This window comes from Camelus ferus, chromosome 3, assembly GCF_009834535.1.
Source record: "Camelus ferus isolate YT-003-E chromosome 3, BCGSAC_Cfer_1.0, whole genome shotgun sequence".
NCBI lineage: Eukaryota > Metazoa > Chordata > Mammalia > Artiodactyla > Camelidae > Camelus > Camelus ferus.
In genome coordinates this window covers 116,401,979-116,474,067 of record NC_045698.1, presented here as the reverse complement: position 1 = coordinate 116,474,067, position 72,089 = coordinate 116,401,979, and positions in this window count along the sequence as shown.

The window sequence follows — 72,089 nt, the reverse complement described above, 5'->3', positions numbered from 1 at the left end:
TTATTTTTATTGCTGAATAATATTTCATGGTATAGATCTACCACAGTTTATGCACTCATCTATTGAAAGACATATGGTCAGCATCCAGTCTGGGCATTTAGGAATAAAGTTGCTATAAATATTAATGTATAGCTTTGGTGTGGCAACAGGTTTTCAGTTCAACTAGGTAAATACCTAATAGTATAATTGGTAGATTTTATGCTAAGACTATATTTAGTTTTAAAAGAAATTGCCAGACAATCTTCCAAAGTGACTGTACCATTTTTCATTCCCACAAACAATGAATGAGGGTTCGTGTTGCGTCACATACTTACTATCATTTGGCATTGTCATATTTTAGTCATTCTAATAGGTATACAGTGGTATTTCATTGTTATAATTTATAATTTCTTATTGATATCTAGTTTAGTATCTTTCATATGCTTATTTTCTATCATATATCTTCTTTGGAGAGAACATATTTAGATATTTTGCCCATTTTTTAAATTGTATGGCTTCTTTTCTTATGGCTGAATTTTAAGAGTCTTTGTACATTTTGAATACAAGTCCTTTATCAGATATGTGATTTACAAATGTTTTCTCCCAATCTATGTTTTTAAAAAAAATTCTCTTAATATTGATGCTTGCTTAGTAGAAGCTTTTACTACTAATGAAGTCTAACTTATTTTTTTCTTTCATGGCTCATGCTTTTGGTGCTGTATTTAAAAACTCCTTGTCAAACCCATTGTCACCTAGACTTTCTTTTATTATCTTCTAAAAATTTTATAGGTTTGTGTTTGACATGTATGTCTGTAATCACTTTGAGTTAATTATTGTGGAAGTTGCAAGACCTATGTCTAGAGTCATTATTTTTGTTGCTTTTTCATTTTGATATCCAGTTAGTTGTTACCAGTCACATTGTTTCAAAATCTATACTGTCTCCATCAGGTTGCTTTTGCCTCTTGGTCAAATACTTATGTGACTCTATTTTGTGTATATATTTCTGCTTTCTTTGTTCTGTTTCATTGTTCTGTTTGTCTCTTCTTTTATTAGTATCATGCTGACTTGATTACTGTGACCTTTATAGTAAGTCTTGGAATTTTGTAGTGTTAGTCCTCCAAATTCGTTCTTCTGTTTCAGTGATATGTTGGCTATAATGAGTCTTTTGCTTTTGCATATAGTCATTAGAATCAATTTATTGATATAGCCAAAATGAGTTGATGGAATTTTATTGGAACAATATTGAATCTGTAGATCATGAGGGAAAGAATTGACATCTTACCAATATTATCTCCTTAATATTGGACATGGAACATCTGTCTATTTATGTCTTCTTTGATTTATTTCTTCATAGTTGTATAGTTTTCTTCGTATAGACCATGTACATATATTATTAAATTTATTCTTTATTTTTTTCATTTTATGGATGCTTACCAAGTCAGTCTCATAATTTGACCTTATGCAATATATAACTGACTATTTCAAATGACATCAAAAATAGGATACAGAACATTGAAAAACACAGATGAAAGTTGGAGAAGTAATATCAACAGGTAATCTCCACAGGTGTTTTCTTTCTTCATATAAGCAGTGATCTGATCCAGATTTTATGTATGAGTTTCTAGGTGGTTCATACAGGTCATCACTTAGCCATGGAAGCTATTTAGATCATAAAGATCAATTTTATACTCCAATGACTATATAGTTTTGAACATTTTCCAGAGTTCCAATCCCCATATATCCATAAATTATAAGTTTGTTTACTATAAACAACCTAGATATCAGGTAAATTATGCTAAAAGTATTCCATAGGTAAGGACTTCATTTTATCTTCTGTTAGTAATTATTATCAAGAGGACATTTGACCTTATTTTCTTTACTGGGGAGGGGGTTTGGATTTCAAACCAACTACTTCCGTTCACTGGGCCTTGTGTGGAGGTACTTTGGAGACTGGAGCAATGGAAAAAAGGAAGGTAGCAAAGCTTCTGAGAAATTTTACAGGTTTCAGTAAGTAAGAGAATTACCTGGTGTTAGAAATTTACATTGACTACCCATATTTTCTTTGTATATTCTTCTCCTAGAAGAGATATTTTTCTACATTATACAAGTTGATCCTACTGACCACTTTTTAATAACACAGAAGTCCCCTTTTATTTTTCCAGGAATAGTGCTTGATCATGATATATTGAATGAATTACAGGTTTTGAATTAATAGAAGTCTGTCCCTACTGCTTTCTCAAAGCAATATGAAGCTGGTACTTTCTGACTCTGTGAACCTAACCCTAGACAGCTTTTTCTTATTTCACCGACAAAGTGGACATTATAATACCTTCCTTGCAGGATTGTTTCAGGGATTAAAGATGATGTGAAAAACAGAACAAGGCTGACACATGTCAGGCATGACTATTATTATAATTATCCATATCACATTCTCTATTATCTGAATGGAATTTGCTAAATTTGAGTTTCTCTCGTTTAAAACTGTGTAATGGTACAGTGAGGTTAACTTTAAGAAGTAATTCCCTAAAAGTTATCCTCTCAAAAGTTATTCTGTTTTTAAAAAAGTCAATACAGAAAGCTAGATCAGCATAATATTAGAACTGGCGGATCAGAGGAGAAAAATATTAAATGTAGGGACCCCATTCAATATGCTTTAATTGTAGGGGTTTTACTAGTATTTTCACGTTTCAATGACAGTGGCCTACTAGCTGCATAATAGAAGTTAAGAATTATTTTTACCAAGTAGAAAATAAAACTGGAGGAAAATTTGTGCCTCTTGAGGATTGGACTGAGTGAACTCTGAGAAATAAAAAAGAGTCAATAGAAGATTTTGCCATGCATTGTATAAATAGCCACTAATTAGAGTTCAGCATTAAGTTCTATCAATACAGAAGTTAAAGGTTAGGATACCTGAGGCTCAATTTTCTTTCTGTCGGTTGCATCTTTCATCAGTCATCATTAAGGTTTTATGGTGATGGGTCTCAGCCCTGGATATACATTAGAATCACTTGGGGGAGCTTTTAAAAGCATGATTTCCAGGTCTCCAATAAAACCAATTAAATCAAAACCTCTGAGAGTGAAGCCAAGCTTGGGAATTTTTAAATGCAACCTATGTGATTCTAATGAGTCAAGTTTAGAGAACCAAGGATCTAGTGGCAAGTTAACTGACAAATAACCTAGTAGTTCTGAAAATAACTAGACAATACTGAGAGTTTCATTTCATTACAATCTGTGGGAGAAATGGATTTTCACACAACTCCAATATTTGATTGAAAAACATCAATTTAAGATACGTTGAAAACATAAGTTGGACTGGAGATCTACAATTTATAAACCTTACATTCTATTATATTCCTACTTCAAAGAGAATCTTACTTTATGAGTTGTATTGGAAGCTATGTGATTATTGTCTGGTAGAAGTTTGAGCAAAAGTGTCATTTTCTAAACCTTTCAGTCCAAATTCTTCAAACTTTTTAAGTTGTTAGGCTTTGCTAGCAAAAATACAGGGATGCTTTCCAGTGAAAATACCCTTAAATTTTAGGTCCATGGTGCTTGGAGCTCTGACTTTGTATACAATAATAACAAACATCACATTAACCAAGGGAAGTAATTTTGGGAAGGACAATCACAATTTTTGTTTTACTGGGTGAAAACAACAGGCCCCAATGTGGGTTGAAATCCTGATTGCAGTACTCTAAACAACAGAAATAGTGAGCCAAAGCTAAAGAAGGAAACGAAGAAATCATTAACAAGCTTTAAAATTATAAGGAAGAAAAAAATCTGAGAGATGACTGTGAAAATAGAGAATTTTCTTCAAAAGGTTGAGTGGCCTTGAAATGTACTTTTTTTGAAGGCAAATTATTTTTATCATTTGAATTACAAATGAAGTTTGACAAAATTGGACCAATGGAGGCAATTATTACTATAGTCTCAGGTTGAGAAAATTGCTTAATTTTATACTAAAGAAGGAAAGTACCAGCTGGTCAATGCAACACAAGTCAGAATCTTGCACCTACACCTGAATATACTTAGGTTAAGAAAAGCCCTGTGCTGGGCTCTCCTGAGTCCTATTATTTTTGTATTAGTAAAAGTTGTCTTCAAGGAATTTAAAATATTTGGAAAACATTTAGAAACAAGTTGATAGAAATCCAATACGTCTTACCATATATAATACACACAGTATTATATTAATATTCACAAGCCAATATCGATGCAACTACTGATGAAGAATTTGATAAAATTGATATTTAGTATGTTGCTAATCTGTGTCCTTTACAATGATTTGCTTTTGAAAAATGATGTTTTAATTACACTCTCCAAAGATTTATTTTTACTTTTAGCTTTTTACAGGTTGATGCCGAAATATGACTACTGTTTTACTTAAATGTTAAAAATTTGCATTAAGAAAGTATAAGAATTTGACAATATGCTAACAAAATTACTTTAAAAATTACCATAGAAGGAGCATAATTTTATAAGTCTTATAAGCAGGTCATAATATTACACAAGTTTGGAAGGTGAAAGCAGTAAAAATTAACCTTTATTCCCTTACTGAAAAGGAAATTTTTCAAAGGAAAGATACTGAAAATTTATAGAACAGAAAGTAGGCTGGAAATCCAGGCTAAAATCTGATAGGCAGCACATGAGAAAGGAAGTGGGCCATCATTAAGTTCTTAAACAAGAACAGCTGGAAATAATGTTATTTATCATTAAGTGTCTGCAACCTTTTTAAAGCCCAAGATTTGAATTCTAGGGGAGGCTTTGCCTCAGTCACATTATGTACCATCTCATTTCTTGCTCAATGAGGAACAGGTAGTTTTTTTAAATGGGGTGTTGTTGTAATGCTGTAAATTGTTACCACTCATCCAGAAACAAGCCTATCTTCACTATTGGAAAAAATGATTAGTGTATCAAAATTGCAAATATGAACGTTTTCCTTAATACCCAGCTTACCCAAAGAGGTACAGCATCAGGCTTCTTTTATGTGTGTATGCACTTATTTTAAAATTTTCTTAAAAAAAAAAAAAGAAAAGCAATTTTCCTGAAGTTTTAAGTTAGGCCAAGATGTGAAAGAGTGATCTTTATTACTATAGGTCTCACACGTCATAACAGTTGTGTACTAAGAACATCCACACTGTCATCATAGGTGAGCACTATTAGAATTTAAACCTGGATGAAATGAGGGCTGTGGTTTCACAGAGCTCCAGAGCAGGTAGGATTAGAAGTATCTACTGAGCTAAGAATCCAATTATCCTAGTTTCTAAACCCATGCTCTTTTTTCAGTTGAAATATCGAGAGTACATTTGATTTCCAATTTCCATTATAATGTGTCAGATAGAACACTTGTATTTTTTTTTTTTTTTTGCAAGTCATAAATGCTGTATACAGGCCATGTGAGAATAATATAAAATGGAAACTTGGATCATTTTAATCTTGGAATATTTTATTTGGTTCCATATTTGCAGAGTTATCCTCATCCTCCTTGTTTTGGGAAGCCCTTTCAAAAAAGCTATTATCTCAATTCCATTGGTAATTTTAAAAAGCCTTTTCTTTAATTGCATAGTATATGATAAAATGCATGTTTTATGTTAGAAAAAATATCAGTTATGATTTGATATGACTGAGCATTATATTATACATCTCCTTTTAATACAATATTTAATTTTTGTATGTATATTAGAAACATTTAGTTGCTTTCCCAAAAGCCATTTTCCCCTTCTTTTCTAACAGGTCTCCAATAGGATTTATAGTAAAGAACCTAGCCTTATTAGATCAGTTCAGAAATAAATTAGAGACCAAAAAAATAGAAAGAATCAATTAAACTAAGAGCTATTTGTTCAAAAAAAATGAGCAAAATTGACAAACCTTCAGCTAGACTAAGGAAAAAAGACAGAAGATTAAATAAATAAAATTAGAAATGAAAGAGGAGACGTTACAACTGATACTACAGAAATTAACTGAGCCATAAGAGACTACTATCAATGGTTATATGCCAACGAATTACATAACTTAGAAGAAATGGATGCATTTATAGGAACACACAACCTATTAAAACTTAATCAGGAAGAAATTGAAAATCTGAACAGACCAATAGCAAGTAAAGAGATCAAATGGGTAATCAAAAAACTCCCAACACGGAAATATCCAGGACCAGATGGCTTCACTGGAAAAGTTCAGCAAACATTTAAAGAATTAACACCAATTCTTCTCAAACTCTTCCAAAATATGGAGGAGGAGGAGGAGGAAACACTTCCAAACTCATTTTACATACATCAGTAATATAAAGGATAAAAATTACATGATCACCACAGTAGACAGAGAAAAGGCCTTTGACATAATATGACAACCTTTTATGATAAAACCCCTTAACATATTGGGTAAAGAAGGACCATACTTCATCATCAAAAAGGGGCCATATACAACAAACACACAGCTAAAAATTCTCAATGGAGAAAAATTGAAATCATTTCCTTTACAATCAGGAACAAGATAAGGTTGTCCACTCTAACCACTCCTATTCAATATAGTGATGGAAGTCATAATGAGGGCAATTAGGCAAGAGAAATAAACAAAAATCCATCCATATTGGAAAGGTAAAATTAAAACTGTCACTATTTGCTGATTATATCACCTTATATATCGAAAATCCCAAAAAGTAAAGAAAACAAAAAACTGTTGGAATTAATCAGCAAATTCAGTAGAGTAACAAGATACAAAATAAACAAACAGAAATCAATTGCATTTCTTTACACTAATGATGAAGCATCTACAAAGGAAGGAAAGAAAACTATCCCATTCACAATAGTATTAAAAACAATGAAATGTTTAGGAATCAATTTAACAAAAGTACTGAGAGATCTATACAATAAAAACTTCAAAACTTTGCTGAAAGAAATTGAAGAAGACACAAACCAATGGAACAGCATTCCATGTTCGTGGATCAGAAGAATGAAAAATGTTAAAATGGCTATACTACCTAAAGTTATCTATAGATTGAATGCAGTCCCCATCAAAATACCAAAGGCATTCTTCACAGAAATAGAAAAAATAATCCTAAAGTTTGTGTAGAATCACAAAATACCACAAATCACCAAAGCAATCCTGAGAAAGAAGAACAAGGCTAAAGGTATCACACTATACTACAAAACCATAGTAACCAAAACAATGTGGTACTGGCCTCAAAACAGATACATTGACAAGTGGAACAGATAAAGAGCCTAGAATTAAATCCTGGTATACACAGTCAACTAGCATTCAACAAGTGAGCCAAAAATACCCAACGAGGAAAGGATAGGTTCTTCAACAAACGATTATGGAAAAAAACTGGAGAAACACATAGAGAACAGTGAGATGAAACCCTATCTCACACCACTTACAAAAATTAACTTGAAATGAATCAAAGACTTAAACACAAAACCTGATACCATCAAACCCCTAGGAGAACACCTGGGGAAGAAGCTCATTAATATTGGTCTTAGTGATGATTTTTTTAAATATGATGTGAGAAGTACAAACAGCAAAATCAACAAATGAGACTACACCAAAGTAAAAGCTTCTGCAGAGCAAGAGAAATGATTAACAACAACAACAACAACAACAAAAAAACCCTACAGAATGGGAGAAATTTTGCAAACCATGTATCAGATAATGGGTTAATATCCAAAATATTCAAAGAACTCAGTCAACTTAATAACACAAAAGCAATCTGATTTTAAAATGGGCAGAACTAGATATTTTTCCAAAGAGAGAATCAAAATGGCCAACAAACACATGAAAAATTGCTCAATATCACTAATCATCAGGGAAATGCAAACTGAAATCACGAGAATCCCCTCACATCTGTTAGAATGTCTATCTTCAAGAAGACAAGAAACAACTGGTGCTAATGAGGATGTGGTGAAAAGAGAAATCTTACACAATATTGGTGTAAATGTAATTTGGTCTAATAACTATGGAAAACAATATGGAGTTTCCTCAAAACATTAAAAATATATCAACTATATGATCCAGCAATTCCACTTCCGAGTATATACCCCAAAAAATGAAAACAGGATTTCTACATGTTTATTGCAGCATTACTCACAGTAGCGAAGATATGGAAACAACCTAGATAAATGGTGAAAAATATGTGATATGGATACATGGAGGATTATTATTCAGCCATGAGAAAGGAGGATATCTTTCCATTTGTGAGAACATGGTTGGACCTTGAGCACATTATGTTAAGCAAGAGAAATCAGACTGAGAAAAACAAGTACTACTTGATATCATTTATACATGAAACCAAAAAAAAAAAAAATCTGAAAAATCAGAGAGTAAAATGGTTGTTACCAGTTGTTGGAGGGGTGGGATAAGAGTAATGTTTAACGGTACAAACTTACAATAAGTAGTAAATAGCCACTGAGATCTAAAGCACAGTGTAATGAAAATAGACAATAATATTATATAATATTTATGTAATGTGATAAATATTGCTACATTGGCAATCATATTACAGTATATAAATGTATCAAAGTAACAGGCTATTCACCTTAAACTCCCACAATATTACACATCAAATGTATTTAATAAAAATATGATGAAATAAATTTTTTTGGCAAGAGATACATTACGGTCAAGGCAGTACAGCCTCTGCATAATCCTATAACTAGGAGCTAGGCTACCTGAATTTGAATCCCAGCTTTACCACTTTCTAGACTTTGACTCTGGACAGTTTTTTTAATCTTAATGTACATCTGTTTCTTCATTCATAAGATGGGGAAAATAGGAGTGCTGCAAAGAGTCTTTGCAAACATTAAATAAGTTATTTCACTTAAAGCTCTTAGAAGAGTGCCTGATACAAAGTAAATGCTGTACTCATGTAGCTCTTATGATTTGATTTCTGTATTTTTTCTACCTCCGTTTGTGAGTTCTCTGAATTATACTGTTATATTTTGAGGCAACTAACAGCAGTGTTCTGAATATGATACACAGCTTGTGAATAATTTAGATTTCTTGTTAGTAAGTGATTCGAGCTGCTATCAATACTTCCTGAAATTCATAGTTGATTTTCTCATCTCTTCCACTTAAAAAAATCAACAATATTGTAATATTTTTCTTAGGTATAACTCTCTTGCAGAGCATTGACATAATCTCCCCAAGGTGAGGTTGTTGTGCAGATTCTGTAGACTATAGATGCTCTGTAATTTATTTATTTTATTAACCTTGTTAATAAGAGCTCCATACTTGCTTGTTATTGAAGACATTTCTATTGACAGTGTCTTTTCTAATTTTGATGAAACACAGTGATCCTGTCTTACTGTCAAAATATTTCTTTATTTTCAAGGGATGCTACTGGAGATTTTTATGGTGAATTTCACATTTGAGATGGTACTAAAATTTATTACCTAAGAAATTATTAAAAGGTCAGCATTGCAACAATTGATGCAGCTATTCTAGAGAGACCACAATATCGTTATGTCTTCTAAATCCATATACATAATTTAAATCTCTGAGCAACAAACAGTAACTCCTAGAAGGAAGTATCCATGCAATCATATCATAGTTCATCATATGAAACCCTGGGTTCAACCAATTTCAGTGATTTCAACAGTATTCGCCAAATAAATAGGAAATATCTACCTGCTTAAAATATTAAGTTTCATAAATAGAACACCACTTTTTCATATACAGTATGCTAGATAATATGAAAAACAGAATTGTGAAACAAAAAATTTCTTTCAAAGTATCCTTATTTCCTTAATACCCTTGTATTTTTAATCTAGTTTCCCTGAAACTGTGTTTAGGAAAATTTCCCCATGGTTTGTTAATAGTTATTTTGAGTGTGAGGAGGGTGTTTTATGATGACGGAACACATTTTATAAATTGCCTATTGACGTCTTTTCAGAATGAGTGCTCTACTGAATACAGTTTGTGAAATTCTCTTATAATTCTTATTCCCTAAAAGATACTACTAAGGAGTGAAGTCAGTGTAACGCAGTCTTAATATTAATCTCAGTGTTGTTTTGCCTAAAAATCATTATGCTTTATGTACTTATACTCTGTAGGATATGTAAATACTATCAATTTTGTACACATAAAATAGTCACAAATGACCACTGTCTATACCAAAGCAAAGACATATAAAATTGAGTTATTATCAGAAAAAAAAAACACTTTTAGTTCACTGAGTTAGTTTGAAATTTTCCTCATTATTTATTAACATCAGTATCATTATGGCTAAAAAATCCTCAAAGCTAATAGTAGGTTTGGGGCATTAGAATGGTTTGTTATCTGAAGAATTTTATCTAAAGAAATAGTAGTTGATTAATAAGTAATGCTGTTTTCAACCATAAATCATGTACAAAGATACTCTTGATTAAAACAGCAATGTATGAAGCTATCATCAAGTGAAATTAAAAACATTTTCCATTTTAATTCTTATCCATATTTTCCAGCTCCTAAATGTGGTTTGCACATGTAAAGATATTTCAGTTATATTACTACTCAGGTAGTAAAATTAGCTTGATTTTTCTGAATTTTAAAAGTTCTAGCCAGATTTCTGATATAACCCATAGCATACAGAATTAACCTTCAGAATCTGCGAAGAAGCATATGTTTTATTTTTTTTTTTAAGCTGGAAGCATAAAATATTTTGAGATTTTGCTAAATGACCCCTAAAAGAATTTTGTCTTTTATTTTAGAAGTCTGTGTCTTCACCATGTCTTAAAAGTATATATAAATACAAAATATGATAAACTTTTTTTAAAGAGAACATCTTTAAACTCATGTTACCAAGAAACCATGATGCCTATGTCATATTTATAAAAAATTGATTACAATGTTATATCTGTCTATTTATCTACTGTATCTATGGTGTATCTATCTATGCAAAATATATCTGAGTTGTGCCAGAAACTGTTCTGATGATAAAATACTGAATAACACAAGCCCCTACTCTCATAAAGCATTCATTCTAGTGTGGAAGACAGATAAGAAATGAATGATATTGGGCAGTGATAAATATTATAATGCTGCACTATCCAATATGGGAGACATACAAATTCATAAAAGCTAATTAAAATAAAAAATTCAGTCCCTACATCACACTGGTCACATTTAAAATGCTCAGTCCTCATATGTGACAATTGACTATTCTGTTGGATAAAATGAGTATAAAATATTTCATTATAAAAATTCAACTGGTGAGTTCTACAATTATTAAAAAAAATTAAGGCATTAAGTCAGGATAGAGAGTTAAAGAACGAATGAGATTACATTTTGTTAGATGGTGGTCGTAGTGAGGCAATTCAGGGATATCCTCTTTCAGTAGGTAACACTTGAGAAATTAATTCAGTTGAGACAGTGAGCCATGTGAGTATTTGGAAAAAGGGCTATCCAGTCAAAAAGTTCCCTCTACACATTTATTAGTAATTATAAAGATTCATATTTTGATTTTTTTCAAAAACAATTATAATAGTTATCATCAACCATCTCAACCAATTCTTAATTCCTTGGAGACATTATAATAATATTTTAAACTTCAAAAATGATTGAATTATAATGTGAATATTTAATTTTTAAAGTTAATTTCAGCCTTGTTATTATGCCAGTTTAGAGATTTTAATACTCATAAAAGATGTGTCAGACCAAATCAAATCTATAAATCCAAAGGATGTTGTGAAACTAATCAGAATTACAAGTGGTTACAAATTTCTCATGTTTTTCTTCGTGTGGCTTTGTATTTATAGTGATGCATTTCTTTACCTTTACTCATTTTAAGAGATTGTAAATATGTTGGTTAATTTATGGCAAGAAATTCAGGTATTTTGGGGACCATAACACCTAACTTCATAAATTATTCTACATGAATTTTAACAGAAGCAGAGGAAAGCAGGTTAACTGCTACCAAGGCATGTATCAGAAGATGAGTCAGGGATAATCACAAATTAAAAGAAATCAACATAGGCCCTTAATTTAAAAAATGGTAGAAAAATATTCTATTAACTACAATATTGTGGAACTTGGGAAAAAAATGAGTGTGCAAAAGAGTATGATGAACTGACAGTTTCCCCCCATTGGTTTTAGACAGTAGATTATATCTAAATAGATTTATGTTTTAAAACATATATTTTTTGTCAAATCACCCAAAATAATGTGCCCATGAGGCTACATCTATTAAACCAAAATGTTTGATATGACTTTCTGAAGTAACTAGTCATTATTTACATACTGTCTAGCTACTTAAAATTTGTCAGCTGAATTACTAACCATAAGTTTTAATTCAGTAAGAATAATCAATTTTCCAGTGTATTCATCTTGACAATTTAAATACTAATAATGTTTGAAGTTTATTAAACTTAAATTTCACTTATATCATTTCTTCATAGAGTTTTCTCACTGGCATGAGAAATAAAAATAAACTTTGGCAGAATCTTAAGTTCATTAGTATAAGTCAGTGTTATTTAGAGACATTGATTATGACTTTGCAGTCATGTGCTCTCTTCCTTTGCATAGAATGCTACCTCCTTCCTCTTATATACAGATTTTATAAATTTATTTATACTTCTGTTATAGTCTAATCAAATCACATAAAATAGCTTCTACTTCCATTATATTTGAAATGGCATCCAACAGTTTCAGTTATTTAAAAAGTTAAGCAAATTTATTTCTTTCATATTTTAAAGTCCACCTAAATATTTTATACCCATTGGGCTAGTTCATGAGAATGTTAAATAAGCATAGTGCCTTTTACATAACTTAGGAAATATATCTATTGCCTTTTTATGAGTTGCTTACTTTAATAGATATTTTAATTCGGCATGTATAGCTGAGCATTTACTCAACTCAAAAAAATGGTATATTACAGAAATATAAGATATATTTTTTTTTCTATTTTCATATCCCTAGAACTTAATAGGGAATTATAATTTTGCTGGAGAGGACAGAGGAGATGACAGATGGCTGGGGATATGTCATGGGCGAGATGGGAATTGATTTATGTCTTAAAGATGAGTAATACTATAGATAAAGTTTAAATAAGGAGTGGCTCTTACACAAATTGATGACTTTTTAAGTGAATTTCAAGATTCTGTGAGGAACTTTACTGATTACACATAACTCCCCCCCCCCTTTTTTTACTGTATAATTGGGAACTCTCAAAGGGAGAAATATGGCTGCCCCTCAGCATCTAACAGGATACTTAACATTGGATTCTGAATAAATTTTGATTGAATAATAAGTTAATAAATATGTGATATAATGAATAGGTATAAAATATCACTATCCAAGAGTTATATAGGTCAAGTTCATATAGCTATAGTATATTAATGTACATTCATACTTTTAGTACTGCACCACAAAGTCTTCCACTGTGGATGTTGGGTAAAGAAAAATGACATTTTGTTTTGTTTTGTTTGTTTTATTGAAGTATAACTGATTTATAATATTATATTAACTTTAGGTGTATAACATAATGATTCAATATTTTCAGAGATCATATTCCATTTAACATTATTACAGAATAATGCTATATTTCCTTGTACTATATAATATATGCTCATTGCTTATTTATTTTATACATAGAAGTTTGTGTTTCTTAATCCCATATCACTATGTCACCCCTCCCCCTGCCCTCTCTCCACTAGTAACCACTAGTTTGTACTCTATATCTGTTAGTCTGTTTCTGTTTTGTTATACATATTACTTTGTTTTATTTTTAAGATACCACATATAAATAATAACATAGAATATTTGTCTTTCTCTGTCTGATTATTTCACTAAGCATAATACTCTAGATCTAGCTACATTTTTGCAAACAGCAGAATTTCATTTCTTTTTTATGGTTGAGTAATAGTAATATACCATTATGTGTATGTATGTATGTGTGTGTGTAAGTATATACACTGTATCTTCTTTATTCATTCATGTGTTGTTGGGCACTTATGTTGCTTCCATATCTTGGCTGTTATAAATAATGCTGCTATAAACATTGGGGTGCATGTATCTTTTCAAACTAGTGTTTTGTTTTCTTTGGCTGTATACTCAGCCAAACAGTAGAGTTACTGGATCATATGGTAATTCTATTTTTAGTTTTTCCAGGAACCTTCATAATGTTTCCATAGTGGCTGTACCTGTTTACAAACTTACCAACAGTGTACTAAGGTTCCTTTTTCTCCACATCCTGGCCAGCATTTGTTTTTTGTAGACATTTTGATGATAGCCATTCTCACAGATATGAGGTGGTATCTCATTGTAGTTTTGATTTGCTTTTCTCTGATGATTAGTAATGTTGATCATCTTTCCATATGCCTATCAACCATTTGTATATCTTATTTAGAAAGCAAACAAACCCAATTAAATCAAGAAAAGCAGAGAACTCAATTTAAAAAATGAGTAGAAGACCAGTTTTTCTTGATATTGAATTGCATAAGCTATTTATAAATTTTGGATTTTAACCATTTTGTGTTTTTGATGTCCTATTGTACATCTTCATGGTTATCTCTTAACTGTTTATCATAGTTGATTTTAGGGTTTTTTTTTTGTCTTTTAATCTTTGTACTAGCTTATTTAAGCAGTTGAGCCTAAACTTTACTATATATTTGTCTTTACTGTTGGGATTTTTCCTTTCCTACAGATATTTCCTATTACAGTCTTTTCCACTTATAGAAGACCCTTTAACTTTTCTTTTAGTGTCAACTTAGTATTGATAAACTCTTAGTTTTTGCTTGTCTGGGAAGTTCTTTATTTCTCCTTCAATTCTAAATGATAATCTTGATGTGCAGAGTATCCTAGGTTGCAGGTTTTCCCTTTCAGCACTTTAAATATATCATGCCATACCCTTCTGGCCTGCAAAGTTTCTGCAGAAAAATCAGCTTCTTGTATTGCTCCTTTGATAATTATATAGTGTCCTTCTTTATCTTTCTTTACGGCCTTTGTTTTAAAGTCTGTTTTGTCTGAAATCGGTATTGCTACTTCAGCTTTCTTGTCCTTTCCACTTGCATGAAATATCTTTTTCCATCCTCTCACTTTGAATCTGCATGTGTCCTTCACCCTAAAGTGGGTCTCTTGTAGGCAGCATATTGTAGGTTCTTGTTTTATTATCCAGTCTGCCACTCTATGCCTTTTGATTGGAGCATTTAGTCCACTGACATTTACAGCAATTATTGATAGATGTGTGTTTATTGCCACCTAGTAAGTTGTTTATTTCCATGTCATTAGTTGCTTTTTCAGGGGTTTTCTCTTGCTCTTTCAAATGAGACAAATTCCTCTGCCTTCTCATGCTGCCTATCTTTCTCTGTCTGTGAAATTAGATTAAACAATTACATATTTGAAGGGGTATCCTTATATGGGAGCACCCCTACATTTTGTGTGCCCACAGTGGCTTTGGTGGGAGAGCTGGGTTTGATGTGAACACAAGACGTGTCTTCTTTCACGTGCTGGCAGCTATTAATTTGGTAAGAGGTGGGGCTGGAGTAGTGACTAGGGCCATAGCCAGATGTCAGGCAGGGTTTCCCTTTTGCTAGTGGTCATCAGTACAATATCTGGGATGGGGTCAGGTCCTAGGTTGCTGGAGCAAAAGCCTTGAAGTTTGGGTCTGAGCTGGCTCAGTTCCCTTTAAGAGTGTTCTCTTCCTTCTCCTAGCACTTGAACCCTTGGCTCCAGAAGGTACCAGTGTTGGTGCAAGAGGGGCTTGTGCAGGTATTTGGCAAGGGTTGAGGCATGGTGTGTGGGGTTGCAATTGTCAGTAATGGCTGACCCGTCTCTGCTCAGAGGTCAGTTAAAGTTTGAATTCCCAGAGCATCTTACAGCTAAGCTTCTTCCTTGGTTGTGGCAGCCCTCTCTCCAGTACAGAGCTGCAGTGCAAGGCAAATGGTTCCAGAGCATTCACTCGCTCAGGATGGGGCTTGTGCCAGGGTGGTGTGGGGAAATAGCCAGCCGCACAGTTTCAGTCTACCTTTTCTGCCCTGCTTCAGGAGCAAGCAAGCATTCCTACACTACTCATAAGTAGAGTCCAGGCTTCCCCAGCCCTCCTGTTAGTCCCATGGACCTCCAGCCAGCCAAGGGGGCTCATCTCTCCTTTGTCGGTCCCCAGGGTTGGGGCAGCCAGTATGTGCATCTAACTGCTTGCTCCCCCATGTAGTATCCCTTTTCCTCTAAGTCCTATCCCTGGGTCAAAAATCCCAGCCTGATAAATCTCTTTCTTTCCTACCCAATTCCATGTGTATCTTTCTTATAGTCTTGGTTGTATGAGAGTCTTTCTGCTAGTCTTCAGTTAGTTTTCAGTGAGAATTTTCCCACAGGTAAATAGATATGTTTTTCATGTGTTCGTGGAGGGAGCTAAGTTCTACATCTTCCTATTCTACCAGTCTTGATTCAAGTCCCCAAAATGACTTAGTTTTGGCTTTTTAATTAGATTCTAAGTTTCAGCAGTTTTCTTGTGTAAATTCTGTGAGCTCTCAATGCCATAACTTACCTAAGATGAGAATGATGGAAAACCAGGACATCAATGTGAGACACTGGTTACTAGCTTAACCTACAGCCATAGTTTCTGACTTTTTTTGGTATATACCTGGTTACCTAATACTCTTTTTTCCTCCCCTTATCCTACCTGTATACATGACTGCAAAGAATTTCCAGGTTGATTACCTGCTCACTCTCTTACTGCCTTTAGTTTACTTACTGTTCTCTCTTCTATAAACTTCTTTGGGATTGGCATCTAGTACAAAAGAGAGAAATCTTTTTTAATTATTCAGATTTATTAAGTTGAGTTCTAAAGCCACATTCATTAAATGGTTGCATTGGGTTAGAACCCAATTGGATTAGCTGCATATATTATGTTTTATAATCCTCCTTTCACTTCTTTGAGTAAGATCCCCCATCACACTAGTTCATATTCCTTTAGGCACAGTGAGAGTATGCATGCAGCCAGTCCAATCATAAGAAATCCTATGATTGCTGCTAAAGCTTCAGGAAGATGGACTGCATTACATCTGAAGTTTTAAGAGAGAGATTTTTTTATTTTATAGGAACTGTGCCTCATAAGGGAGTGATATTAGGTTTTGGAATAAATTTAGAGGAAGGGAGATCAGAGAAGGAAAGACAGAGAAGTCTAGAGTCTTGTGGAATTATTTGAGTCCCTGCAGAAAGTTGCATCTTAAGTCAATCTACCAGACCCTAGTCAGTTTGGTGGATGAATAAATCTGCTATATATTCTTTTTTCTTTTTTGATTATTTTAAAAGTATAGATTTTAATGATAATATAGTTTTTAAATGAGTTTATTTTTCTGAACATAACAATTGTAAAGTTGATTTAATGACTAAATAAGAATAATAATTCTTTATCACAGCAATGTTCGTGGACTCAAATCAGAGAAAATGTAGTGCTTGCAGCCTTCAGTGTTCCTTTAAAGAGTATGACTTCAATCTTTAAATTAGGGTTGGGTGATTCTGAAGTAGATGCTTTAAATACAATCTAAATTATATCTAGTTATTGTAAAATATCTATTTATATTTCTATAAAAAAGAAAGTCCACATATAATTTTATGCATATTTCTCTATTAATAAGCTTGCTAGTAACTTTATACATCTTAACATCTGTATCTGTCAAGATAAGACAGACTATGATTAAGTAGCATATAAATCACAAGCTCTCAGTGGTAAATACAAGTTTTATACCATAGTTATGACATGCCCAATACCATTGTCCAGGGCAATCTTCTTTCTTTCTTTCTTTCTTTTTTTTTCTCCACCCTCCACCCCCCTGGTAACCACAAGTCTGTATTCTCTGTCTGTGAGTCTATTTCTGTCCTTTATTTACGCTTTGTTTTTGTTTGTTTGCTATATATTCGTAAGCCACTTTTGTATCAGTTTTGTCTTGCTTGTAACAAGTCTGGAGCAGATTGATAAAAACAGTAAGTGTGGAAATCTTACCTAAACCCAGGTTATCTGACCACTAATTTCATGCCCTATCCACTACCACACACTGCCAATTTTGGTCTCCTTGCTGATTCTCTGTATCTGACTCCAAATTGCTTTCTTCCTTTTCTAAATCCTGCCTTTCTTTTATGTGTTCCCACCACCAACACTTTACAAATGCCTTCCTATTTTTTCTATTCCTGCTTTGTTTTGTGTGTATAGAAATTGTCTACTCAATTTATGACCTAAAATTTATTTTTTCATATTGAAATTTGAATATATCAGTGCTTTTGTTTAAATATGCTCCTTGGAATGATTTGCCATTATGCTTCCAGACTTCTGACTACCTACTTAGTGCTTCCATTGCCATGCTTCAAATATTGATTCCTATGTATTCTTATTGCCTGTCTTTTAGTTTCCAAACTTTAGATTCAGTATTGGATCAAGTAAACTTCTCATATGGCATTATACTAATATGTCAGTGTGATCACCATTCTTGTAAAATTCCATTTACCCTCAGCTTTATGATAATGTGGTAGCCTCAACTACAATTTCCATCATTATAATCATTATGTCAGTTCGAACAGGGTCCTTTGCTGCTGACACTTTGTTATTCAAAATATTGAGCTTAAATCAAAGCAATCTGCTTTAAATCAACAACCCAGTTGACCCCAGAGGTTATCCTCCAACTGGAAAAAAATAACATTAAATTGACTATCGAGCTTCCTGGTGTCAAGATCGGTCAATTAGGACAATAAGCCAAACTGAAAGCAACAATCAAGCTTTTGTTCACTTATTGTGACCACGCAACCAAGAGGCCAAAGAGAGAGGCACCGTCTCCCCAGCGTTCCATTTTCCCCATGGAATGGCACCAGGTGAGGGTCAGATGAAGGCAGTGTAGAAGGAGGAAACTATCTCACTGCTGAGGACCCCGAACAAAGCTCCTGCCTTTTTAGGGACTCCGGAGACAGCAGAAGGGACAGGGGAAAGAGCTAGGAGTGGGGGAGTACAGCGTGAGTGTGGAGATAAATGCTTCAACCGAGTCTTGCCCCATAAGAAAGCTTCTGAATGATGTGCCTGGCCTGGGAATGCAGACACATGTATGAGCTTGGCTGGCCCAAGGGGGCTTATGTCCTTGGCTCTGACACCATCTGGAAAATTACAGTGCACTGACTATGCAATAATGTGGTGTGGAGAGGGGTTGTTTCGCTCCAGGTCCACTAGGCAAAGATTTATAATTACTTAGACTTGGGCCTTGGGGATACTATATAGGATTTCTGCCTGGAACTGGACTCCTTACTGTTTATTAACTAACTTTACTAGTGAACTAGTATTTATGGCTCACTGTTTTCAAGAAAGCTTTTTTGGAAACCACCCATTTCCCAAAAAGGCTCATGCAGACATTCTTACATTAAGGAAGATTACCAAAACTGCATATTTTCTGCCCCTGATGGAATGATTGTTCTAAAGTTATTTTAAATCATGTAAGCAATTTTCATTGATTAGCTCTACAACTTAGAAAAAAAAATGATTGTGAAATCTTCTTTGCATATAACTCTATGGATGCTGGTGGAAATGCTATCTGCTACAGTGTAAAATCTTAACGTAAACACGCATTAGAAGAATTCAGAAATATTAATAAGATTGTTCCTAAAGCTAAAAGTGATGTGATTTCAGTCCATTAAGTAAAATGTTTCCATCTGAATACATTAGCATCTGTTTACTTCGTATTTTCAATTGAACTTCTGGGAAGCTTATAGTTAAATCTGAAAGTTTGTTTTAATGAAAATACCTTACACTTTATATAAGTATACTTTTATACTATTAAAATGACCTTCCAGTTTTGAATTTTCCCTGGTATTTACTCATTATTTATTAATCATACTTTACTATTTTATTATATACATCTTTAACTGGTACCTCATATAGAAAGAAGCAAGATAAGACAGACATTAAGAAAAAAAACTTTAAATAAAAAATGTTTTAACTTGTTTAAAAAGTTATATAAAGAATTTAACAGCATAGCCTTTATCATGGAAAGAAATTTACTGTATAGTACCTAAAGCCTGGGAAGATATATAGGGATTGTCTGAGAGAATACACTAAATCCTAATGCTTTTGCTTATAGCTAATGGGTGTGTATAAAGTCCAAGTCCTACATATATATATATATTTGTAGAATCAGGCATTCCAAAATATTACTGCAAAAAGCATGTAATATTGGTTTGTCAAATTAATTTTCTATAATAACCACTGAAAATATAAATCCCACAATATCTTATCTTTATGAATCAACTCCTACTGATATTAAAAGCATAATAAGATTATTATTGTTTTTAAAAAGATATATAAAATATATCTAAAGCATGATGAGTGAGTTCATTATTTTAAAGCCACAGGACAGATAATTTTGAAAAGCTCATTAATGTAATTAGTCATTATGTATCTATGGGAACAATCATTTATTAGTACTCAAAATAAAGAGTGAGGTCCATAATTATCTATTCAGAATCAGCCCAAAGTTAAGCCTAAATCTACACATATTCAGTGACTTTCATACTGTGAAAATGTAAATGGTGAGCAGTGCTCCCTTTAAGGAAAAGAACAGAATGTGAATTTCATTTGGACACTCCAAGGCTTAATTATAATTTTAGAAATGGGAGGCATTAGTTTTAAGTACTCATATTTGCCACTCTTACATTATTTGAAAGTTTGGGTTTTATGTATATAACATAGAATCTGAACAAGTTTTCTTATAAAAATCTCACTTTGTATTGTATCTGCCTATTACTTAATATTTGATATAGAACCATATCAATAATAGTAATTACAGTGGCAATAAAAAGTAATACCTACTACTTGTCTGTTTCATATAAGTCAGGTCTCTAATGCTCAAAAACAAAAAGATGATATTATTACAGACAAAAAATAAGAAAAGTATATGAATTTCAGAATATTACAAAGCTGGTAATTCACACAATGGGAATTCACATTGGGTTTCTGTAACTTTAAATCATTTATTTTAGACTATATCAAATAGATACCTGTGTCCTGGATATGTTAGATTTTACCATCAGTCATAGAATGTGAAGATATTTGCTCAAATATGATAAAAACATATAAAACATCAAATAGTAATGATACAATGGGATAAAGGTTTTAAAAATAATTATGCATAAACAAAAAGCATTACAACTTTATTTGGATTTAATTTGCATCCTAAACACTCTTAAATTTGCCTTATTAGAAATGCTTTTTTGAAAAAAAAAAAAAAGAAATGCTTATTTGAATATTAAAGGAAAACAATTGCTAGCCCTTAGAGGAGCTATACAAGTAATATAAAATAAATTACTTAATTTGGCTTAGTATGACAGTAATTATTGAAGAGAAAAAACATACAGAAATTTCAATAAACAGAAAAAATAAATTTAACATAAATTCATGTTAAAACCCTTAGTAAATTAAGAAGAGACTTTGTAAGCCATTTTTAAAAATCTATTAAAATTATTTAAGACAAACAGGATCCTAAATGGGAAATGTTAGAAACACTTTTTAAAAATCAGAGACAATATAAAATTCTTGCTGTTACTGCTTTTATTTAACATCTATTTGACATCCTAACCAGCATAATATGATAAGAAAGGAAACTGGAGATGGATGTGTAGAAAAGATAATTGAAAAGAAATAATTTATAATAGAATTCAAAGCCTCATAATCAGTATAACAAAAGTAGGTAAGATCTTTACAGGAAAAAATAAAACATTGTTAAGTGAATGAAAGAAAATTAAATAAATGGAGAAATAGAAAAGCTGAATTTCACAAAGTTCTCTAGTTTTTCTGAATTAATATATAGGTTCAAAAAATTCCAGTCATAAACTTGTATTTTATGAAATTTGTTTAATTGATTGTTAAGTTTATGTGGGAGAGTTAAAGGACAAGAAAAATAACAAAAAATATCTGAAGAATTTCAACACCATCTGCAATTAAAATGCTATGTATTCTTTAAGAAATCCTTCCCTATCCCTATGATTAAAATGTATTTCTTAAGCAGTACTAGTAGTGGTTACTATTTAAAATTAATCATTGTAATAATTTTAAAATTAATTTAAATTTTAATTCAAAAATTAATTAGTAATCAGAGAAATGCAAATAATGTGTGTGTGTGTGTATGTATATATATATATGAATATACAATTGAGATAGAAGTATATGAAGGAAAAGTAAGAAAATAACAAATAAAAGATTGAGGGGCATAGTTAATTTGGATGGAGGGAGACAGAAGCATGCAATGGGGGAGGATTAAACGGTCAGATAAAATTGTTGTCATGTTTTAGCCTCTGGAGAGGGTGGTGATTTCATGGAACATATTTGTTTATTATGAAGAAGGAAAGAAAAAAGGGAGTGAGGGAGAGAGGAAGGAAATATAAAACAAGCAAGCAACATCATGTGTGTGCCAATGACAAAAATATATCATACTGCTAAGGTCATTTCTTTGTTTACTTGCAGGTAATAAAATTAATCATTCTAATAATTTTTAAATTAATTTAAATTATAATTCAAAAGGTTAATTAGTAATCAGAGAAATGTAAATAAAGACAAGGAAAAGATACCATTCTGTACACATTTGTTTGTCATTGCATCATATATATACATGTGTTAAAGTAGGGAAGAAAGATTTCTGAATAATTGACATACTTGCAAAGAAACGTTGAAATATTTGAGAATTTCCAAAGGAATAGGGAGCATATTTTACTCATTCTCTGAATGAATATTTAATGAGGGTCTGTGCTGTAAGCCAGGCATCACGTACCATGCTTCACCAGCACCAGGTGCTGAAGAAAGAGTCTTGAATAGTTAAACCATGGTCCTTGCCTTTTTAAAAATGTTCCCTTGGTTTCCATATCTTTAAATATACTACAGGGAATTTACAGATCATTTTCATTTTCTATTTGAAACTCGTGATATTCAAGTTACCCGAAGTGATGGGGTAAGGAAATACATAATTCCTTGGCTTGAGTGAATTCGCCAGATAGACTTAGCACCATTTTAATTCTCTTCCTCCAAATTTGAACAAACAGTTTTAGGAATATTCTCTCCTTTTGTAATAAATATTAATTTTTAAAGTGTAATTCACCTTCCACCAAATTAAGTAGACTGCATCTATGATCTAATGGAATTAGAACTTTGGGATATTTACACTGAATTACTGTTAGTGAATAACTGATAAAATTTGTAAGTGCTCTTGTCTAATGCTCTTTTCATTTTCAGGTGGCATATAATTTATAGTAACGAACAGTAAGATTGTACAGTTGATTCTCATGTATATTTTATACATATTGATTCCTATTTACTTTTTTGTATTTGTATCTCAAATTTGAGAGACACGTGTGTGTGTGTGTAATGTAAATGGATCAATAACCCAGTTTCTCTGTTTTCTCAAGACTGTTTTCAAAAAATAATCAACATACCATGGGTAATGCTACTGTAGAATTTGTGAATGCCAAATAGGACTGGTATTCTTATGTGTCCTTACACAAAGTTCATAGCTTTGCAGTATTTTCAGGTATCAGTGAGACATTAAGTTGTTTAGCACATACACAATGTCAATAAAATGGCATGCAATTAAAAGGTAAATGTAGCCGTCACATTTCCTCGATGCTAATTATAAAAGAATCTCTTTCATTGGTCCCCTAAAGGAAAACAGCCCAGACTCTCTTTCACTTTTTGCCACAAAAACAGCTGTTGGATGACTGTTCAGCTTAGTTTAGAACATTTCGCAGTTTTTTTTTTTTTTTTTTAATTCTAGAGATTAACAGGAAACAGATGCTTCTTTTGACTCTTCTCTAGGGTAGACCTTTCATGAGGAAATATCTGTGTTAATCTCAGAAGCTCTCCAAAGTCTGACTGACTTTAGTCAGTCAGGGCATTTGGTTAAATCACATTAATTTAAAAATCACTTAGACTGATTAGCACAGGACTTTTGATGTGTTATGTGGGGAACTTTCTTTTTCATGGTATGTGTGTGTTTTTAACAAGAATGGACTTTGGATGGTACATTTTAAAGTCGTAAAATAGTGAAAAGGATTCTTATTTATATAAGGAAAGATGTAGGTGTATGTAGATACCTCATTTTTCATATGTAGCCAACAGTAAATATGTTTAAAGAGAGAATGTCCTGGCAGCTTTTTACACTGCCTGAGGCTACCAACTAATCTGCAAGAATGTTTGTTAAGTGACATTTATAGTATCAGCAACTGTCTAACCGTCACTATTTTTTTCATAAGGATTATCTTGTGTATAATTTATTTTAAATTTGTTTACATTCTCTCTATTTAAATGTAGAAAGTATGGAGAATTGGTTCCAATTATGGGAACAAGAGCCTTTGACGGTATTACCTTTTTCCAATGATAGCTACCTGAATATACCATGTTTAAAATTTCTTAATAAATATCTGTTAAATAAATGAATAAGTGAGATTAACAGTGTGGCAGGATAATGTCTCAATACATTAATTTGTATTTGTCTTACTAGTAGAGCCCTACTGATATCATTATCTCTATTGATCAATGTATCTTTCTATGTATATGTATCTCTATTTATGACATACCTGCCTATACATAGATTGATAGATAATATATTGATTGTTTGGGTTTTTCTCTCCTCTGTTGCAAAGAGGCTTTTAATTTTTCTGACTAGTCTGGTAGTCTAGAATGTTTTGTGTTGTAGAGGTTGCATTTTAACATGGCAAAATAACACTTCAACCCAGGTATTTTATTTGTTTCAAGAATATCCTATCAGGATAAATGTGTCTGGTCATAAGCCTGGAAGAGATAGTTTTGCCCTGCCCAGGAAGATGGGGGAAAAAAAAGCTTAGTTGTGGGTAGGCAACAGTGGCAATTCTGCCAAGTGGAGTGAACACTGACACCTCTACAGGTGCACCTCTGCAGAGACAGGACCTCTGAAGGCACTGCAGTGGACGCCTGGGGGTTGAACAGTGACAGCAGGAGCTCTTTGACAATGTTTAGCAAGGAGTAACTGGACCTGCCCCACTCTAATGACCATATATTCTTGGAATAAAATTCCAGTAATTACCACTCTTGGGCTGCAGACCAAAAGCCTTTTCTCTGTTTGCCAGGCAACTCATTAAGCACCATACCGTCAGAATTCTTGTATAACCTTAGGAAGCAGGAAGGGCTACCTCCACTCCACATGATGTGGAGGCACTTCCCCACCCTTTCTTGTGAGGTGAAGCTGAGTCAACATTTATCAACTTTAGAGTTGATAGAATAAGTGAAGTTTCTTAAATCTAAGTGCTATTTAGCATACACTATTACACAAAAATCTGCCTGACACCCTGGCATTAGAGCAAGATTAGGAAGACCATATTTGAGCTGTCAGCATATAGCAGCAATGATCTATATCTTAACAGCTTAAATAATAGGCTTGATTGATCATTTTCATGTGCATACATTAGAAAGGATCGCAAAACCTGCCTTAGCATCCATTAGTGTCTATTTCACTTCTAAAGATCATTATTATTTCCAGGTGATGAATCTAAGATCAGATTCTTCCTATAATTAAGGTCCAAAGTGAAGGGAAAGGGTACTTACATACAAAGAGACATGTAGTAAAATAAGGAAAACATGATATATACTTTATCAAAAAATACTTTATGTATCAAAAAAATATTTTATGATATTTAGAAATTATCATTTCTTAGAACAGAAATATTAAGCATCTAAATCTATGTGTTTAAATTTTGTACTTATTAAAGAAAATACAAACAATTGTATAAGACAACATAATGAAATTAGTTTAGGGAGGGCACTTTGAATAGAAACTTTAACGTGATTGCCTGCCCAATATGTCTAAATAGTTAGGTCTCCATTCATTCATTCACTCATTTGTTGAGCTGTTGATCACTGATGTCCCTTTGGTGGGCACTTTCTCCCTCAATTGAATGGCTACTTAATATCTCATAGTAGGAAAATTAAAGATCCATTTATGTGATGATAAATGAAGTAAGATAAAAGGAAGAAAACCCGGAGATTCTTTAGTCCTTTTCAGGCTTTTTATTGAACAATGTATACTGGTATTGGCCATTTAGTTTCTATCTTGCTTTATTCATATTACATTTGGATTGTGGCCACAGAATTGCTTCCTGGTGAAGACTGAGCCAAATGATGGGAAGAACCAGGTGAGTCTGGCACATCTCGGTCTGGTAGGTCAGAAATAAGTGAGCCTTTCCAGCTGCAGAATGGCCTTTGGGATTTGGGGAGCAATAGAGAGATTATCGTGCTTCGCTTTAGCACCTGGCTTTGGGGCAGGGAATTGGCAGCTTGACAAAGGCTGTGAGAGCTCATGGCATAGGAAGGGCTATTTGAAAACTAGCACAGAAAGTGCTACATTGACAAAGACAGTGGTGGTAAAAGAGCTGGTGTTGGCAGAAGTAGAGAAGGAAACAGGGCCAGCTTTGTTCTGGCCTCTGACCTAAAAGGCCACCTGAGAGAGTGTGGCCCAGTGCATAACCCAGGACTGGCAGAAAAATTAACCTCCCCATAAAGTGCTAGGCAGGTGTAAGCTACAGTGACATCCTTGTGCTACATGGAGATTACAAAAGTTGATGCTCCTCTTTTGGTAGAGTGAAATTCGTGTCTAAATGGCCTCTGGAGCCGTCCTGGAGAGCTGGATTTCAACAGTCAGAAAGGCATCACTGAATAATGTTATTTCCACTTAGACATCCCCTTCCTCATGCTGGTGTTTAAAAAAAGATCCTGTTACACATGGGGTCAACCTGGGCCCCTCTCTTTGAGGCCTTAAACACTTCATCATTGTCAAGACCACAGTGGCTTTGGAGATGATGCTACTACCATCAAAACCTCTGTCTCGCTCTCTCTTTTTTTTTTTTTTTTTTACTGTCTGTGTATATGTATTTGCCTTTGAGTCATGTTCATTAGGGACAACCTCCACTTCCTCAAGTTTGCATCCTTATGGACTCTTACCTAGTGAATGTGGAAAGTTGTAAGTCCAACCATCCTTATGGTGTTACAGATGAGCTCATCCTTTCCTCCACCACTTGTACCAAGCCCTCAGGTCAACCTGATCCTCTGATCGTTGATAAAGCATGATGTCAGATTTCACACTCTAATATATGATGAAGGAAGGGCAGTTCTGGTTCCCAAAACATTCAGGATGCATTGAATTTGCCACCAAAACAATGCATGTTTTTCTTGTTAAGACCACTGATACTCAGATACAGTATCGTCTACTCTTCAAGAGTAGAAATATACATTTGCACAGAACTATCAGTGAGTAACTGCCCCAAACTATTTCACGAGTAAGTTGCTTCTTGCCTTCCTTCTTTCCTAGTCTTTTGAATTTTTAAGTTTCTCTGTACTCCAGCTCAAAGACAGTTCCTGACAAGTGCCTCAGCAGTGTGATTATGACTGGCTATCTACTGTCTCCTTCCGAGAACCATTCTCTGACATATGAGCTCCTTTCTTGTTCTTCCTATTTGCAGTGAAAAATCTTGGACTATCATTTTATGTCCAGTATTCTTTTCTGTTTCTCCCCTGTACTTTTGGACCTACACTACTCCATAAGACCCACATCTACGTTGTTAAGAGCAGATTTGCACATTCACTTGGCTTGAAAATAACTTAGTGCTTTATGGCCTAATTTACAATTGGCTTTGGAATGCCAGTTCTTATTCACTAAGGAAAAGGAAGAGGACAGGGCATGGCTTTGTCCTCACTTCTCTATTATCCTCTGAGATTTCTGATAATCCTCCTCCCCCCACTGCCTTGGCTTTCATTCTCCTGCACCCTGGAGGGAGGCAGAACACCACTCACAGCTGGAGGGAGACCTTGACTATTGTGAAGCCCAGTGCTTTAGTATACAGCCGTATTATGAGACTCAAACAGCCCATTATGTCCAAAATGTCTATGTCCTATTTTCCACAGATCTGTTTGTTCTGAGCTCCAAACAGTTCTTTGGAATACAGTCTTTCCTCAGGTTGCGCACTGTGTAATACCTAAACCAATGCAGAATTTCTTGAAGATGTGTGGTTTTGGTGTCTATTTTTGAATATCTCTTTTTCCAGCTTATAGTTGCCTATTTCAGTTCACCAAACAGCAGGTGTTTGGAGTCTCTGCTGCCATTTAGTCTCAGCACATGTCCTACCCAGCTGAGTCATTTTTCAGCAGGTGTGCCTGAGTATCAGTCAGAGCTTTCCGGGGTCAGCTATCAAATAACAAAGGCAACTGTGAGCTCCCAGAGCCTTCTGTCCCTGAGGTCTCAATGTGGTATCTCTGAGGACCCCTTTGTTACATGTCAGGTAAGGGAAAAGCAAGCGATGCACATTGAGACCTCAGCTCCACATTCATCCACCCTGCACATACTTGCATACTTGACGTGACTCTGTGTCAGCTATTGAACAAGTGCATTTTAGTAGAAATGATGTTGAAACTCTGTTTTTCATGTGGCTAATCAATCACTTGTCAGCAGGAAAATTCAAAATGAATGTAGCTTCATGTTGGAGAAAAGACAAGAAGGGAAGAAAACCCAATATAACCGCAAGGAAAACGTTACATTATATTGAATGAAAATTGTGACAAATTGTGATCCATTTTTTGAGTTATTCTCATGAGAATTCACTGTGAATAGAGACATCCCTAGGCAAGATTTGCCTGTAGCAGATGTGCGTTTGTATCAGAAAAAGAGAGCAGTGGGAATTAAGAAGAGAAAAGGGAGGGAAAGTGGATAGCATAAAAGAAGAAATATTTCTCAAATTCAGCCTGAGGAGAAATAAAACTGAGTCAAAACAAGGAAGCTAAGTCAAAAACCCCAGAGCTTCAAATGTTTTCTTGTCTTTAGCAAAAGGACTAATATGAGTTGTAACATATTTTGCAGATTTAGGATTTCTACTCAGAAATCTAGGTATGTCAGTTGATTATACCTACATTTATTTTAAAAGATTTCAGTGAAAACTTAAAGGACATTGTAGAGGAAGTTATATTCAGTTTTCTAAGTCTAAATGTAGGGAGCAATAGACAACTCAAATTAACTACTTTTTCCTTAAAAACATAAAAAGAATCATTGTGATTCTCCTTGGAATCTCACTCTTAGCATTTCTTCTGTTCTCTCTATCCCACAAAACACCATGATGTGTTTTGACTTATTTAAAACACAACTATTACAATTAATTTGTATACTTATTAAAATCTAACCCTACTATAAATCCATATAAGTATTATATAAATTAGGTTTTTATCTTTTGGTTGTTATAAAAATTAGACTTTTCCATTTTTAAGTTTATAACTTACCTGGGATCTTATGGTGTAGTGGGAATAACAGACCTGCTATTTGAAACCTTTGGTTCACGTTACTGTCTGTGTCATTATGGAAGTTCTGTGTTGAAGTGTCAATTTCCTCTTTTATAAAATAAAGTTAATAAATTGTATTTCCCTCCTCTAGCTTCCCTTTCTTTGTGTGTTTAAGAGCCAATGTCACACAATTCTCCCTAATCCCAAATACCTAAGGTATTTGGGGAAAAAAAATCAAATCAAGTGTAGCATGCAAAACAGACTTAGCTGTACCTTATTAATGCGATGATTTAAAGTTTATAGCAAAGAAGCCAAACATTTTATTATATTCACAGCTATGCTTCTAAACCCACTTATTTGACTAACAGTTGCAAATAAACTTTTAATATTTCACAGATGCATCTGCTTCAAGGACACCTCCTGTCCAAACCTGCCAGATGGTCAAACATCAGAGGTCTCACTGTACCTGTAAAATGACTGTACATTTATAAACACTCTATTTATTATGCAAGTAATTTTTAAACTTTTGATTTATTTATGGTGGTGTTTACTTGGTACCTGAATACTGTGCGTACATATTTTATATTGCTGATGCGACTTAACAGGTACTGTCATTCCTTATAGTTGGAAAATACAATAATCAGGTCAAAAAGCATGGTTTTTGTCCTTGCATCAATGTTTTCAAGTGAATATTCCATTTCATAATTTCTTTGGTTGAAATGATTAAAATTCATTAAGTTTATATTATATTTAATAGGATATTGTAAGTCAGAAGTTTCACAATAAGGGTCAAGTTGTACATCCTTGGGTATAGGATGCTTCTCTTCTTACTAAAGTCATTATAGGTCCATCTTAGATAATAGGATACAAAGAGAACTTCTATGTCTCCCAGAAAAGACAATGCAGACTTAAGCCCTATCGATTTCTAAGATCCTTAGATGTCAAAGCAATCCTTGCATCAGTTTTAGGAGTTTGTATTCCCTTTGTTGAGTAGACTGAGGACTTAGATCAAAACCAATCCATAGACACAAAGTAGACTGAAAAGAACCATTTGCAACAAATGTATAACTAGGAGTTAATAACTCTAATATCTTAAAGGAAAAAAAATCTGTAAAGAACAAACAAAAATGAGTATATTTAAAATCATTATTATGGAAAATAAAGGATTGATCAGATCCAGTATTGCTGAAAATGTGAGATAAAGTACTCCAGATGTGATTTGATGATGAGGATAGTAAAATTTTAGTGTCTTTATAGGACAATTTTCCAATAACTATCAGACAGAAAATAACCCAACAGTCTGAGATAGTATTTTATCTTCAGGTATTCCTTTTTTTCAAAAACAATGTCTATAAGCACATACATCAATATATATACATACATGTACATGTATGTTGCACAAATACACAAATGTTAATATGTATGCATATATGTAGATACAAGTATATTAAACTACCTTCAAATGTCTATTTCCCAACTATAAAATAGAGATATTCATAACTGTGGTGTCATGGAGTTGTGTTTTTAAGTGAGATAATACATGTAAACAATTTAGACAATGTATGACACATAGAAAGTACTCAATCCATTTCTGTTATTATAAAAAGTGGAAAATTTTTTTTCTTTTTTTCCGCCCCCACCCCCACCCCACCCCACCCCTACTCCCACCCCCACCCCCACTCCTACCCCACCCCACCCAACCCCACCCCACCCCCCACCCCTACCCCCACCCCACCCCCCACCCCCACTCCTACCCCACCCCACCCAACCCACCCCACCCCACCCCCACCCCACCCCACCCCTACTCCGACCCCCACCCCCACCCCACCCCACCCTTACTCCCACTCCCACCCCCACCCCACCCCAGGGGGGAAGCCGCCCCGTGGCCCGCGGTCCCCGGCGCGCTCCATGCCCTCCCCGGGCCTCGGACCTGACCCTCTGAGGCGCGGCCGCCCCTCACGGCCGGGTCCGCGCAGACGGACAAGCAGCCCCGCGGGCGCTAGAACGGGCTTCTGCCGCTTCTCCACGCAGGGCGGGCGCTCGTCCGCGCGGTGGTTGCCCTGCGGACACGTGAGGCCCATGGAGAAACGCACCGTGGGGTGGTCTCTGCTTTCTGGCGTTAACCACGCAGCGTGAACCCCGCTTCCCTCCACGCGCCCCAGACCACCCGACCGAAGCCCCATCCAGCCCGGTGTCTTTCTGACACCCTCCCTGGGCCGCCCGCGCTCCGGAAAATTTTTTTTTATTCATTTTGGTCACAAAAATTAACATGGGAAAATATATTCAAAAAATATCAGAAGAGTGGAAATTGGGATAGAAGTGAGGTAGGAAGAGAATTTTCATGTTATATATTAAGGACCCATGTTTAACAATTTTCAAAGAGGCTTTGTGGATTTTGTAAACTAAAAAGTAATTGTGATGGTGGTGGTTGGATGGTGATTATAATCTATGATAAGACATTCAGGAATTTTTCACTCAGAAAACACTAAATTTGACCTTAGATGGAAAAGATTTTTTCCACTTAAAACCTTATATTGGTATAAGAATTGAATTGTCACTGATACACAAGTTCTCTAGGACTGAGAGCTTGTTGAAAATGTTTCATGAATTATTTTGGTTACACATAAGCAGTGGAGAACATACCTTAGGAGAAACATGAAGGTTAATCAATTTAGTGAGCTTGATTTATCCCTGAGAGAATTCAATTGACTAGTTCTCCTTTATAGTCTGGAAAGATCTTCAAAGAAAAAAATCTCATGAAAAATCTCTAGTTCTCTTTAACTTAAGTCTGTGAGCTATTACCAGGAACTCATAATTGATCTTACCTATGCTGGAGGAAAGTAGCGACTTTTCATGATTCATGCCCTTTATGTTTGAAGCAGATACTTATTATGCTGTTGTTATTGAATGTGAATGAGCATAACTAAAAAAAAGCTGATGCAATTAGCAATCTTTACAAGAAAGCCTTCACATAACGATCTCTCTTTTCACGGGTGTTTGTAATCACTATTTACTATGCTGCCCCTTAAACTCACAACTATGTTTCTCAAAATGACTCATTTCATTTTGAATTTTCCTTGAAAAAGTGTTTTCTGTTAGAATCTCTTCAGGGCACTAATTTCAGCTGGCTTCTTTTCAGTGTGTCCAAAACTTTTTACACTCCGGTCGCTGTTGTGGCAGTTCACCTAGTCATTCCACCTCAAAGGTCTCCGGCTGTTGTGCACATGTCCTGACTGTATAGCAGATGATTTTTTTTCATGCATCATACCAGAAGAAAAGAAAAGAACATAGATATGAATACTAGCAACTTAGTAAATTTCATGATGAGAAAATGAAGGAGTTTCTCTATGATTGCTTATTTATCTTAATGAAGTTGTTTTGTTGTTTTTTTTTTTGGCAAGTTTATTAATTCTCAATAAGATGCTGTTAGTGTATGTTAGAGGTTTAAGATTAGCGGAAAGACCTAAAATATATCCCGATGATTGGATCATGATTTACGAGGGGAATACAGTTGGCAAATAATTAGAATAACCTAGTAGTTGGGTGTTTTTTTCAGAGAAATTATTTTTTAAAGTAGCAGAAAAGAATTTAAGAGTGTGTGATGATTAATTTTCTTTGTCAACTCAGCTAGGTGATGGTGCCCTGTTTTGTTTTGTTTTGTTTTTTTGTTTTGTTTTGTTTTTTGTTTTTTTCAAATGCCAGTCTGGATATTGCTGTGAAAGTATTTTGCAGATGTGATTAACATTTACAATTGTTATACTTTGACTAAAGATTACCCTTAGTTATGTGGGTGGGCCTCATCCAATCAGTTGAAGACTGAAAGGAAAAACTAAAGATTCCTAGAGAAGAAAGAATTCTGCCTCAAGGCTGTAACATCAGATCTCATCTCAGTTTCTGGCCTATCAGCTTTCCCTACAGATTTCAGACTTGCTATAACCAATAATTGATTACATGAGATAATTCCTGTATATAAAATCTATTGCTTCTGTTTTTCTATAGAACCTTGACTGATACAGGGTGCTTTCATCTAAGTTATGTTGAACCTTCATACAAGTTATAGACTCTAAGTTGAATAAAGAGAGAAATGACAAGATTGGAATAATGTAGTAAGATCAATGGATGGCTTCAACATAGCCATTGAAGAAGAGCCGGGTGGAATAAAAGCTTTGAAAGACTTCTAAAGCATTTGCTGATGATAAACTGAATTTCAAGAGGTTAAATTAAAAGCTTTGTAGACACGCATGAAAAAGGAAATTGATTTGGATTGTGAGATATAAAGATGATATAGAAATAATATTCTGGGTGATGATGCATGAATTGGAAAGCCTGGGTTTCTGGTATTGGTTGAGATAAACAGGCATGTGGAGAATAATGGAATTAGCCTTGATAGAATCTTAGAATAGTGTGAGTGATCAGTTTAAGCTGTTTTCTGTCCACTTCATTGGAAGTTATAGAGACACTAGGAAACTCATGTCTCCTGTGGGATGGCTGTTTCCATTGGAGTACTAACAACAACAACAATAATAATAATGACAAGAAGAACAAGAAAAGACAGAGCAGCTAATATCCTTATATTATGTACTATGCCTGAGGCACAGTTCAAAACACTTGCCATATATCACCCATTTAATCTACTCATTGAAACTATTAATTAGGTAAAATGATAATAGATAACTTTGTCAAGGTGATACAGGTAAGATGACTTTGGGCAAAAAGCCCTGTTTCTCTGCCTCTATTTCATCATTTATATTATGGAGATAAATAAATGGCATGATAGTCTAAATGAACTCACCAGAACTAAAGATGCTTACATAGCTTTAGCAGAGTAACTCACCTGACCAGAGCTTGTGTCTAGAATTACAGAAAGAGGAATCAGTACAGACTGATAAAGGATATGTATAATATGTAATGTAGCTAGTAAGTGGGATCCTGTCCAGATATGGACAAACTCCACTGTGTATATATTCCATGATTGTGTCAGTTATGGTCCTTGGAGGAACCAGATGACACACACAGAAATGGGGTAATTGAAAATCACTTAATTAAGGGAAAACACAATTATTTAGAAAGTTGTTGGCAGAGTTAAGGGAAGCAAATGAGATAGTGAAGCATTCTTCCAAGCAACAGCATGACGCTGTCATCACCCTGAGGCCTGAAGAAGGAAAATGAGGGAAGCAATGGTCAGAACACAGGGACAGTAGCTCTCAGAGGGAGCCCCTTTGCAGGAGCTGGGCCTTGGGTGGAGGGGACTAGTGAACCTCTGACCAGTCCCTTCTCCCATGCTGCAGTCTTCCTGCAGTTACTCCTGTTGGTAGAATCAAGTAGAATGACAGAGCAAGGGAACCCATTGACGCAGCCCACAAAGGTCAGCCTTCCAGGGCACAGAGACAGGAAGGAAATGGAAAGGTCTGGAGAAGCCAACAGATTACCTCTTGCATAGGGAAACTCCAACCCAAATCCACGCTGCAAATACCTATGGACAAAGGAGCTGTAAGGGTGCTTTTAATTCCTAAAGTCATGTATATTAGAGACAGAGCAGAATGTCTTGAAAGATAAAACATACTTTGACAAAACAATAGAAAAATACATGACCTTGTTTCTCTTTTTTGACTGTATTAGAATAATTTTTATCTTCTGCCTTAAGAGTTTTATCATCTACAAACCATTTTACCCAAAAAGATATGAAAGCTAAGTCTGAGAGAAGTTAGAGATAATTACCCAGTTTGTGGTTACAAAGTGACTGAGGCAGGCTGTAAGATCTCTGTTTCTAAAGGCAATGATCTTTCCATGACAATAGAGCTTCCGCCAGCATAATTGTTCAGTGACCCCTGCCCCCTCACAGCGAGCTAATCTCACCGGAGGCACTTTCGTTTTCATCTCTACAAAAATTTCTTCTAATCCCCTTTCTTTCCTACTTCTTCATTTTTATAGATTATCTTAATCTTTTTTCTTTTCTTTTCCTTTTTTTTCCTCCTGTTTTTTTCCCTGTGTCTCTCTCTCTTGAACCTCATTTCTTTTTTTAATGATTTCTTCCTGCGAATAAAAGTACTCATGTTCTACTTAACCACCCAAATCTTTTTTTTAATGTTATTATTTCCTAATCTATTATGTCTCCAAGTTTCTATCTTGAGTATTTCACCAACATCGTAAAAATTTTGATAAATTCACAGCTAAAATTACTTATCTCTTTATTTCTCTAGCCATTTGCAATATGAATTCCGACTACACCATTCCTCTGAAACTGTTCTCTTTAAAATAATCAGACACTTAGGAAAATTGACCCCCCAACTTTTTTTTCCCTCAGTATTCATTACCTGCAGTCTGTCTACAGATTTGTTTTGTTATCAAGAGAATCATTCTTGAAATCTTTTCTTTCTTTCCTTTCAGTGACACCTTACTGTACTGCCAACTGAAATAAATGTGCAGCCTAAAAGTTGAGAGTTATGTTTTACTTGGCAAGAGGACTCAAGCCGGGATGACAGCCTCTCAGATCACTCTGAGGGACTGCTCCCAGGAGGTAGGGGAGGAGCTAGGGTATATAGGAGCTTTACAACAAAGACCAGGCAGTTGGAACAATAAAAGATTACTTGTTATCTAAAAACCAGGTACCTCAAATTAAAGAATTTAGTGCTTTTCTATGTATGCGAGGAAGCAAACATTTGGGCTCATTGAATTCATTCTTTGACAAGCACCTAGCTATCTAGGGCCAGTTTCTTGTCCTTTATTATTCTGAGTCCCCTCAGAGTGCACCATTGGGAGTGGCTGCAGAGGCTGGGCTGCAGGCTTGTCTTCACTGGGGGGTGGCGGCAGCTGCTGATGACTTGATGGCTTCAGCATTCTTATTTACTCATATGGTTTGCAGTATTTTTTCGTTCACAGTACTCATTCCCTTAATTCTCATTTTAATTTACCTGTCCTCTCTGACATGTTCTATTCCTGTTTTCTTCTTAAAGATGTAAGTTATTCATATTTGTTCTGCACTAACTGCATATTTTTCTTAACTGCATTCAGCACTCTCCACATTCAACTCTCATCTATATAATCTCAGTACCTTCAGTCACTTTCTTTCTCCTAATCATAATTCTTCTATTTCAATAACCTATGGGCTCAACAAAATTGGTAAATTCAGTTTTTAAAAGGATCATACAGTCACCTCTTTCCTTCCCATTTCTGTGCATATTAATGTATACTGCAGACTCCTTTTATCTCACAAACACAATTTCAAAACAGAATTTCTATTTCTTATTTTCCTAAGTTTAAACTATGATGTTTTAATTTTCCCATTTGAAATGTTTACTGGTAAAGTTACTCCAATAGAAATATACATACCTGTCATTCTGACATTTAAAATGAACCCTCTAAGACATGACTAATCACTCAGGCAAAAACTGTTTCATTCTTCATAGGAGTGTTATACTAGATTGCTCTTAGGACACTTCAAACCATAAAATATTTTAATTATCTTCACTAATTAATTTATTTAATAAAACTTGGGGTTGTTTAGTACATACTTGGCTTCATGACATGTGTGGGAATGCATAAAGATAAATTAATCTGTCAGGCCACTGTGCTTGTATATGTGTGTGTTCTTACAATGTCAAGTGACTCTGACTACTCTGGGGGAAAATTTACTCAATGGAAGCTAACAAGGAAGTGAAAAAAGGTAAAAATGCTATGGAACAAAGCCCTTCGATTTAATAAAGTCTGGCCCATGTAGGTGACTATGATTATAAGCTATATAAGACGTGAATTAAGATAGTTATTCAGGACATGTGCATTGTGTTTACTGCTCCTGATCTTAGGAATAATTCCCTTACCCAGCTAGTGTATGCACAAATTCACTACCTGAGTAGGTCCTATTGTGGTTTCAACTACCTTAACTCCCCTATGTCGACATTTGGTGAAATGTTATATATAACATGGTGGTTTAGACTTCATGATCTGAAATCATGCAGCATGGATTCAAGCTCTGACTTTCCCAGTTTTTTAACTTACTTTAAGTAAAATAAATTAAAAAATTTTTTTCCACCATAGAAATGGTAGAAAATATTTTTATCCTAAGAGTTGCTTGAAAATTAATGTGTCCTGGAGTATAATAAGTGCTCAATCAATGTTATCAGTTGTTAGTATTTCATTATCGTATCTCATGCTTTTATCTCTCAAAGAGATATTGACTTTGTGTTATTAATTTATATATTTAGTCTTATATTTAGCCCACAGATTCCTTTAAGGCAGCATTTTAGTTTTCAATTGCTGCTGTAGCAAATCACCACAGACTTCTTGGCTTAAAACAACTTCGCTTTGTGATTTGTTAAATAGTATAAATTATTAAGTTAGTATAACAGTTCTGAGAGTTAAAAGTTCAAACTGGCTCTTACCACACTAAAGTCACCATGTTGGCAAGGCTGCATTGCTTCTGGAGGCTGAAGGGGAGAATCTGCCTTTTCCAGATTCTAGAGGCCACCTGCATTCTTAGCTCATGGTCCCTTCCTCTTTTCTCTGAGCCAGCAGAGTAATATTTTCAAATTTCTCTTTCTGACTTTGACCTCTTTCTGCCATTTAGAAGGATCGTTGTGATTACATAGGACCAACTAGATAACCCAGGATAATCCTGTCTCAAAATCCCTAATTTAATCACACCTGCAAAGTCCTTTTTATTATGTAAAATATTCAGGTTTCAGGGATTGGGAATCGGACAGCTTCACGGGCCACTTATTCTTTCTACCACATGCAGGGTCTATCCATTTTGTTTTATTTTTAGTTTTGACAGTGTTTAGTGCATATCTTCTGCCTCTGAAGGTTATAATAAATGTTGAGCAGATGAATCAATAATGGAAGAATGAATAATGAATAATAGAAAAATCTTTAAAATACCTGGATTTCCTACTCTACTGCTGATAACTACTTGACTATTCAAACCAGAATTTCCTGCACTCTACTAACTCATGGAAGATGTAGGCTTTTCTATTTATAAAAAGGCTTACCTACCTATTATAGATCAGCTTGCACAAAGCTCCAACAAGAGGTGTGCTTTCAAGACAAACTTCCATCATCTTGTTAACTTGACTTTTGTACTATAATTACAATAGTTAGAATGTTTTGGATGAGTGGCGTGTCAGGTATGATTCTTTGAGGTGAATGCTGAAGTTTTCATCATGAGTTGTGGTGCTGCTTAGAACAGTTAAGTTGTAATTTTAACTTGAACATTATTTTTTACTTTGCAGAATGTCAAAAGTTTTTCTGTATCAGCTAAAGAGAGGCACTTATCTCTAAATTCATGAAGGCTTAATGGAATATGTTTGATAAACTTATCATCATAGATGCCAGTTATTTATATAGATTGTACTGCTCATTATACGTCAAAATCCTGCTTTAAGCTACCATGAAAGAGCCTTGTATTTGAATGTTTTTATTTACTAACTGCTCAGAGCTGTTATTCAATGTTCAGTTTCTAAGGTTTCATGAAGCTCGGTATGAATTTTTGCTCATCCATTTAAACTTTAATCACGGCAAAGCAGTACATAGATGATTTCTTGCTTTCAAAATTGAACCATGAAATGACACGAAAAATGTTCATATCTTGATTGAAATATTAGCACTTACAAGGTTACTATATTTAACCCCCTTCATGTCAGTAGCACCAATAGAGTTTTCAGTGCTATGTTTCTGTGTTTTTTTGCTCTCATACTGAAGGTTGCTGTCTCAATCAGTTTCTACTGCTGCAGGCAGAAAACTCTCCAGATGACATACTTGTCATCTATGTTTCCTTTATAAATAAGTTTCAGATTTTAAAATTTTACAATCAGCTAGATTTATTTGTTTAAAAGAACACTCCCTATATCATGGTATTGACTTTAATTTTCTCTAACAGAATTGAACCGAGTAAGAAATATCCTCTGTGGAAGGTTTACCAAATTCAAACCTGCCTATAGGATGCTTTATTTGGAATGTAGATATTTTTGGAAAACTACAAACTTATAATCATATACATACGAACACTGATAGAGGTATTTACCCCAGCAGATTTTGTTATGTTTCTTTATTTAATGCCTACTGAGAAGAGGAATGGAAGTGTCAAGAATAATGTTAAGCAGACCCAGGGCTAATTTTCACTTAAATTCTGAAAACAAAAGAAAAAAAAAATCGTGGAAAGTACCCCAAGATGAGACATTCTGGAGATTGACATTAGTATGGGGTAGAAAAAAAAAAAAAAAAAAACGCCTGAAAATCTACAAAAAAATATTTTATTCAGTCTAGAAGGAATTTGATAGAGTAACCAAACACCACAGCTTTCCCCTCAAAGTCCCAGTTTATACCTGTTACCGTGTATAATTATTAATAGCCCCACTTGATACTCTCAAACATTTCCCAGGTTGGGTGATAAATTATATGATCACATAAAACTTAAAGGCCTAATACTTTAGATCCTAAATGATTTTTCACTGTTGAGAAGAAAATGCTCCCTAAACTGCAAAGATTGCTGGAATTTGAGCAACTTTTGCTATTCTATTAGAAAAAAGTCATGAAGTTTGAAGATCAATCTTTGAGAACTGATCTATTTGATGTGTATATTGCTTGGTCTAGTCTGTGACCGTTTCATTAAATTGGTGAAATTTTCTTTGGCAGAAAAGTGATTGTATCAAATTTCAGAGCTAAATCTCTTGAGAACCCTAAGCTAACAATTGCACTATGAGAAGCTTATCAACTATTTAAATTTTATGTTAAGGATTTGTTGCACTTAATGGAATTTTTTCTTAAAGATTTCAAAACTCTAGAGGAGAGTGAAATAAGAGACATTTGCTTATAAATTACTATTCTGAGGAAACAATATAAACCCCAACATCAAAAAGATGATATACTTGAATTTGCTCCCATTAATGTTTTTGGCTTTCTATATTTCATTTAGTAATGTGTAGAAGTTTTTAATGAAATGACCTAGCTGAATTAATATCAATGGCAATCAAATTAAAACACAAGAATCTACTGGTTTTGTTTGTATCTGCATTATCTTTTAATAGTGCTGTGGACTTTAAGGGAAAATAGCAGTATAAAACATGAGTTTTGCCCCTCTGGAAATCATTGTGGCATGAGGAATAACAATCCCCATCATCATAATTAGTAATAGTACCTGTCAAAAGAAGTCCTGATAGGAAACAGAAATGGCACTCAAACTGGGTATTTTGAGGAGTGTCTAATAAAGAAGCTCTTTTCAAAAGCTGTAGAGGAGAATACAGTCAGATGTAGAAAAACCACAAGGAATAACACAAATTTTGGAGACTAGTAACAGAAGGACTGTTATGACCCATAAACCCCCGAGGGAATAACCAGTCCTCACTTTTCCTTCTTTTCCCAATTTACTTCTGGTGCTTCCTGTTGGTCAAAGTCAACAGGGTTTCAGAAGTTAAGGGAGACCGTTGATGCAGTCTCTACAGATTCCAGCCTCCCAGGGCATAGAACAGAGTGGGAAAGGATGCAGAGTAGCTCTGTAGGAGAAAATATAAGACATCCAGCAAAACTATCACCATCCTCATAAGGACTAACTTCTTTGAACATTTATGTGCCAAGGACTGATTATACATTATCTAACTTAATCTGTACAACAATGACATAAAATTGTATATATCCCCCTCATTTTATAGATGAAACTCAAACAATTTAAGTAAATCTCTCAGGGTTGTTAAATCTACTAAGTGAAAGAATTTTCCCAAAAACTAAATCTGTTTAAAGACCCTAATCATGTTCCTTTCTTTGAAGGTTCTAGCCAGCTGATGCAGGCTGGCATGATTGGTGTGACTCTCTTTAACTCCCTTTAACATGTGGGTTGGAAAATTTTAACTTGGTGGTTTGTGATGGCTGTTTTCAGTTGGGCAGTAGTTCACAGCAGCGCAGCTGACTTTTAACTATTGATGCTTGGGTAGGGGCTTTTAATCCTCAGAAAACATACCATTTTGTTATCCAAGGTTAACTGTAGCTTTAGGGGCTTTGTCTACAGAAGAGTTTTTCAACCTTGGCACTATTGACCTTTAGGGTTTGATAATTCATTTTTGGGTGTACGGGGGACTTTCCTGTACATTGTAGGATCCCACTGGACACCAGTCATACGTTTTTTCCCAGCTGTGATAATAACAGTTGTCTTCAGATACTGACAAGTGTCCCTTGGGATCCAAAACTGCCCTCAGTTGAGGACTACTGATCTATGGTTGATGGCTACTTCTTATAAACTCTGGAGTGTATGTACTTGGAGGTCCATGAAAATTAAGGATAGAATTTAGGTGTCGTTTTGTTGGAATTTATCCTGCTTGGTGTCCTTTGATCATCTTAGATCTATGGTTTGGTGTCTGGCATTAATTCGGGGAAATTCTTGGTCATTTTTGCTTCAAAAATTTCTTCTGTTTCATTTTCTTTCTTCTCCTTCTAGCATTCTCATTAAACTTATGTTTCAACTTTTGTAGCTATCTCACAGTTGTTGGGTATTTTGGTCCATTTTTTCAGACTTTTTTTTTTAAAGTTCCTATCAATATATCCTCAAGCTGAGACTCTTTCCTCAATTGTGTTCAATCTACTAATGAGACCCTCAAAGGCATTCTTTACTTCTCTCACACTATTTTTGTTCTTTAGCATTTCTTTTTTATTCTTTCTTAGAATTTCCGTCTCTCTGCTTGCATTATCCATCTGCTGTTGCATGCTGCCTATTTTTCCCATTAGAACCCATAGCATATTAATCACAAAGATTTTAAATTCCTGATCTGATAGTCTCAACATCCTTGCCATATCTGGATCTGAGACTGATTCTTACTGTGTGTCTTCAAACTATGCTTTTTACTGTTTAGCAAGCCTTGCAGTTTTTATTAAAATCTAAGCATGATGTGCTAGATAGAAGGAACTCTGTTAAATAAAACTTTAATGCTGTGGTGGTAAAGCATAGGGGGAGGGGAAACAGTTAATATTCCTATGATTAGGTCTCAGTCTTTTAGTAAGCCTGTGTCCCTGAGCTGTGAACTTTACAAGTAATTCCAGTCCCCCATCCTCCCTACCTGTCCCTGCCTTAGGTAGAACAAGGATGGCTAGAGAGGGCTCGAGTAGTGTGTTTCCTCTCCCCTAGGTCAGTTAGACCCTGTAAAACCCCAATAAGTTAGGCTCTGATTAAAAGCAGCTAGTTAGAAAAATGATGCTGGCTTCAAATATCCTCAAAATAAAACAAAGTTTTGAGTAAAGGAATAGTACCTGAATAACATTATGGTCAGAACAAATTCATTCAGCCATAGAGCAATGAATGTTCTCATGTCTGTAAAACCATCCTCGAGTAATTACTGAGAAAAGTACTAGAAAACCATCACATCTGGACAACAAATAAATATCTAAAAATGAAAAATGAAGGAATGTGGAAAGCTATAGTTTAAAAAATAATTGATGAGGAACTTTGACTTTATTCAACCTTGAATCAGGGCAAACCAATTTTTAAAATTACATTTAGGTAAAAGAAAGTAAATGTGATATATCTTGACTGTATAAATTGATAATTCACCTGACAAAATCAAATTATAGGAATGGGGATAAAAGGTGGGAAGAAATGTAAGTATGCTAAATCTCTTTTTTCATAATTGAGAGTCAATAGATGCAGTCAGTAATATAAATATTTAAAATTATTCTAATTATTTCTGTGTAATTTAACATCAGTTAAACATCATCATTCATACATTAATATTTTACATGAATATAATTATTTTTTCAGTATAGCAAAATGTCTTCACGTAAAAACACCTGGAATATGAGAGCTTATATAAGGATGTATCCATTAAAAATACATCTCCATAAGAATACATCTCAACAACAATTGAGAAAACACATAGATTAACAGTGTTTTCATTATACACCAAGTTTTGTTCCTTACTCAAATGTTTGGAGATTTGTCATTCAAATTAGGGTTGTTATTTCTCCAAGTTATCAATAACCAGTTGCCTTCTTCATTTCCAGGGAATATTATTATTCCTAGAATATTGCTTTCATCCTTATACTCAGGATGTTTACATAAGCTCCATATATTTATAATCAAATTCCAAGCACATTTAAAAGAAACCAGTGCCATAGAGGAAGGCAGAGAAGGCCTCATACTTCTGAATTTAGCACAGACTGCTTTCTTTTACATTCAATTTATTAGCACTTAGTCATTTACCTATACTCAGCTGCATTGGAAGAAGAATGTAGTCTTTCTTCTAGGCCCCCATAAAAAAGACAATCTGAAAAATTCTTAACAAAAATAAAGTTTTGGGCCCTAAAAAAAGACAAGATAGTGGACATGAAACTTTTGCTAATATCCTTAGCATCTGATGCATAGAAGAATGATGACCAATAATTTTTGTGACTCTAGAGAGCTAAACCAAGGTGTTTATAAGATTTTGGGGGAGGTGGCAGAATAAACTCTAGAGAACACAGTTACACATCTGTCTGAAAATAGAATGGATATTCCCTGTGTTCTGTGAAAACACAGAACACTAGTGATGTTCAAGCAGAGAGAGCAGAATGTTGTACTGAACTTATCTCTACAATCCATTTCAGATTTGAGATTCCTATAATAATAACAGAAAATATTTTGTTAGTGAGATTTTAAATAGCAGAATCAGAGATTAAACATGCAGCAGATATGAGACATCTCTTCTTTCCTTTGTTACTGTTACTTGCCTTTATAAGCGATAAACAAATGTAGCATTTTATTTATTATGCCAGTTAAACTCTTCTATTTTAATAAATAAATGTGCCTGAGATAAATGTCCTTCTATAAAGTGAATATGTAAATATCACAAGAAGATAAAAAGGGATAACCAATATTAAAGAGGAAAACACACGAAGTAATTTGTCTTAAGCCCAAATCCCATAAGTAATGGGTCTTAAATCCTAAATGGATCAATACAATTTTTTGGACTCATATTTATTCTTTTAAGGTTCTTTTACAGGTTTTCGCCACTATAAAAGAATGTTCCAAAGTCACTTATTAACTCACTAACTTTATCTATTATACTGATTTAGACAGCTCACATAATTTTTATTATTAGCCAGTGAGCTAACTAATACTGGTTAGAATTATCTTACTTGTTTTCCTTGGAGGAAGCTCTTTGACCTGATTTTGGTTCCTTCAGGTGAAAGCAGAACTTCTCTCCTATAAATCTGAACCAGACAAGGAAACAATAACTTTCAATAATTGGAGAGGTTAAAGGAGAAACTTTTAATACTCAGTGCTTCAGCAAAAATTTAGAGATTTTTCAGAGAGTGGATCTATTCTTTATTAATGAACTAAAATGTTCAGAAGAAAAAAAATTCAAATTTTAATGAAGAAATATACTTGATGTTGGACACTTTTTGAAATTACACCTCCCAATTTTCTTCTTTAAAGTTATTCCCCAGATGATCCACATGTAGTGTTTTGCATAAGCAGAGATTTATATGTCCTTATAATAGCAGAAAGAGAAGGTAGCTGGCATTGTTGAGGTGTAATATGTTAAACATTATCTCTGAAACAGCATCTCTGTTTAAACATAAACTTTAAGTTCATTGAAATATTTTACTTTGTTGTAACACTTTTCAGATTATCCCATTTAATTTTCTATTGCCTTTATTATTAAAATTTATAGTTTTTCCCCTTTAACTTCATATTATGTTGGGCTGCAAAAAGGATACAGGATAATTTGTGCGCATTAATTAAATTAATTTTCATGTAAACAATTCCATGTATCAATTAAAGTAAGCATATAGTCCTTAGGTTTTTGAGAAAGGTGGGACTAATTCATTGAGGTAGTTAATGACTGTCAATTTAATTATTTCCTTTTAATACTATATTTCAACATCATCCTTTTTTATTAAATAGTAATATGAAAATGACAGAGACTCCTGATTATTTTTAGTACCCATTCACTCTTTCTAAAGACAGTGAATACTTAGCTGGTCATATAGTCACCTCTAACAAAGACCATGGTTCCATTCTTCACATTGTGGAGGGGCTTTGAGACTACAATCAGCTAATGAGATGTAAATGGAACCAATCTGTATGTTCTATGGGAATCTTCTTACAGAAAGACTGTATAGTCCATCAACCCTACTATTTTTTATCCTTTTTTCCATCTTACTACCTTGAGCACAGATGCTACTCTGGAATGTGAGACTTAATTCCAGACTCTGGATAAAGCTGAGTAATAAACTGAGTTCCTGGAGACACTTTTTGTCATTATGCCAGTGTAATTTTTGAGATTTTTTTCTATTGCTCACAAGTAAATCTGTATCTAAATTACATATACAGTATTTCCTTTAGACATAATACATTTTTAGATTTGAACTGTTCTTTCTTAATGTAGATGTGCTAGGCTTGGTATGAAAAAGAGTAATTTCTTACTCAATTTGTTATAGCCAAGTCAATGAGAAAATTCCTGTTAATACCAGGAAATAATGATAGTCACTTTAGTAGGAACTGGTGTCAATTGCCAAGTATGAAGGATCTATCTTTGTTTCAGAGGTTGGTAATCCTTTGTCTTCTCTCTCTAATTTTTTTCCCAGAGTGACCTTATCCAACATGTTCTTTAATAATATTGATCTGCTGAAGAGGCTCAGAGCTGTGGACTCAGCACCTTTCTCTCCTGAATTCCAAATGCGTTTTTCTATAATACTTTTCTGCTTCATGTATCCAGTTGGATTTCCAATAATTATTGTGAACATAACATAAAAAAATGATTACTTGATCGCTACACTTACATTCAACCTTCTCAAGAATGTTTTTTTTTTTTCCTTCCTTCTCTCATCCGTTTATATCCGAACTATTGGCAAATTTTAGTGACCTCATTTACAAAATATATCACAATGCCCCTCTCTCTATTACTACCACTTTTAATAAATCCATCCATTAGATCTGTTCCAGGATTAATAGAGTAGCATTTTATCCTAAGTCCATTCTTCAGAATTTGTGCCCTTTCCTTTTATTCTCCATACATGAATTTATTCATTTCCTGTCTTCAACCAGAATGATATTCCCATAGATACTCAGAACCTGAAGATACCTTGTTTAAACCCTCAATGGATTCCCATTATCTTAGAATAAAATCTGAAACTTACGATATTCTAAAAAGTTTGACATTAACTTGAGGCCCTATTGGTTGACTTCATTTTCTGAAATCCTCCAATATCCTGACATGCAATCACATCGGCCTACTTTCTAGTTCTACAATTACCAAATTTCATTCTGCCAGGCCTTTATAAGTCCTGCTTCCTCTTTCTGGTCTATTTATACCCCAAATTTTGCCATACTTGGGTATTTCTTGTCATTAAGTATCATATTGAATATCACTAGAGTAACACTTTTCCTGGAAATTTAACTGAATGTAACCATCCATTTTTTTATCTCAATTGACCTATTTATTTTTATTATATAATTTACCACTACTGACCAATCACACTGTATTTTTTTTGTTTTCCATGTCCTTTTACCAGAGTGCAAGTTTTATGACATAGTGAACTTGTCTTTTTGTTTATCTGAATTTCCCTGGAACCTAGAACAGTCCTTGACATGCAGTGAGTCAGTTAATATTTAGAATAAATTAAGGAGTAAATTGCTTGGAAACTCACTGTCCTGAAGTCTGGATTGTTGACTAAGGACATTGCCTTTATTTTATGTAATTAATTTTTGCCTCTATAGTTATAATATGCTTATATTAATGAAAAGGAATTTCTAGATTATGTATCACTCTTGATTGATGCAAATGATATTGTTTCTTAATACAGAAAATATTCTCAATTATCTGTAGATAACTGTCATTGGATTGATGAACTAGCCTACTCCCTCTTAACTGGTTAAGGGGCGGAGTTTACTTTGCACTGAGCTGCTGTGGGTGAGGATTAGAATAAAAATCCCAGTTTCTGATGGCTACTGTCCCACCTACTAATCCTGTTTTTTGCCCACTTATTTCTGATGCAATCTAGACCCAATCCAGATTAGCTTTGTGTTTCACTTCTGAAGATAACTGACAGTTATCAACAAATAACTCCTTTTGCAGAGATGAACATGTTCCAGGACTCAAATCCTGGCTTTCAGTTCTCTACTATGCTTTTCTGAGGTTAATCCATTCCAGGTTACTTAGCCTCAATCAGAATTTTAAGCTATCTTTAATGACATGGCCCTAGTCGATTAAAAATTGATATCTACATAATAGAATAATACTAATAAAATGTATTATTTTGTATTGAATACAGAATAAGTATTCAATAATATACTCAAACATTTTTGCTATAAATACTATTTTGAAGTGATTATTATTATTATTTTGCAGATAAGAAAACTGAGACACTGAGCTTTAGGAAACTCAAACTCAGACACACAAATGCACATAAATTTATTTCAGATATCTCACATATACCCACTATGTTATAGAGGAATATTATTTTTCCTGGGAAAAGCAAATTATTGAGCTTCTCTGGGTTCCATGAGATCAAAAATGATATTCTCCCTGTTTCAATTTAGGCCATCAAAATCGGGGATTTTCTCATAACCTATACTTGTAAAGAAAAATGCCAATATAGGTAAGAAAAATTTTATAGTTTCAAAAAAGAGGGTAACATACTAGACCAAACCGTGAAAAAGTTTAATTAGAGAATATATCTATTTCATTTGAAGATAAAGATATACTGTCAAACTTTATATAGCTGCTCTTTTGTCTGTTTTAGAGCTGACCCATTGTACTTTAAGTGCTGAACAGCAGGATGTAATTGGTAAAGCTTATCTGGTGCTTAGAACATAGCAAAATACAAGAAATCTCAGTAAGGAGGAATAGCCTCTTCTTTGTATAATACAGCCTTTTGAAAAAGAAGTAAATCCAATTTAGCTTACTGGGAGATAATTTTAACTCTAGATCACCCAACTTCATTTTTTCCAGTGATATAGCTTTTCAAGAAATAGACTTAAATTAATGTTACAAGGTCTCATTTAAAAGGATAATTATTAACAAAATCACTCAAATTGATTGTCATAATTTTTGAAAGCCAAAAGAGGTAAAGTTTCATAGGTCAAGGTCCATATCTTCCATTTATTTTATCCTTTGTAATCCTTGGATGATTCCAATGTGCATGCACACACAAGTACACTCACAATGAAAAGGTAAACCTAAAATCTGAGCAAGATAATTATTTCATTTAAAAATAAATATGTAAACATCTGAAAAAGATAAATAGAACCAATGAAAGTATGAGAAGCAAAATATAGGTGTAGAAGACCATCTTTGTATTTACATGTCTCTATAATCATTGTTTGATTACTGGTCCTTATTGGCAAAACTGGCCATTTGAAATATACTCAAAGTTCTATTCAGGAACCTTCATTTAACTGACTATTCCAACATTGATTTATTTGCACAAACAAAAAGCATTATAAAACAATTGTTTTCTTTCAATTCACTGTATTCTAGTTACTTAGAACAAGAGAATAGAATTCAATTAGCTTCTTAGGAATAAAATATTTGGTTTGACAGGAAAAGTGGAATCATAACTTTGTATTGTATCATATTGTCTAGGCTGTATCACTACAGTGTGGTTTGCAGAGGTGGTTTAAGTCCACTTAAAGAGCACAGAAAGGACGTCCAGAGCACTGAGAAATGACTTCTAATTATCTGCTGTCTCATGTACATCACGGTATGGTTCCATTCAGAGGCTATTGGATCATAACTCTACCTTGAAGTTAAGTGTGTGCTTCATTTATGGGGCAAAATCTTGGAGAAGCTGGTTATGTCTATGAAATGCGGAGGAAAATCTGGCTCAGCAAGAAGTATTTATTATATTCCTTTCCTTAAATAAATAATACTTTTTATTGGGAAGAAAAAGTACTGGGCATCAAGAACTATTTACGGTTGCACTTCTCCTAGATAATTGTATAGATTTCCTTACAAAGTTAACTATAACTTTCATCTAACCGATACCAAATTAAATCCAGTAAATTTCCCGTATATTATACATTCAAGTGCCACAAGGGCAACATTTTATTAAAAAGTTACTCATTCTTTCAAAATGGTATAAAACAACCCACACTGTTAAGACATTCCACAGGCTGCCTGAATAGCACTATAAAACTATTTAATTGAAGAAACATTCCTTTTGTTTAATTAAAGAACAATAATTTATTACTGACCTTGTGATTGCATATAATCTTCGAACTGTAACTGTGGACACTTGAGGCCGTCATATTGAATCTGAATTTTTTGCCTATAACACTTTGAACCATATGACCTTGAAGATGATGTTTTACACATTTGTAAAATGGGACAAAATTCATTGCCTACCCTATAGGCTAGTTGTGAGACTTAATTCATAATACTTAAGAATTTCTAAACTCAGAAAACTGGGAAACAAGCAAGTCTCTCTTGACTGCCTCCCTCCTTCTCTCCACTTTCCTAGTTAGATGAAGCACCACACCATGAAGGGTGGAAGAGGGAGGGCTTCCTTCACAAGAGCAGAGATTCTGAATATTACAACCTGGAAGTGTAGGGAAGTTTGTTTACCATGGATAGAAATTTAACCCAAAAGAAATGTCAGACAGGAGACAGGCCAGACATAAATTCCTTGCAGTCCTTCAAGAAAAGTCTTCCATGCTGAGTAAGCACAATTGCTGAGAAATCTGCTGTTTGTTCCTAGACATCAGTGAGGCAGGCGCCAACAAGGTGAGCATCATGTTGCTTCAAATCTTTCCTTGTCTCATTTCCCTTTTTTTCTCCCCCATCATTGTGCTAAACTTGTACCTTTCAAATACGCTTTCTAGAGGACACAGGTTAAAACATATGCTATCCAGTAAGTCAGTTATTTATATACATTAAGAATTAATATTATTTGTTTCTTTAAGTTGAAGGATGGTAGTAAGAAGTTGTAAATTATAGAATGCTTCCCCTTAAATTAGCATCATAAATAATTAATGTGGAATTAAGGTGATGGTTTAGAAATTACTGTGATAATTGATAGGGGATAACTAAGCATTCACTGGATCTTTTTTTGTGTGTGCTTTACTGTGACTCAGTGAGGCACTAAAATTCAATGTTAGTTTCTGTTTAGAAACAGCATGAAATAATGAATACAATTTATTTAACTACTTCTCTTTTTGTTTTGTTTTGTTTTGTTTTTCCCCACTTGTGCTGAGGATAAAAATTTGCTTTAAGTCCTTAGCAGCAATTTCCTTATAGATACCAATTATGGAGTATAAAACTGGATGTGGGAAGTCAGACAGCTCCTGCACAGACTGTGGGTTTTTTAAAGTATATTTTAAATTTTTTTTTTTTTTTTGGTTCTATGTTCCTAGTTCCATCTTTTGCTTTTAGTGGACATCTGTATGTTGAGTTCTCCCCCATCTGAAAAAAAAAATGACAACAAAAGAAAACAAAACTGTAATAGGGAATAAAAATCACTGAAAATGGTAAACAGCCAGAAAATTCCACATGAATATTGACAATTTAAAACAGTAAGTGTAATACCTCTGTCAGTTTAAAGTGTTCATAGAATTAAAGTGAATGTAAGCAATAACATAAAATCTAAAATGTAGAAAATATGTCTTAAGTGACCTCTAGCAATGTTGCAGGAGGTGGCAAAGATAATAACTTGTATCCAATATAACTAAAAATAATGGTTATAATATATGTAGAATAACCACAAAAAGAACACTGAAAGAAGGTAACTAATAAGCCAAATGTAGAAAACATGAAATGAATCTTTTGATTCATTCAAAGAAACACGGAAGGAATTAAATTAAAACAAAACAGAATAAAACAAGAAACAAATGAGCCTAATTGAAAACAGTTAGATGACATATTAAAACCTAACTATTTCAGTAATTATTATAAATGCAAATAAACTAAATACTTTATTGGGACTAAGATAGCCAGACTCAATTTAAATGAAAACATCTATATGCTGTTTATAAGTGTAACGTGCAAAATATCACAACAAATCAAAAAACTGATATAGCTATGCTAATATAAAACATTAGCTTTAAGGAAAGTAGCATTGCTAGTGATAAAGAGAGGTAACTTAAAAATAAAGGAGTAAATCCAATAGGAAATTGTCACAGTTAAAAAATTTGACCAAAGTGGCATATAGAGAAACTTGCCTCCAATGATTAAAGAATTCACAAAATTGTGTCAGGTATCCATGTAACAATTACATAATCGGTAAACCCTGAGCCTTACAGAAGCCTCAATAAATACATTTTGAAAATATTCAAAGCCTATTCTTGGACTACTGTGAATTTAACTTGGAAATTATTAATTAAAGGATAAGTAGAAAAATGTACCTAGAGATTCTTTAAAAACAATACACTTCAAAAATAATTGAAATATAAAAGAAAACGTTTAAAATACAGGCTGAGATCACTAATCCAGTCACTTATATTTTAAAATGATTAGTAATGAGAATAAGGAAGCACACACTTGTGGGTTGTAATTAAAGGTGTTCTCCAAGTGATATTTATAACTTTAGGGTGTATATTAAAAGATAACATAAGGTTTGAAATTAGCTAACCTTAGCACTTCCAACTCATGAGCTAGAAAGCAAAGAGCAAATCCCCTCCCTAGGAAAACAGATATGAGGCAGAAAACCTTGACAATAAGAGAAGTAAATGAAATAAACCACAGAGAAAATTAACAAAGTCAAAAGCTGATTCTTTGAAAATGTGACAATGAGTGTGTATATGTCCATGAATAACTGAAAAATTGTGCTGAACACTGGAATTTGACACAACATTGTAAAATGATTATAAATCAATAAAAAATGTTAAAAAAAAACCATAAAAAAAAGAAAAGACTACTATAATTTTTTATAAAGAATGAGAAAAATGTGATTAACCAAAACTAGAAATGATGAAAGGGAAATTATTAGGCATTCTACTAGCAAAAAAATTAGTAAGATGATAACTGTGAACAACTGTATGCCAAGGAATTTCATAACTTAAAGCAAATACATAAATTCCTTGGGGAAACAATAATATTATCTGGCACAAAGAAATAAAAATTTTGAATAGTCCAATATTTATTAAGGAAATTGAATGTATTATTAAAACCCTTCCTACAAAAGAAACTTCTATCTTAATTGGATCCAGAAGTGAATGTTACCAATGTAAGAAGAATGAACATTTATCTTGAACAAAGTTTTCCAAGGAATGCAGAGAAAGACAGTATTCCTTAACAATTGTTAGACCAACATATCATTGAAGCCAAAAGCTGACAAGCACATTACAATAATGGAAGATTATAAATCAATCTCTTTCATATACATAAGTTAAAGATACTTAATGCATTGACAGATCACATCCAGATAGATGATGTACTGTAATCAAATGTCGACTTCTGTATTATTTCTACTTGTTCATTTTACTTTTTCTGTTTAAACTCTTTCTCTTGCAATTGAAAAGAAGTGCTTTTTTCTACGTTACCAATGAGGAAATGTACATTATGAATGAGTAAACATATATATCAATACCTTATTAGTTATCTTGTTTAGGTTAGATCTTCTCTGTACTCAAGTTTTTTCCACATGAAATATTTTGGGTTTAGAGTAATAAGTTAAAACTCTTATCATGGGTGTTTTTTTAATGCCTCTCTATTTCCTCTTTTATTCCCTGTAGTTTATACTTTAGAAATTTTGCTGCTATATTATTAATAGGCTAGATATTTGGAGCTATTATACAACCACTATAAATTGCAAACTTTCAAACTATAAATCTATCTCATTTAATTTTTGGAGGCTAAATTCTATCTTGCTTGGTAAACCTCTGTTTTCTTTTTGTTTGTATTTGGCAAATATTTTTTGATTATTTTATTTTAGCTTCTCTAATTCAGTTTGCTTTAGGTTTATCTCTGGCATAATGCACATAAATCTAATTACAAGAAAAACTAAGTGCATATAAAGTTAATATAAAAAACAAATAACAGTAACAACAAAAAAGACAATTTAAACTTTCAACAGGTTAAAACACTTACCCTCAAAAGTTAAAAATGTAGACAATTGAGTGTGACATTCATAATATCAATGTAAAAATATAATTAAGAAATTACTTAGTTGAAAGAAAGCAAGAGATTCAAAACCACAACATATATAAAGGGGAAAAAAATCATGGAAATGTTAGATTTGAGCTTCTGAAATCAGACAAGAAATTGAAGAAGTGACAAAGCAATCTAAGAAGTAAAGGCTAGCTAGAGGACATCTAAAATATATATGAGTTTTCCATAATGGCTGCGCCAACAGTAGAGAAGGGTTCTCTTTTCTCCACACCCTGTCCAGCATTTGTCATTTGTGGACTTTTGAATGATGATCATTCTAAATGGTGTGAGGTGATACCTCATTGCAGTTTTGATTTGCATTTCTCTGATAATTAGCAATATTGAGCATTTTTTCATGTGCCTATATTGGCTATTCATATGTCTTCATTGGAGGAACACTTGTTTAGGTCTTCTGCCCATTTTTGGATTGGGTTTTTTTTTTTGTTATTAAGTTTTATGAACTGTTTATATATTCTAGAGATTAAGCCCTTGTCAGTCTCATCTTCTGAAGAAGAATATTAGAAGGAATGAATGTGTGTTCCTATGTGAGTGAAGTATTGTGCTGTACACCAGAAATTAATACAACACTGTAAACTGGCTGTACTTCAATAAAAATATGTTTAAAAAATAATAAAATTTATATCAAATCAAAAATTATGTCAAAACCAAATTTCAGTATCCAGAAATAAAATTCTGTTGGATAATTAAAAAAAAAAAAAAAAAAAAACGACAAAAATCCCAGGAACACAGAAAGAAATGGGAAGAACAAATAAAAATGTGATAGATACAGGCAGCAGACAACAATATTTCAAAACGTTAAAACTTGAAACTCTTAAGGGCAAAAACAATATAATATAGTAAAGCAACAATTGAAGAAGACATCTTAATTAAACTTTGAAAAGGCACTAGTCTAGGTGATCCAGGATGGTGAGGCAGGTTCTAATAAGCTAACAGAAAAACAGAATTCTCTATGTAGAGAAAAAAAAAAGAAATCTACCAAGGGAAAAATAGTTTTCGGTGTCAATCATCTTTCTTTAATGAATCTGAAAAATGCATATATGTTGATTTTCTCACACAAAGCTTATATTTTTATGTATAACAAATAAATATTAATGTGTATGTATATGTACACACACATATATAATATTAACATGTAAATATGCATCTCTATATATTTATGGATGTTAACCCATGAGTGACATGAATTTGAACTTTATGGGTTCACTTTTATGTGGATTTTTTTAAATAGCAAGTACTACAGTACTACAAGATGCATTATTGGTTGAATCTGTAATTTACTTCAGGTCTGTGATGTAGACCTGTGGATGTGAACCATGGATATGGATGAATTGCACATACTGAGGGCCAATTATAAGTTATACTCATATTTTCAACCGTGTGGAAATTTGACACCCCTAGCTCCCGTGTTGTTCAAGGGTTGACTGTATATTTATATATATGTTATACAGGTACATGCTGTATATATAATAGGCATATATGCACTTATATAACATATATGTTATATACTTATATAACATAAATGTAATGGCTAAATGGATATTATAAATGTATACGTATACACATATATACAATGTTATATGAAATATGTTCTATGTTATAAGCATTGAGTTAACATTAGGATTGAAACTGAATAAAATACAGTGAAAAACCATTAGGATTTAATTTACTCAAATGCTCCCAACTATGTCTATCAGTTAGTTCTTTTGTATTTATTTCCTAATTTATTCATAGCTATTACATAATTTAATCTATTTTAACTACAAACTTCTAATTTTTGTTTTAGGAGCACATACTTATGTACTTGTTTTTAGGAAAAATGAGTGAGCTGAATAATAAAATATTGAATGCTTGTTTTAAAACAATGTTTTGGGGAAAATCTGCAAAGTTCTATCACTCCTCTGAAATGTCAAGTGTTTACAAGTCTCCTGTGAGAGCGAGAACACAACAAAAGCATTTAAGATTCTGGAGGAATATGGGTGACAGGGAGAAGATACTGCAAAGCATTTGTTTCTAAGGGCAAAACAAAGACATAGGTGACTTCAGAGAAAACCTAGCTGTTCTCAGGGAATTAGTGGCAAGTAATATTCTGCTGATAAGTATGATTTGTTCCAGCTTTGAAAATCAAACTTAAGCATTTGAAATGTGACTAAATATAAAGACAGAAAGAAACACCACTCAGCTTCTAGTTAAACTTCTCCAGTTAGTCCCAAATACCTATTTGCATCTTGCCCACTGGGAGCTGGAATAGGAGCAGAGAGGAAAGTTTGTTGGGAGGAACTGAGGGAAAAAATGACCAATATATTTGTTTTTGTTTTTCTTTAACATCATTGTATCTTTAGCATCCCACAGTGATGGGAGATCTTGAGGTAATCTATGAACATTCTCGTAATTTTTATGATGATGAAGAATTACATATTTTAGAATACACATATATATATCTGTATATGTTATATGGAGTATATATGCTGCTGAGTAATGTGAGTTTATGGATGAACTAGTCATACATTGTAAATGATCACATTTAGTCAGTCCGTCTATTCTTTAAATATTAGAACTTATGCCATTTCAGTATCTGCATATACACATATATTTTTGTACAGTGCTGGTAAAATACTGACAAAAGTGGGAACAAGAAAGATAAACAAATGAAACTCCAAAGGACTTTGCTTTTTTGAATTTATGTAGATTTATCTCTTGCTTAAAGTACATCTGTTGTCTTTACTGAAATTCTAAAACTAATCAAAATCCTTTTGAGAACAAAAATGCACTTAATTAAGTTTTAAATGCTTTGTAAATTTATAATTTGTAAATGTTGAGCTAGATTTTGACTATTAGTAAGATAATTTATCATAAGCAATATATAGTCATCCAGTTACTTTTTAAAAAATTATCAATAATTAACCTTAAAGAATTAAGGTAGTTATTTACTGTGACTGACTGCATTTCTTCTAATCAGGAAAAAAATTGTATGCACACAATATCAGTTAGATAAAGGAGAAAATATAATTTTTGAGCTCAATACTTCTGAAAAGACTACCAAAGATATAAATATCTCTCTGTAAATAAAGAGGAAGAAAATAAAGGAAATGGAAGAAAAGAAAGGCAAATGGAAAGAAGGAAGGGAACAAGAGAAAGGGGAGGAGAGAAGGAAAAAGGAGAAGGAAAAAAAAGAGAAGGAAAAAGAGATGAAGGAGCTTAGAGAACGTTAGAAGAGAGAAAAAACAAGAAAAAAAGAAAAATAATTCACAGGAATGAAATAAATGATATCAGAAAAATATTGAGGATTTTTTTCCTTTTTTTAATTGAAGTATAGTCAGTTTACAATGTTGTGTCAATCTCTGATGGATAGCATAATGATTCAATCATACATGTACACACATATATTCCTTTTCATATTAATTTTCATTATAGGTTACTACAATATATTAAGTATAGTTCCCTGTGCTATACAGAAGAAACTCGTTTATTTTATGTATGGTAGTTAGTATCTGCAAATCTCGAACTCCCAATTTATTCCTATATTTAGGATTTTATAAAGTTAGCATTTGAAATAAAAATAGTATGTATTAAAAAAATCTTTGAAAATCTCATTGTACTTTTTTTTTGTGTATGAATACAGCTTTTATCTTAAAGCAAGGAAAATGTGCATCTTTTGAGAGAAATGTTATAGTTAACTCTGAGCCATACAGAGAAGAGAATGAATATTATTTGAGTCCTACCCAGGTCTGATTACCATACGGCCAATAGAGAACAGCAGAGTAGATTCAGTGAGGTTTCAATAGACTTTCAAATGAGACAAAAAAGGAAAGAAAAATACGTGTATCTGAGATTGCTATCATCATTATTGACATTTGCAATATACAACTTCACAAAAGTAGATAAAATCTCAAGTATTTTGAGAAATTTTCTATACACCGTGACTATTCATTACCTAACTGTTAATAATTATGGTATCATTGATGGGACCTTTGATGTGGACAGTGATATTGCATATTATAAAGAGCAGTTAAATAGCAGTCTTACTCTGAACAATGCAAAAGCCTTTTTGGAGTGTTGGAATGGTTAAGCAAGTTCTTCATCATTTTCTGTAAGTCATTGCTATTCTTAAGGGAAATTTATTGTTAATCACTGATTTCCATATAATTTTACACATTAGCCACCATTTGAACAACATGACGTTATTGTAGTAGGGTGCATTATTTGTTACTAATGTCTGGGAAGGGGAAATTTCCCCCTTGACCCCTCTTAAGTTCTTGTGGTTGGACGAATAATAAACTATCTTATGACATAAGATAGTTTAACAAGAGAAAAAGAGACAAATTTTAATTCATGGGCATGAAGATCTCAATAGAAAAAGGACCTAAGAAGTGGCTACAGCAGACAGCTTTTATACCTTTTAGACAGAAAAAAACAACACATTTGTGAGGGATTGACAGGCTAAAGAAACTTAGGTTTTGGGTAATTAATTAGCAAAGAATCTAAACAGAGTTTGGTCTTGGGGTAGTAAATTAAAGAAGTAACAAGGTTTATCTCTACAGGCTTCTCAGCCCAGATCTCTGGAGTTAAGGGTGTCCTACCTCCAGCTGTGGGGGGTCCACCTTTTACATGGAAATTTATTTCCCGCTTTCAAGGATACAGAGAGGAGGGTCAAAGTGTCCCTCTTGACTGGCCCTTTCTTAAGTAAGTTTAATTCAAAACAATCAATATGCCATTGAGGCCTATTTTGGGGTGACTAGCCCTGAGTCCCAACACTAGGTAAAACCATTAGGGAATTCCAAAGACACTGAAAACTTTTTCTTAGGACTTAGGGAAAGTTGATTTACTTCTGGGAGAATCGGAGACATACTCAAATAGGAGGCCCCAGAAACACCAGAAACCTGACTTTCTTTGTCTAGTATCCTTGGTTTAAAGACAAACAAAATGAAACCTCCCCCAAAACAAACAAGCAAAAAGAAAAAACAAAAAGAAAAAATCAGTTGTCCTGGAAGTTTTGGAAATGTGTTTATTTCCTGCAGGACTGAGTAAGAGTGCGTCCACAGGAGGAGACATGACATATCTTCTTCCCTCCAGTCAGTTTCACAAGGCAGAGCATTAGGATTCCAAAAGGAAGAGCCAGGTGATGTTCTTCTCATTTCAGTTCTATCTGCCTTTTACTCTTATAGTCAAGTATTAGGTTATTTATTCTGATATTCATGGTTTTCTGAGCCTTCATATGTATAACAGTATAATGTGAGATGTTGCAATAAAAATTGAAAATTACATGTTACAACACCCCTATATAAACTTTGAAATGTCCTTGCATATCCTTTCTAATGTTGGAGCTGGTTAGATGAAGGGACCTGGTGGTGGTCTCTCTCCATTTTTTAACTCCTCAAACCCACCTCTCTATCTCCTGCCTTTCCCAAAGTTATGAGTGGAAAATTCTTTCTTCTTGTAAACACTTCTGATCTTTTCCTGGGCACCTCAATTTGATTGCTGTTTGATCTTGAGACCTAATTTTTATAGACTTATAAAAAATACAGTTTTGCTTTCTGTTACAATTTTTTTTTCTGTATTGGTTAATAATCCTAGAGAGCATGATTTGTCAACAAAAGTTAAATTTTCTTTTCAAAAACAGGCTTGACTTGGTTTTATGCATAGTCAGTGCTATGTGTCCATTAATTCTCAATTTAACAACGGATGGGAAATAAACTGACCAGAGCTTAATACAAAGTGGAATATCTGAGATAAAACTGATATCAACTGGCAGAATTATTTAATATCATTATAACATAAAGGGGCAGGCTGGTAGGTTCTCATTTTAAGCCTAAATACCATATATTGTTTGTCATGACCTATGTATTAATGTTTTAAAAAGATTTACTTGATGATAGTGTAACAACAACAAAAATATTGCAAGTTAAAATCTCAATACCATGATAACACACATAAACTTTTTTGGTCGTCGGTTTCATATTCTTTTCTATTAAAGGTATTTACAAGATATTGAATATAGTTCCCTGTGCTATAGAAGAAATTAGTTTTTTTACTCTATTTTTATATAGAGTGGCTAACATTTGCAAATCTCAAACTCTCAAATTTATCCCTTCCCACCCCCAGTAACCATAGACTGTTTACTGTGTCTGCAAGTCTGTTTCTGTTTTGTGGATGAGTTCATTAGTGTCCTCTTTTTTTCTTTTTTTAGATTCCACATACAAGCGATTTCATAATTTAAAATCAATCGATTTTCATATGCTGATTTTTTTAGAAAATAGATTTTTACCTAAAAAAGGGGGATCCCTGTCTTAAAAAAAGGAATTTACCCAGCAGTATTTTATCCATTCTGTGACCTCATCACAACTGTCACAACCGACGTGTAGAGTAGCTGCTACATCTTTCAATGAACAATGAGGCAATATTAACAGTAATAACAGAGAAGGAGTTCAAATATTTAATGAATTTCAGAAATAATAACTATTTTAGAATTTTGCCATCTGACTTAATTTCAGAAGTGGGCCCTGGAGGATTTAAAACATTACCAAGAAGTTAAGCCAATAGATGAAAGTATAGAGTATATACATAAAAAAAGCGATTTGGTGTTGTGCAAATAACATGCTATATAAATGCTTCATAATAGTAAAATGTTGGAGAATAATTAAAATATAAGAGCTTTCTTTTTTTCAATCTGTGTGACTTTTATCACCTTGACAGGCATGATAATAATGATTTGTCTTCATATTTGATGTGAACTCACCTGCTTGAATACATGTAGTTATAGACATTCCAATCCTAGGAACACATAGATAAATGAGAACCAAGAGACCACAGCAAAAGCAATATGAGAGATTAGGAGCGTGCACAGATAGACTAATGAGAAGGATTAAAATACCTCCAATTTTATGAGCTGGAGTGAACAAAATCTATCTGGGGACATAAAATCTATCTATAAATATCAAGTACTTGCAAACATGGATTAGGGAAATAATTTTTATTATTTAGAGTAAAACCAGGAACACTGGATAAAAAAAAAATAGACAAATAAAATATACTGGATATTTGAGAAACAACTACATCGCTTCAGAAAGATTATGCAGATACAACTTTCTTTTGGAAATAGCTTCATTGAGAACTGGGTGGTATAGAGGCAACATAGTTGTCTAGCTTATTCCACTAAGAAATGCTCAGTTTAAAAAAAAAAAAAAAAGAAGAATTAAAGAAGTAGCAGTTTGTTGCATTCTTTTTTCTTTTCTTTTCTTTTCTTTCTTTTTTTGGCAGATCATAGCCCAAGTTCCTTATATGTGGCACATATAATAAACTGAAAAATATTTTCTTAAATTTTTTCTATGATTATGCAAACTCCATTGTAAGTAGAGTACTTAGATTTTAGTTTTTCCATAAAAGAAGAATAGACAAATTTAAAGGCACAATTATTGAATAAAATTAATCTATAACATCTACATATAAAAATCTAAGAACCTTGTATCAAACTATACTCACAACTATTAGCCTACAAAGATGATTGAAAACAACCATTTATTAAGATAACTGTACATTTCTTGATGTTGGACATCTTGCCCTAATGCCTTATGAGGCTATGATTATGGGCTTTGAATATTATATTCCTACGTCCTATCTTCCTTCAGGATCACCTTTCTCACGATTCTGATTTTGGTGATTGGATCCTGCATGTTGCGTCTTTCTCACCCCAGATTTCTAACATAATCCTAAATTCCTATTATTTTTTGTTGGCCTTTTCACTTTTTGCAGATGTATTATCAATTGCCTCTCTCTTCTTGGAACACTATGTTACAAAGATTTTTGACTGCAAAAAAAAAAAAAAAATAGGTGTAGTCATTTAATGATGTATAACATGGATATAGTGGGAAAAAAGTACCAATCTTGCACCGGGGATGAACTAGTCTTAATTATGTTACATATGATTCTAAAGCCCATGTTCGTATCATGTCTATCAGGCTCTGAGCTGAGAAAATTTTATGTTCTACATAACCAGCTCTAGCACACTGCCTATGTGTCTTACTCCTTATGCTAACATTGTCACTTGGATACTTCAAAAATGTCTTAAACATGAAATTTCCACACAGAACTATTGTTTTCTGTCTGGTCATGCTCCCTCTTTGTAGTTGCAGCACCAAGCACAGTGCCTGACAACAGTGTTTATTTCAGTAAACGTAACTAAATAAATGAATGAAGACAATGAATGGGCTCTGGTCTTCTCACTTTTGCCATGGGAACCTTCACCTGGATTACTTATTCTCAATTTCAGATTATATATGAAATTAATGTTGATGAATATACATGCCACATATGTGTTAATATTAACACCCAATAACACTGCCCTGGTAGAGTTGGAATGGAGCATAGAAGATTCATTTCTCTATGGATGGTGTTGAGGGGAAAAATGGGTTACAAGGTGGTACCAGGAACCTTTGGGTGTGGAGGAAATGTTCATTTTCTTGGTGTGGTGAAGGTTTCTCAAATCTATAAATTTGTCAAAATTCATAATGTACTCAAAATGTGTGCATTTTTGCGCATATCCGTTTTACCTCACAGAAGTGTTTTTTAAAAAGTGCCTCTAAGCATTCATTAATCCCAATTTAAACTTTCTCTGGTGAAATGAATAGAGAACTAATTGGCTTCATGTTTAAATCTCTTCCTTCCCACACTGAGTTCAGTTAAAAAAAATAAAGAGCAAGCAATAACATTAAAATATTAAAAGTTACTCACCCATCCCCTATAGTAATTATATCATAACTGTAAATCATGATGGCATTAACCAAGTGGTTTTAAAAATGGGGAAAGTGGAAAAACTTCCTTCTCAAATGTTTCATTAGTAACCAATAGTATTTGATCTATTAAATTTTAAAAATATCCCCAAATGTGAAAATAAATGGAAACTATCAAGTTCTGTTTAAAAACATCCAACAAAACAATCAGGAAAAACACCGATTTATTTAATTACTTCCCTTTACCCCTTAGCTTTTCAAAGATCATTAGAACCAAAAAGAGAAAAGGTTATCTATAGGGCATAAACATAATTGAAAGTTATCATCACAACTTAAGTCCATATATTCAACATGAAATTGAGACCAGCCACAGGGAAAACCAAAAAGCAAATTATGTAAAGATCTTTAGAAATAAGAAAACTATGTGTACGGGCAGATATAATATATTTGTATATATGAGTGAAAGAATAGCAATCACATTCAACTATAAATAATCCAAACTGTCCAATTAAAAGTATTTAAAGATTCCTTAGCACATTGCTTGACAAGTTGTAAGTCTTCATTTTTCCCCCACTTTTAAATCTCTTTTAGACTTCTAAATGTTGAAATCTCTAGGGATTAGGCTTCAGAATCCTTCTATTTCTCTTTCTATAGTCATTTTTAACGTGGTCTTTTTCACTTTAAATAACACCTATATGGTAATGACTATATGATTCCTTTGAATTCCAGTTGTATGTACCCTAGTGCAGACATAGTCAGTATCCCCACTAACATGGCTTAAATCCGTTGTGAATTTAACATGCACAGATGTAAATTTCTTATCATTCTAGCCATAATTTGTTATATATGGAGGAAATGCCATCCCAGATGTGAATATTGAGAACTTTCTTTGTTTTCATTACTTACACTTGGCTTAAGTAAGAAATCAAGGCCACAGATATAAATCAAACAGTATATAAAACTATTAATATGCAAAAGAACTGTGTTCACTCTTAAAATGTATATTTGGTTGTTATTTTTCTCAACAAATCAAAGTAAGCCTTCTTTTACTCATATTTCAAACATTTTCCTAAATATATGCCTTTAATGTATTTATTATCTGAACTCAAATGTTTTCCTCCTGTGTTCTCTTGAGTGTCATTATTTTTATATAATCTCCATGTTCACATAGATAGAATCCTGCCATCTTTATATATTGTAATTGTCCCTTTGATAATATCTTAGATAGTCTTTAATCTTCCCCTTGTCTTTGTTATGTGGCCACATTTTATTTAGAAAATCTTTTTATTCTTAAATTTGTACTGTTCTTTGATTTTTCCTTAATATATTTTCCCTCAAGAATTAAAAAAAAATTTTTCCCTGACATTATTTTCTTTCTTTCACTAGTAACTCTCTTTACTTTTTATTCCCTTAGAGATGAATCTCCCCCTGACTGTAACTTTACCCTCAGGATTTAAATAATGGCTCTTACTTTACTATCACTCTGTGTGGGGTTTTGTTTTATTTTTTTCAAAAATTTTTGCCAAAATTATGACTTACTACATAAGTAATTGAGGAAAGAACATAAAGGTATTTAGATGAGTTTCAGTAACTAACAGAGAAATTACTGCGTCCCTCTCTTCCTTTCCAAGGGCATCTGAATCTTTTCTGAAACTTTTTTTTTTTTTTTGGAGACCAGTGGGGAAAAGAATTTGATATTTACTGTTGACCTACATGGGTTCTGACCAAGGGGTGTTGTTATGCAGTTAGACTAAGAAGCAGAATCATGTTTAATGTGTCAGCTGAACTAATGATTATATCCTTGCTTTTGAGGACAATTGTACCTTGGGGATTTACAGTAAAGGACATGGCCAAATACATCCTCTCTCATCATATTCACAGGGGGAGAACATGTCTCATTTACTATCCTTTTCCATCTCTAAAATCATTCCTTTGTTATAAAAACTTTCCTAATGACAACGAGTAGCTATTGCTGCTAGAATCCTTGTTTGCAAGAAGTGGAAAGAGGAGGAAGAACAAGAGTAAAGAGAAGAACCTCCAGTTGTTTTAAACAGTGAAAGTGTTTAATGGAAGAATACCAGGGAGCTTACAGAATTGAGGTGCATGAATTCAGTGGTGTCAGCTGTCTTGTGTACCAGTGCTTGGGTCCTTTTGGCAGGGTAAGCAGAACAGACACACAGTTTCTTCTACAAAATAATGCTAAACCAAGATCTTGCCCAGGAATAATACTAGGATAACTGGAAAGCCATTTTGGTTGGTTAGTGTATTTTAATTAATAACAATTTCCTCTGTAATTTTTTCTTACATTTTTTTGACACAGTCAATGCTCATTGGTTTTAATTACAAATAAGTTTGTCTAAACAAACTCTTTAGTATTTGTTTTCTGAATTGAGATATAATTGCTATATTAGTTTCAGGTATACAACGTAATGGTTCAATATCTGCATATATTAAGAAATGATCACCACAATAAGTTAACATACATCACCACACAGAGTTAAAAAGTTTTTTCCTGTGATGAGAGCCTTTAAGGTACGATCTCTTAGCAGCTTTCAAATATACAATACAGTATTATAACTATAGTCACCATGCTGTACATTAAGTCACCAGGGCATATTTATTTTATTTTATAACTGGAAGTATGTACATTTTGACCACCTTCACCAACTTTACCCCACCCCCACCCCTAGCAAACCCCAATCTATTCTCTGTATCTATGAGTTTGGTTGGTTTGTATTTTTAGATTCCACATGTAAGTGAGATTGCACAATATTTGTCTTTCCCAGTCTGACTTATTTCACTTAGAGCTGTTAATATCAAGACCTATAATCTGGCCATGACTTTCTTTTGTTCTCCCATAATAGGGATCTACTTTGAAATTGTAATCTCAACACATATTGCCTGTATGATCTAAATCAAGTATTTTTCTCTTCATCTGTAAAATGTAGGTCATAACTATACTTACTTCATAGGTTCATTTTCAAGGAGTGAATAGATTAATAAATTTAAGTAACTTAGCATTGTTCCTGCCATTTAGTTGGTGATCAATAGTTATACAGTACAACTTCTATTTAACTGTTAGCTTTATACATAAATATAATGCCCATATGTGAATATTTTTTCCCAGGTGTGTTATGGCAGTTTCTGTGAATTACCTATCCCAGAGGAAACACACACACACATATATCTATAATCTCCATATCCTCTGGGATATATATATCTTACACCAGTAGTAAAGGTCAGTTCTTAATTCTCCACATCTATGGCACTACTTGATATTACTAACCTTCAGAGCTAATCAAATAATATTTAATAATCAGATAGTAAAAACTTGTAATTTTTAATTTCCTAATACTGTTTTACTATACATAATTTCATATACTTCTTAGCAATTGCATTTCTACTTTCGTGAATTGTTTATTTTCTTAATCAATTTTTCTGTTGGATTAACTGGTTAAGATGTAAATTTCAGAGTACTCAAAGATGTGTTCCATAATTCTGTCCAATTTGTAATTGTATTCAGTGGGAAAAAGACAGGATAGAGTATACTTAATCTCCTCTGGGACTAGAATGGAAAAACCTGATTTTAAAGTTGTTTTTGTTTTGTTTTGTTTTTTATTCCTTTTTTATAAGTTTGACTTATGTCAAGGCTCATTATTTTTCAAAGATGACAAAATATGCAGAGCTATATTTTAGAAACTTTCAGTTGTTGGGAAAATATACCATCAATACCATGGATTACGTTTTCAAAAATTGTAAAGACTTTTATTTTATACTCTAATTTTATAAAACTATTAATCTTTTAATTTCTAAAATGTATTTTTAATAAAATATAATTATATTTTTTGTTTTTTAAATATTTTAATTATTATTCACATTTTATTTTTCTTAAAAATAGATAATTAAATTTCCTTAAAATGTATATTTGACAGGAAACTAAGATTTTATGCTTTTGCATGGCTTTATTGGTATCTGAATCTAAGCTCTCTTGATTCTAGGGATGTGTTCCTCAACTGATGAACTAACACACTAATATAGAATAAACATTGTTTTATCAAATGATACATATGTAAACTTTATTTTGTCATAACCAAGGGTGCTAAATACTACTGTTAGCTGTAATGTTAAGCTAAGTTTGGCATGCTATATGGTATATGACAAGGTAAAACTGCTAGTAAATGTAGGAGGCACAGAGTAAAAATAAGCCTATGGCAAAGGTTAATTACATGCACTGTGATACAGTGAAAGGACCTTACCTCCCAATTTTAAAAGAGAGCACATCGGGTTGACAAATTGGCTTATTTAATTAATTACACATGCTTACACAGTGAACAAGAAAACAATATAGTACTAGATGATATAAACTTTCAAGTGCACTACCAAAAATTCTTGTATTCAATAATATTCCAGCAACATAAAAAGTGTGTTAATGGTTGATGAGAGATTCAGAAATAGCTGATTGTCATTAAAGAGGCATGGGATATGAATTAACTTGGTATTGGTATTAACTTTCCAATAGGAAAAAAAATAGGAATATGTTTTCACAATCTCTTTCAAAAGCAGAAAAATAAATGGCTCATGACAACATATTACAATAATAAGAGGTAATTCTGAACATGTTTTTATTTTATGATTCTCTGGACCAGGCTGGGAGACATTTAGGAACCTATACAAGTTAATAAGTGTAAAACAATAGGAATTTTTCTATTTTCCTTTGTTGCTTATTGAGTAAAAAATGTTTCCAAACTGTACTTTCAGAAATTTTACCTTATGTAAGTAATATCATAATATATATGGCATATTTACCTTCACTTTTGACCTTAGGTCACTAAGTTCACAGTTACCTGGAGATTTGAAACTATTATGTAGGTCACTGAGCCATTTCCAAATAAAGTAAACAATAGACAATAGACTGTGCAGCCTGATAGCTAGTGTTTTAAAAACTTGCAGACATTTCTATAACCTGTCTCTATTTAAATAATCATTGAAAATGTTTCACAATCATGTAATGGGTATTCACTTGAAAAATGTAATCAGTATCATTTTATTTCCCCATTGTACCTGAACTACAAACTAAAAGTCAGATTGTCTTGAAATAATGTCACAACTTTTCCACATCTGTAGATTTATTATTCAGTAAGTAGTCAGGCAGAAAAAAAATGTGAACTGTTTCCCATGCCCAGTTACAAATAAATTTTTTTTAGTTTCATTAAACTGATTAATTAGTTTAATTGATTAATAATATGTTTTTGTGTGTGTGTGTGTGTGTGTGTGTGTAAATTTGTATCTCAGTAACCTCTTCCTTCTTGGCAGCAGGATTTTAAAATTTAAATGTTAAACATAAGACAAATAATTGACTGAATTACAATTCAATTGGTTCCATTACGTATGGAGTTTAAAACACTTGAGGGATCCCAATTTTAATATAATAAAGACTTACAGTACTTTCCAATGTAAATTTCAAGCTAATGCTACTGCTGAGAAGTACAACCCATAACTAAGGTTTTTTTATTTGTTTGGTTTTTTGTTTGAGGAGTTCTGCCAAGCCTTTAAATTCCAAGCATTAAATCATTAGTTTAATCACTAAGATCGTATGCAATTACTATAGTTCTACAGTGATAAATAGCTCTCTTTGTTCTTGTTATTGCTGAATTCTCTTCAATAAAGATTTTGCCCAACATTCTTCTGTTTCTTGAACTTAAAAAATAATACTGTTAAGGGAGGAAATCTTTTCATTTTGGAAAATTATTTCTTCAGAATTCCAGAAATAGGACAGAAATATGACTGCAGAAAAATTAATGAAGGCTTCCATTATTTAAACAATGAAATTAGACACAAATAAAAATCACATTCAATTTTTATATATTAAACACTAATACAGAAATTTAAGTGATAAAATATCCACTATTTGTAAAATACCAAATTGGAGAATTCAAATGATTTTTGGGGGTATTTTTTAATGTTTAAATAGGCTTTATGGATAAATTATATAGAAAATATCTTATAAAATGCATGTTCTAACAAGGCAGAAAAAGCATTAAACTGTAAAACATGGTCTATTTTTTATAATTACATTTAAAATTTTTTCTCAAATTACAGAATTGAGGAATTGATGAAGTCATTAAGAAAAAATTGCAGTGTACAGAAAAAAGAAAAAATAACCAGCCATAATTATGACACGAAGAGATACTCACTTTAAAATTTCTATTTGTTATTTATTGTTAGTCTGTATCTTGATTGAGGTGATGGTTACATGATGATGAATATTTTTTAAAGCTCATCAAGTTTGTATTTCCCCCTCCAGATATGATGGAATAACCTGTTTGTCCATTTACCTTAAAAAATCAATAGTTCAGACAAAATATAAGAAGCATAGTTTTCAGACTTAAATGAAATGTAACATTCATTAATGATTACTGAGAAGCAAAATAAATAAGCACAGGAACCCACATACAGCTTGGTGGCCTCCCTAAGTAGATAATATGGAATTTAAAACTTGAGGCAGTCAAGGCATCTGTAATTCACACAGCAGAGTACTGGAGAGAGAGATATGGATATCTACATAGTATTTCCCTTGAGTCTTCACCTGAATAGTGATCAATATTGGACACAGAAAACCATCTCAGGCCATGCAAAGAAGCACAAAAAAAGAAAGCAGGCAGTCAAATCACTGGAAATACCAGAGAGCCAACTATAGTTTACATTCTCAAGCTAGAGTAGAAATTCTTCTTCAACATATGGAGTAGCACGTAGATTACTCTAAAAGGAATGGCCTCAAACTTGGGGCCAAATTCACTATACATTAAAGGCTGCTCTGGTCCCACCTAACAAAGCTTAAACTCAATCCTGTGGAATATCAAATTGTTTCTAAGTTACTTAAATGAATCCCCAAACCAAGCCCAAACGTATTTGAAGAAATATAAAAACAAAACAGAATCAGACTCCAACATAAAAATGTCACAAACATAATGACTAGCATCTGGTCAAAAATTTCCAAGCATTCTGATAAGCAGAAAAATATAACCCATAATAAGGAGAAAACCAATTAATAGTGATAGATCCAGAAATGACAGAGATGGTGGAATTAGCAGACAAAGATATTAAAACAGCTGTTTTAATATTGAAATTACGGTAGAGGAAAGCATGAACTTGATAAGGAGAGACAGACAATTTAAAGACTCAAATCAAACCTCTAAAAATAAAATGCCTCAGTAGAAAAACGCACTGGATGGCATTAATAAAGGATTAAGTATATGGAAGAAAATGTTAATGAACTTGGAATTACAGCAAAAGTACTGGACTTTATCAAAATACATTTTATCTTTTTTACTTCTAAGGTTTTATAGATTCAGCTCTTAAATGTAAGTGTATGACCTAGCATGTGTTGATTTTGTATATGTTGTGAGGAAGGGATATGATTCATTTTGTACAGGGATATTTGTTCCACCACAACTTGTTGAAAAAACATTCTTTTACAACTGAACTCTCTTGGCTGCTTCATTAAGAATTGATTGACCATATATGGTGGATTTGTTTCTGCACCCTCATTTTTTTCTATTAATCTATATGCCTGTATTTTCTTTATTGCCAAACTGTCTTGTTTACTGTAGCTTTAGAGTAAGCCTTGAAATAAGTTAGTGGATATCCTCCATCTTTATTCCTTTCTTTCAAAATCTGGCTCTTTCTATGTTTTTTGTGCTTCCATATACATTCAAGAATCAATATGTTATGTTTCTAAAAGAATACAATTCAATAAGATTGCATTAAACCCATACGTGAATTTGGGGAGAAATGAAATCATAAAAATACTGAGTCTTCTACTCCATGAATAGTGTACCTCTCTCCATTTATTTAGCCCTTTAATTTTCTTCAGTAATACTCTAGTTTTCAGGATATAGATCTCTCAAAAATATGTTAAATTATTTCTAAGTTTTGCTTGCTTTTGATGCTATAGTACATTGTCTTTCTTCTTTTTAAAATTTTTAATGAACCTTAAATTTTAAAGAATTAGAGCAATTCTAGATTTACAAAATTATTGCAAAGATTATACAGAGGATTTCCATATACCATTCATTCAGTTTTCCTATTATTAATATGTTCCATTACTATAATATATTTTTCACAATTAATGAACCAAAGTATCACTACATTATTACTTTATATTATTAATAACTACTTTAAAAAGTATATACCTTATTCAGATTGTCCTGGTTTTTACCCACTGTCATTTTTCTGTTCAGGATCTCACCCATGGTACCACATTACATAGTAGTATAGTTGACACTTGAAAAACATGAATTTGAACTGTGTCAGTCCATTTATACATAGATTTCTTTTACTAAATACATACTACAGTACTGCATGATCCACCTTGGTTGAATCTGAGGATGTGGAACCATGGAAATGGAGGAATGCTATATATGGAGGGCTGACTATAATTTGAGGATTTTCAAGTGAGTGGAGGGTCAGCATCCCTGACCCCGACATTGTTCAAGAATCATTGTAATGTCTTCTTAGGGTTGCTTTGATTGTTAAAAGCTTCTTTGTCTTTCCCTGTTTTTGATGATCTTGAAAGTTTTGAAGAACACTGGTAGGGTATCTCAGTAGATAGTAGAGTGTCCCTCAGCTGGGATTTGCCTAATGGTTTTCTTATGGTTAGATTGAAGGCATGTGTTTTGGAGAAGAAGCCATGACATAAAGTGCCATGGTCTTCACATGATATCAAGGGTATACACTATCAGTATGTCTCAATATGGCACATCGCTCTTGATGTTGATCTTGATCACCTGGTTTGAAGTTGTGTTTGTCAGTCCTCTCCACTGTAAAGTTGCCTTTTATCCCCACTCTTTTCATACTATTGGAAGGTAGCCACTATTTACAACCATGATTAAGGAGGGAAGTAATACCCTGCCTTCCTAAGGACAGAGTAAGTATATAAATTATTTGAAATTACCCTGAGCAGGAAATGTATTTACTCTCTTATATTTATTTACTTAATCAACCATTTTTATATCAACATGGACACATGGATATTTTATAATTTGGGTTATAATCTAATACTACTTTGTTAATTATGTTGCTAAAATTTTTCCAGCTTTGGCCATGGGTGCCTCTTTCAATTGGCCCCTCTATCCTTTTGAAATATCTCTGTTACTGTGGGTAGAGGTTTTGTTTTTGTTTTTTGAGATTTTTCTTATTTTCTGGCACTACAAGTCTCATCTTGTTCATTTCCTCCCCAGTCTTAGAATCAACCATTTCCCCAAGAAGCACTGGTTCCTTTTATTGGTAAATGGCATTGGAAACCAAGATCTGATCACTAGGGGTACTAATTACCAGCAGGCTACCGTTACTTCTTGCCCTCTCAGCTGAAAAAGCATAGACATATATATGCATATACTAACCTGTGTATACATACACAGGTATGTATAAATATTTCTATATGTAACAACCTGTATTTATGTAATGGGAAATATGAGCTCATGCTAATGTTTACAACTCTAATCCGTTACCACATTTATTATTCTGTCTTCCTCCTCTGTATATCTGTAACTCTCCACTCAACTGTAAGAAACCTGGTTCCCACCCTCTACCATCCATTTTCTTACTTGCTCATCTCTAGTAGATATATATAGTTGTTTCAGAATTGTTAACCTGTATATTCATGGGGAGAAGAAAATTTATCAACTAAAGTACAAGTCTTATGTAAAGTTTCTTTTGCCTTTAGTCTTACAAACGCCACTTATTCCAAAGGTGCTTAGGTCAGCATCTCATTCCTCAAGTCCTTTAAGTAAGGTTGCTTCATACAGTTGTAATACATTTATATTAGTTTGCTTCATTCTGAGTTCCATCCTGAGATCACCTGACTTCCTAAATGATTTTTTCAAAATTTGTGACCATAGGTTTTATTCTTTGTTTTGTAATGTTCTAGAGATTTTGACAAGTGCTTACTGTCTTGCATTCACCATTACAATACCATACAGGATATAATTATTTCAGCACCCTAAAAATAATCTCCTGGGCATCACCTATTCAGCTTTTTTGTGTATTATTTGTTTGTCCAGTAAACTTGCTATACTCATTATAGAAGTTTTTTTTGTCAATTCT